Here is a 72,089-nt window from a genome sequence, read left to right as displayed (position 1 = left end):
TTCATTTCATTTCATTTCATTTCATTTCATTTCATTTCATTTCATTTCATTTCATTCTATTTCGCTTCATTTCATGTAAGAGTGTCGTCTAGTAAGAACTGATCGTGAGCTATACTAGTACTGAGTGTCATTTTCCTCATTGTCTATTGCAGGTCCGACTATTAAAATGCCACAGTGGGAACATTGTACTGTATTGTGCATACAAGAATTACACACTTTAAGTAGACGACATTTGTAGCATAAGATAATTGTTTTCACATGACATAAGAGGATCAAAATTAGTATTATTGTACCAAGGACTAACATGCATGGACAACGAATAGACTTGATAAGTTTTTTTTTTTTTTTTTTTTTTTTTTTTTTTTTTTTTTTTTTACATTTTGAGGATCATTGTCATAGGATTGTATTGTTTGGGGATATAATGTTTTTGCGAGAAAGACAAGATGGTGTGATGTGAGTAATACAGGGATCGAGGACAGCAGTGTACCATAGGCCAACAGTAATTGTAATAAATCATGAAATTTTGGCTTTTTACATTGTCTTTAATATTTTTCATTGTCAACAACATGATAGGGGCCTACTGCACGAGGTCAATGTGCTTTCTTTCCATTTTTCTCTTAAAAAAAAACAATAAAAATGTAGAGATTAACACTTTTGTGCCTGTCTGTCTGTCTGTCTGTCTTTTCCTCTTATCTTTTCAGGGAGACAATCCTTCTTCTTTGAATCAACCTCAAACACAGCCCACGTGATGAAAGCAGGCTACCCACGGAAAGAACTGACGAATTTTCTCGAATATCCCGAGGGAGACAAGTTGATAAATATTCGATTTTTCGATGGCGCCCTCTATTGGCTCATTGGTGAAAACGTCGGTGTCATGACGGATTTCACCGACCCGGACAAGCCGCAGCCGAGCTTTTCTCTATTCAGCCTACCCGGTCCGCAGAATGCAAACGCGCTTTGCTTTGCCACAGCAGTTAGCGTTTGACGATCGATTCTCTCCATACACGATCCTTTGCAATAGTCTGTTTAGGCATTTGTGAGTGATCTTTTGTCAAGCCTCGTGGTTTATGATATTGTAGGATTATATTCCGCATCGCACTGTTATTTCTTTTCTGAGAAAATAATATATCAATGTATCAAAACATGACGATTGCAATGGTCATTTTATAAAAAATAATATAAGACATCCATCAGTACTCGAGGTAGACGTTTCCAAGAAGAAAATATTTCTACAAGGTTTATTTCTTTTCGTACTCTTCCCATATCTATAGTCAGAAGATTTGAATACGTCGTGCCCGTTAAGAACGGAATGTATTATTTCAGCTGCTTAGGGTAAGTGCTACTTAACGTACGCTTATGTCATTTACATGTGTAGATAAGCTTGCTGATTGACTGCCCCCCCCCCCCCTTTCTCTCTTACTCTCTCGTTCAGATCTTGCTTAGCCGTTTGTCTCTGTTATAAGATGTATATTATTGTATTAGAAATGAATTATTATGCCAGCACGCTTTTTTGAAAGGATACTCTGTATTGAGCACTAATTTACTCGACTGCCGTCTCTCTTTTACAGGGCAAATGAATGCTGAGCCGTGGTGTGCTGAGCCGTGGTGGTTCGTAACACAGGCATACATGTTTTGACCTCCACTAGCTCTCCTGTGGTTTCAGTTCTGTAACACAACGTGTTTGTCTGTTCCTTTCTTTTCATTTTTTCCCCAGTTCTTTAACTGAATATCATGTTTAAGTTTTGGAACATTATCATTCGTACCATTATTGTTATGAATGTTGTTATTAATATTACAAAGTATCAATGTTATTATCGACATTACTATTGTTACTATTGTTATCACTGATATTATCATTCTCAATACCAATAGTCTTACCTATCATAATTATTCCATCATCATCATTTCGTTTGGAATCCTGCCAAGTGTTTGCTTTCTAAATGCAGGACCCCTTTTTTTTTTTCTTTTTCTTTTTTTGCTGGTTATTGTTATTTTAAGGACATTAGGTACTTGTATAAACCTATAAAGGTAGAATAACACTGCATTTTCACTGACCATGGCAACTTTTGCCATTTCTCACAAAGGTAGTATATAGTTTAAATCTTGCACTATGATAAAAATAAACGCAAGTACAACGATACACTGTAACTGTATGATGTAATGATTTCTGTTTTACGTGAAGTGCATAGCACAAGAACTGTTATTTAAGCTTACACAGACTTTAGACCTGCTTTTGTGATGTTTTCTAATAAAGATCCAATAACAGACAACCCATTATCAAAATAATTAGAAGTAATAAAAAAGTAACCAGAATACAGTGCTGTGAAGAGAATATACGTAGAAATAAAGCGATAATACGCCAGTAATAAGAGTGTGAACAGCGCACTAAATTTAAAAATCATTAACAAAAAGTAGAGGTCAAAATTAATTACAACAGCTCACTAGTAGGAAATCGAAGGAATACAAATAGTTTCAAGAAAAAGATTCATCATTCACCTGTGCGTGTCAGTGTACATGTGTTATTTCAAAACCAATCAAATAAACATTACATTTCTCTCATATTTCATTACTGATTTCTCATCATCAAGTTGAAAACCTAAAGCCCCATCTCAAGCAAAAACTATTATCATCCCTTAAATCGTGAATTCTTGATATTTATGCTCAGCATACCGTGCGTTTGGAATCATGTGCTATTGATGAATACAGTAAAGTAAATTGTGTCTATATCATAATGCTTGTAAAAGATAACAGTCTTCAGTCTCCGAATGCAGTATATCCCCCAACTAATAAGCCATCGCATGTTGTTGTTTTTTTAATTCTTCCCTTCTATTCTTTTTATTTGTAAGTAAGCATTCTTACTGAAGCTCCAAGCTTGGGCAAGTTTACATAACAAAATATAATACCAAATTGATGATATCAAAATAATTATTACGTGCATCCACCCATCAAGCAATATCCCGCTCCATGACCATGAATTCATATTCTGATTATAATTCAATTCAATTAATTTCATCCTTAATTCATCAAGGATAGATATTCATCAAGGAATAGGATGGTTTATACACGGGGAAGAGACCCTGCTCTCGGTACTGTCACGGCCATCCCTGCCGACCAATTAATGAAAAAATGATAATGATAATTAGACAATACTCTCATATTATCCATGTTGTTGGGCTCGCGTTGTTGCTCATCGAACGTGCATAATGATCGAATCCAACAATCACAACACAATTTCATTCACCAAGGTGAATGCAAAAGTTGACAGCACTGGGTTAGTTGTTTGATTTTTTTTTCTTTTGTTTTGTACAGCATGCAATATTGCAACAACATGTCTTGAAGTGTATATTACGTTAGACGCGACAGATAATGTCCAATGCATGGTCCCATCTGGCCTCACTGGTGCATTCATTGTCGAAACGTTATGACGAACTTGAGTAAAATTGAAACAATCAAAAAGCACACTCATACATTCACACACACATATACACACACACCACTAACAAGAAAAGGAATCCTTGATGATATTTCTAAATCCTTACAACTTCACATTAAAAAGTAACTGAAATGCTTACCCGTAGTATAATCAGTAGGTAACCATGACATCTAGAAAGAAACATACTATTAGCTTTGATCACTTGATATGTTTGAGCATTGGAGAGTTGACATTCCCCCCTCCCCCCTTTCCTCAGTCACGGTAAAGAAGGACATATGACTTTACAGTACGTTGCTTTCTCAAACTAGCGGGAGGAGAAATAAAGCAAAGTTATATCCTTGCTGTTTGTTTGTATGTTTCATTCCCCATCCTTATCCTTTCTTGCCACATTAATTTCTTATACAGCAATGAGATATGAACCTAAAATTGCTTCGTTTAATTGTCTCTGTCTAAAACTTGGCAGCAGAACGGTGCCCATTATGATTTCTTCAGTCGGAGGTTCTCCTAAAACACAGAGCAAGCCCACTGAAACACCGACACCATCACCACCAATCAAATATGTTACACTATAACTTAAAAACGCTATCGCTATCCGCATCGCAAATTACTGATTGTACACCATCATCATAAAAACAAACGCAAGCACCACTTCTAGTATGACACGAGCAACCTTTCACAAAGCTTTTGCATTATTATTTACCGCAATGAATCGGGGATTCTCGGAAAATTCTCTTTTAGAATTGAAGGAAATTTAATCCCTTATTTCATACCCCTCTCCTTGGCCCCTCTCTTTATCGTGCCACCATTACTATTTTAGGGTCGTCTGCTGAAGGTTTTTTGTTTGGGTATTACAATTTTCCCTGGTTAAGAATAAATAGATAGGTAAAAAACATAACTTTCAGGTGCCAATGACCCCTTGTTCACAAGCCACGTGCATGTTACAAAACTGCATCATCTCTTTACTTTTACTCTTTACTTACTTTACGGGATTAAGTTTGTAATGTATCAAAAAGGGTCGTTATTTGCCTTTAACTATAGAGGCTCAAAAATTCTCTAACAAGACTTAAAACAAAATTTGTTTTAAGTTTTTTCTTCCTACCTTACAACACATTTTAAATATTTGTTTGTAAGTATCATATTCATACTTAAAGAAAGTGATTATAACAATAAGATGTCAATAAATTTGCAATATGGGCCAGCCTTATATGGGGCAAGTTAAGCCATGGTTCAACTTGCCCCACAGTGTCCTGCTCAACTTACTCCAGTCTTTCATGGGAACATTATAAGAGGTCTAGAGAAATACACAAATTCTTTGCATCCATTGTTTAAACGGCTATGATGAGAATAAAGACTCATACCCGGACTTCACAATCGTCATCTAATATCCATGTTATAGCTGCATCTGCTATGATGCATATGGAAAAATATTGCACTTTCGTATTTCACGCCTTTTTTTGCTTTTATCGTCGAAAATTGGATTTTAACCTCTGTAACAAAAGTTACTGTGTCAAAAAAAAAGTGATATGGTGGGTTAAGGGGTTATGCCATTGATCATCAATATCAATGGCACCACTGGAGTGTCTGACCCATCTTTATTTAAGCTAGGGGTGGTGGCTCAACTTCACCTCTATGCTCAATTTACCCCATCTTTCCCTACTAGTAAAAATTGCAGTTTTCAGCATGTTGTGTGCGTATCACAATACGTGTATAAGCATGGCAGTGGTCGCAGGTCCACACTCTCTCTCTCTCTCTCTCTTTCGCTCTCCCTCCCATTCTTCGCCCGTTCTCATTTAGCAGTACAATTGTTAATTATTTAACCCGTTAACTACTGGAACCTGGTGGCCCGTGTATTTTCAGTATGGAACGGGCTAATACCCCCCCCCTCCCCATTTGCCCTTCTTTTGGGGCTTTTGAATCTTAATTCCACTATTCACATTTTTGATGTCATCTCACAATGAGTTCTGTTTTGTTTTGTATTTCTTTGATGTGTTATACTTTTTCCGGAAAAAAAAATGCGGTGTGTGACAATGTGTTTGTAGGTGGTTGTATGCAGGCAGGTGAGACGCCCCTCCCTGGTGTGTGTGTGTGTGTGTGTGTGTATGTGTGTGTTTGTGCTTGTGCTTAAACTCAACATATCTGCCAAATTTCATAGGAATCGATTAAAAACTGGAGAAGTAGTTCAGCCTGCAAATATTTCACCTGACTTTGAGGCGGTAATGCGCTGTTGCCATGGCAACGAACTATCTGCTGTTGTTGCAAACTTGTTCTGCACATTAGCTTTACATTGAGCAGTGTACCCCAGTGGGAATACTGGGGGATGATTGTTCCAATCCTTGTGGGATTCATTTAAGAGTACATTTGAATATCTATTGTTGAGTGAAAATTATTTGCTTTAGAATGGTCTCATATTCAAGTAATGTGCAGATTAATGTTTCCAGGTTCCCCGTCACTGTACAGGCACGCTAACCTGGAAACATTAAACTGCACATTACTTGAATATGAGACCATTCTGAAGCAAATAATTTTCACACAACGATAGATATATAATGTACTCTTCAATGAATCCCACAAGGATAGGAACAATCATAGCCCCAGCATTCCCACTGATTCCCACTGATCAGTTACTAGCCATCCCCTTTAAGCACGTTTTAGAAACAAACAGAAATTGATTTAGCATGTTTTGGAAAAAAAAGTTAATTCAAAGTCTTGAATAAGTTGTTTTCATGTTTCTAAATTGACACACACACACACACACACACACACACACACACTTTCTCTCTCCCTCTCTCTGTCACTCCTCTCCTACTCATCCAGTTAATTACTAGCACGTAAATTACTTCTTTACCTCGTCTCTTCTCTGTCTCAATACCAATCCATTTCCGATCGTATTGTTTGTGCCCAGTGAACCTTGAAAGCTGATTAGAGTATTACACATGCCTTTAATAGTTTGCACAACGACAGAGAAATATTGTGAGGGAAAGTATTTGTGTTCATTTTGTTTTGTTTTGTTTTTTTGCGAGTGTCCGTGCGATTCTCTCAGCAATGGTCGTGTTCAAGCGAATTAGCGGGATACAATGTCGATAATATATTTGGATGGCGATCAGAATCTCAAGATTTTTGCCTATGTGGACACAAAATTCCCACCAATCATATTGAGCAGCATCGAAATGCAAATCCCAAGAACGCTTATTTCTGAATTATTCGCAAAATTTGCCCTGCGGTGACCGTGTGAACGGTGAGAGGCTAGAGATCTTATACAATGTATCTCATTATTCAAAGTGCAAATCACGCAATGTGTAGTGTGCGCACCAAACCACTGCAAGAACCACTCGCAAGAACAAAACTAGGACAAAGAGAAGCGAACGTATTGTAAATGGGACACACTATGTGCGCCAAATTGCGGGCTATCTGTCCGTGTAAACGCTTCAAAAAAGAAAGAAAACATCTCCAGATAAGCATCGCGATTGTTATCCCGTAACTTTTGTACGTTAGAATGCGGCTTGATATTATCATCATTATTATCATCGCGTGATATTTTTTTTTTCTGTGTGTGTGTGTGGGGGGGGGGGTGGAGGGATAAGCTCACTATAGGTCATTAGTATTGGTTTGATTAATTAAGGTCTTTGCCAGTCGTTCAGTCGTGACAGTGACGTTCCTGACAGCACGACAGGCGTTATTTTTGTTTGGGTGTGCTTGAAGTTATGACCGCCAGAGAAAACACTTAATGTTGTCTCATTCCAAGTGGGCCACGCGCGCTAGCTAGACCTGTCGCATATCTTTATGGATTGATGAAAGGTGCAAATCGTAGTTCACCAAGCACACAATCAAAGCATCGTTTTTATTCCTTTTGGCATGCAGCGGCATAAGACCAAGATGCAGATGCAGATGTCTCGGTAAGTAACCATGGTAACAGTTACCTGTGTGTCAGGGATAGATGCAGGGCCTACTGTACATGTTGCTGTTAGGGAGGTGACAGAGTTCTCGCTTTTACAGGACATTATTACGCCGGTCACTGGATACGTTATTTCCAACCAGCACTCACTCTAAAAACACAAATGTTGAATTAGCATTTAAAAGGGCCGAGGAGTGACAACATTTTCAAAGTGTTGTTTTTCCTGCTAGATTCAACATTTAAAATGCTATCTTAAAAGTTGGATGCAACACTTCAAAAATGCTGTCACTCCTCGGCCCTTTTAAATGTTGATTCAACATTTGCGTTTTTAGAGTGCTGACAGTGCTCACTCTCCACCATCCCTTGGGAGCGTTTCAGTCAGTCGCTGCTTTCGAGGAGTGCTATTGCTAAATTTAAAAACAGAAAACAAAAACAACCCCCCCCCCAAAAAAAAAAAAACAAAAAACAAAAACAAAAACAAAAACAAAACAAAAACAAAAACAAAAAACGTTCATCTTATCCGGTACCCATTTATGGATAAAGTGCCTTACTGAGGGGAAAATGTGTAGGGCTTCATGGGGCTCGAACCCACGAACCCAAACCACGCCCATGTGATTCGGGCACGACGCCTATCATTCAGTTCGGGGTTAGCTCATGTACAGATGGGTACAAATGACTTTCTTCTTTCTCAGTTGATTATGCACTCCACTAGTCTTCAAGCAACAGAATGCATTAGCTTGCCCAACGTAACAATTCATGGAATTCATCAGTCATGTTCAAATAAAGGATGTACTCGCGTAGACCAGATGATCAGAATGATCCATTTGACACTTCAGAAAACATCCATTTTAATATTTTGCATTGAATGTAATGGGCGTTTTCACATCAGCCCGATAAAAATCCAAGCTCGAGATATTTTTCGCAATTGCGAATTAGAGCGCTATTTCATATCTTACTCACATCAGCCCGAAGAGAATTAGCCCGCATTTTTTTCGAGCTAATTCGACAGCTGAGTATGTGCAAACAGCATCAGTAATGTGTGTGCCCTCTCAAAAATTCCTCATGATTTGTGTGCAGTTTGCCTCGATCGATCGGGTCACACACGCTAGGCATGATGGGATGCATCGCGCTAATTTCTCGAGTCGTTTTCACATTATCAAATAGCGCGCTACTATCCCGCTATTTCAGAAATTTCCCGAGTTGGACTGGAGAAATTTTCTCGATCAGAGCGATACAATTAGCGCGCTAATTATCAAATAGCGCGCTGTTTCGTGATTGGGTTAATTTTCTAAGTCAGAAAATAGCACGCTATTTCAAAACATCGGGCTGATGTGAAAACGTCTAATGACAATCTTCTATATTGATATTGCCAAAAAAAAAAAATGCTTTTGCTGCCAGGTGGATGTGATGGCAAGCACCACTTTAATACAAGGATTACTTGAATAATCATTGCATCACAGATGCTTATCTCAGTGAATTTAAAAACCATCATGCTCTGCTGGTTCAAATGACCTTTTTCTGCTCATGCTCAAAGTGGAACCCCGAACTGGCTTATAGTATAGTATGTATGTATGTATGTGTATTTCCTCACGCATTTAAGCACCGTTGTATACAACTTATTTAGCGTTAGTATTTTGAATCATTGGTTTGTTTGTTTTTTATTCAACAGTGGAATACAAAGATATTGATGAGACGTCATGCTCACTGTTTATGAAGATATTTATTAAAAGTCCATCCACAATGTAAACAGTTGGAACGTAGTTTGTCCTTGCGACATTAATTACTGAAATAAGCCCAACCAATTCAATATCTAAACTTAAAGTCATATGAACTTACTGAAGGGGACTTCCGGATGGTTTTCCGACTTTTACATTTGAAAAACTATTAATTAGTTGAACTGAGTATGGAGTTTCAGAATATTTAGTGATTGGGATGAGGAATAAGAATGTTTTCAAAATGTTTAAAAAAATTACAATGAACAAGGATAATGACATGGCAGCCTCGCCATAAGAATGCATGCGTTAGGGCTAAAGGAAGCAGAACAAAAGAATAAGGCATGCATAGATTTTTCACAGGTGAACTTGTTAAGCAGGCGGTATTGCAGTGGAATCACACTGCTTCATTTCTGACATAATAATGTGAGGCTCTCATGTCATCAACGCTGTTCAGTGTTTTATTTGAGATTTTCAGTTTATTGGTTTCTCTGCTCAAGGACAACAATAAATTCCGCGAATCTATAAGTGTATATCCATGGAGCTGTCGATTTATGTAGGCCTACTACGTGGTGTGCAATTATGAAAATCGTCTGGAATACCCCTTTAATGCGTAAAGTATTATCTATGTCATTCCATTCTCCATTTGATGAATGACATCTCTCGACCTGTTTGGATTTTGTTATCTCGTCTGCAACCCATTCATGCTTGACTCAGAAGTACACTGATGGGAGCATCCATATCACCGACAACGCGGCACGCGATTCTCGTTCTTCTGATTATTAGTGAGTTATAATCACGTGACTTGGATTATTTCCCTCTGTGTGTGTTGTCCAAGAAAAAGTTGTAAAGTCCACGTATTCCAATTGGTCAGTCTTGAAGAATCTATATATTGAAATCCTCGAGTATGTATGAACAGCAGTAAATCTTAGAGAATTTTAATCTTTCAACAGAGTCCAAACATCTTTCTAAATTATTCTCCAGAAAAGAAATTAAGTCACCAGATTTTAAAAAAAAAAAAGGAAGTGAACATTTTTTTTAATGTCATGAAGTCAGCAGAAGATTGGAATATATATGAAAGATGCTTATTTGAATGGGGTTTGTAGAAAGCTAAAATTGTTCCATTTTATTGAAATAATGTACTAAAAGAAATCAGAACGGAGGTAGTTAGCAAATATACTTCGATGAAATGAATCGAATTCTGTCATTCTCAGCATTTTACCCAGAATATTTTTGACTTACTTTCCTGTATCACATTTTTCTGGTACAAAGAAAGACCACTTGAAGATCTCAATTAGTCAGAATGAAAGTTTGATAATGTCGCTTTGATATAGAAAAGTGCAGTGCTCTTTTTTAATCAAAAATTGGCTTCCTTCTCTGACCGGGATGATGTCACATACTGTATATCAAAAAGAAACATTTCAGAATCATAACTGCCAAAGTAAACTAACTGATATGCATGTGTGTGTGTGTGTGTGTGTGTGTGTGTGTTTCTTGGTTTTTTTTTTTTTTTTTTTCTAGACTTTTATACTTTGGCATATAAATGGAGTTCAATCAATCCTATATTCATTGCTTGAAGTAACATGTCATATATTGAACGGTCTCCATGACATTCGCTCCTGCGACAATCGCTCCCATGAAATATCTGGAAGATATCTCAAACATCAATTTTTACCCGCAAACCTTACCTTAAAGGTACTGTTACCTGTTTACATTTGGAAGCAGTGATTTGAAATAAAAAAATCAAGATATCACATTTGATCCATGTGTGTAGGTCTGTTGTATCACAAAACATCCTACCATACAAAATTTTGGCAATAAAGCCTAATATAAGGAGATATTACTATTTTTCTCAATAAACCATAACTGCAGACGGTTTAGTCTTGAAACATTTTTATCATACCTATTGTTCACATTATGTGGCTAATACTTAACATTGATTATACAGATTCAAATTTTTACAGTGGTTGTTTCTATCCCTAACTCTCATTTTAGAACTATTTTAAAGCACTAATGCTGTTTTTTTTTTAATCTGCAAATGGTAAATTATGTCTTTAACCCTAATCCTAATCCTCCTTACATCTAAAAACCCCAAACCATATCCCAACCCCGACCCTAACCCTACAAGTCCTTGGATGAAATAAGACCGGAGCAATTGTCGCGGAAGCAAAATAATGTCGTGTCACCGTAACATTGACCATATACGGGGAACTATATGTCTAGGATAAAATTGAAGAAGGTCTAAGGGGATGGTACAGTTTCGGTTGAGATGGGGCTTTAGGTTTCCAACTCTTTTAGATGATATCATTTTGAGATAATTAGAAACCTCTTATGAAATACGAAAGAGCGTATAATTCTAATTCCCATTTATTTCATGAAATTTGTTTTTGAAATTTCTGGGATATCCAAAACAAAGCAATCCTGATAAGAGGCGGGACCCGCCTTTAATAGGATCGCTATGTTTACTGTGTTTTTGGATATCGAAGTCACTTCAAAATCGATGTTCATGAAATGTACTTTGAATTAATTGTAAAATTGTATATTCTTTAACATTTCATAATGCGGTTTCTATAAATATCTCGCAAAAAGTTAAGAGCTGAATCCTCACCTCAACCAATACTATACCATCCCTTTAACTGCACCTTCCTTCCATTTCTCATCTATACCAGTCATGGGCAGTCACCTCTTACCCGTCGAAAGCTCAAGGAGGGCGGACAATCCTTGTCGCTCCTTCCGGGTGCAATCATTAAGTGAAGAGACCATCGCACTTTTTCCTGTGTACTTCGCACTCCCATTTAAACTCCCCGGCAAGATCGGTCTATCGATGATGACGTGCCGTCCTGAGGAGCACGCCGGTGAGGAAATTACTGGAAAAGACTTCTGGAAACTTCTGGAAACGTCTGAAAACTTCTGGAAAGACTCAGATTTAGTGGGAACATCCTTTCCAATGACAGCAGTACAGTAAAAAAAAAAAAATTAGAAAAAATAATAATAATAATGACCACCTCAGAGAACATTAGACAGAAAAAAAAGTGTGCATTATGTTTCATGTACTGATTTATTTATGTTTTCATCAGAAGGAGTTCACGTTTCTTCAGGAAAAAAGAGAGGGTTTATGCTCTGAAGAAAAATATCACAGATTAAGTTTTCTGAGGTTATTTTCCCCTTTAAATTATATTATAAAAGAAGTGGCGATATCTTAAACTATAGTGCAGGTAATGTCTTATCTTAACGTCTGTTATTATATTAGCTGACGATAAATTAAGAATGTTGGCACAACGTTGTGGTACTGCGGAGGAAGAGGGGTAGGGGTCGTTTCTGTTCGATCTAACAATAACATAATGTTGACGCATGCATACACTTTACATCGTCATACACACACACACACACTAAATAGTGCTATATGGCTACAGCTGAATGTAGTTTGGATGTAATGTGTCTTAAAATGCATTTTCAAGTATTTTCTCCTTGGCTTTTTCATTAAAAGTAGAGTAAAGGCAGACGAACGAAAGAATAAGAAAGATACTTTCTTAAAAGCCTCAAATGCATAAGTATGTTGTTCATGAATCGGGAGTATAGCTGAATGTAACCCGATGTTCATGATGTTGACCAGGTACTAGTTTGCTACCAGAGGTACATTGCAGACAGCAGAACTTAACGACATGCAGCATCGAGCCAACATCTCTACCATCCTCAGGCGAACTGAACGCACCAGATTGTCCAACATTTACACCCCTGTTTCCTTCGTTTACAGCTCCAAATGGTAATGGAAAGATCACAGATCCTTAGACATAAATTTTGACAAGATTGAAGAATTCATTTGTTTTTGTTTCTTTCTCTGACAATGAAAAAGATAAACTTTTGGAAACGTGGCATTTCATGATTGACAATTAAAAAACAAGTCGTAGATAACAATGTATGTTCTGTATAATATCATGTGTTCAGCTTGGGATATTAGGATAAGAATAACAATGTACATACACTTGTTGTGCCTACATGTATATCAACAGTATACCAGTTTACAGTTTCTTTTTAACTGTTGGAATTACCTCCAATGATTAAAACTCCGAAGGCAACGACATGAATGTTTTATTCAAAGTTAATTGGTTATTCCGTCACAGCTTGCATATTGAAAGTAAAGTGAATTACAGAGATTTGATGTTCATAATTGATCCAACATAGATACTAACATCTAACATTAACCGTGTAAGATACCGGTCTCTTTTTTGCCTTTTGTACTTTTTTTTTTCTTCTTTCTTTTGTGTAACTTGGAAGGTACCATAGCCTTTGTTGTTGACTTTCTCGGAAAGAAAATATGGAAAATCGACTCCGCAGCCTCCGTGTTCATCACATTACAAAACAGTCCGTTCGACATCACGTATCATGGTACCGACAGAAAGATTTACTGGACCACCATCACGGGAATATTTGGAATATGGCGAGCTGACATCAATGACGGGGTAGAAGAGTTTCTTTACAATACAACAAAAAGTACGTGCACCTCAAAGAAAATTATTTTCTACCTCCTCGACTCTTTTCCAACTTAAGCAAGCCTGGCTGCACTTCTCTTTTACCTGTCGTGAAAATTCACTCAACATCTTTCATCTCTCTCTTTTGGTCGTTTTAACATTAATTATCTAATCATTAATTAATCATTGATTATAACATAATTTAATAACAGCTATTTAGGTATGCATTCCATGTATGTTTTTCTTATATTTTCTTGCATGAACATACAAGATATTCCATTTCTATTGCTATTATATCCCGGTCAATATTGTCATTTTCTCCCTCTTTATCTACTAACTATTCCGCAGGGCCCCATGGAATGGTTATTGATGAACAAACAAATTATCTGTATTTCGCCAACTACTACGAAGACGAAATTGCATCTCTGCGACTCGACGACATGAGTTCGTCAACGTTTGTCACCGGAACGGCCCACCCCCGATCGCCTGATATCGATCCAATCGGAGGGTGAGCATCACCAATTATAGAGACATCTTGGTAAAACAAAGAAGTCAAGACTGAAGATTTTCTTTTTTTCCAATTTAGTCGACATTTAGTAATTACCAATGTGCAGAAATATCATTGTATAAAGATATCAGGCTGATACGTATACTAAAAATAATGGGGTTATTCCACGAGCCCGACGCCCACGAGACATGCAGCCCATGAGCTCGACACTCGGCAATCAAGTCCCACACGAGTCCGACACTAGGCAAGAAAGGCCCACGAGATCAACATTATGTACATTGATTAAGCCCCGAAATGTATGAGTGTAGCACTCATCGGCCTTATTTAGTGTCGAGATCATGGGCTGTATGACTCGTGGGCTCTATGGCTCGTGGGTGTCGAACTCGTGACGTGCACCCGCATATAACACAGACTAATAAATGTCAACGTTTAAGATTCGAAGTGTGCCTATAGCTTGCATCTTTTTATGATTAAAATTTGACCAACGATTATAATAATAGTTTTCATCACTCCCATTTTGCCATTCCTAACTGTAACACTTTTCAAACGCGCAATGTTCATTATGTGGACACTCGTTTTCTACCTTGAATGTAGTCTACTATAGATGACACATGCCTAAAGTATCATTCCATAATGTAATAACAACGGTGAATGTAAAATATACTCTAGTAATACCCTCTTACCCTAAAATGTATATTTCTACCTTAAATGTAATAACGTGTAACCCTTAGGAATACAATAGGGCGGTGAGTTAGCTCAGTCGGTATAGCGTATCTGTCTCACGATCCTAAGGACCCCGGTTCGATACCCGGGTCCCACTGAGCAACTTGTATGTAACCATGCAGTCCCCTGTAGTAAGAGGCCAAACACTCTGTCCCTCGGATATGACATAAAATGGAGGTTCCATGTGTGAGAAAGTCACAACTCATGCAAGTAAAAGATCCCACATGACGTTACTTCATTTATATATCGCAAAGAGCAGGGTGTTTAACCCTATAAATCCCAATGGGGGCGCATTGTGCCTCCCCCCCCCCCCACCAGATTTTTATTCGTCCTTAATCCAATTTCAACCAAATTTGGTGACTTTTCCTAAAATCTTATTCCGAACATTTTGATATATAATGTAGTTGTATTTGATATCGCTGGTTGTCATGGCAACCATAACCTGACAACCATGTCAGTCAGATTCTGCATAGTTTTCTGTTCCAATTCAAAATTAACAATATTATAGTGTATAAAATGCGTGTTTCTTTGCTGAGATTTCCTGAAGAAGCAAAAATCAATGTGAAGAAGTTGTGGCCCTGAAGTGTTTTTCCTATTTTTTTCCTTTGTTTTCATGTGACAACAGCATAGAACAATAGATATAAGAGAGATACAACGATTGCCGTTCATTTTGTGTCATTTTGATTCCTTCACCCAAGTTATACCTCTAGCTTTATTTTGTTTATCACATTTTCAATCTGCAAACTAAGAATTTCAATATTATGGAAATATGAAATGTGATAAGTATGCATGTACCTATCCCAAACAATACTTTACAGGTCTCATAATGTATTTCTTTATGTTGTTATGAATAGCGCCCCCATGTAGTGACCTTGAGAAATTTCAACCATAACAAACTGATGAGGCTTGTCTTGCGCATCATTTGTGGCAAATAATGATTGATCTATAATAAAACATAGATACTGGGGATAAAGAAATGATACAGAAAACTCACGTTTTTAGCATATTATTTCCTATGTATTTCTTTATATTTTTGTAAATAGTGCCCTCTATGGGTGACCTTGAGAAAATTCAAATATGCGGTCATGTAGAGTATGAGTTGCTCTACCCATGTGTCAAATATGAAGATTAAACATCCAACAATAACAAAGTTATATAGGGGGCACAATGTGTCCCCCCCCCCCCATGCTCCTGAGAAGGGTCAAAATAGCTTGGGCTTTATAGGGATAACCCGGTGAAGTGGATGGTGCCGCCTTACATCGAACTGTACTGTGGGCTATCCAGCCATCTTTTCTTTAGATGGAAAAAATGAAACAAACAAATATCAACTCTAAATAAAAAAAGATAAAAAAAAAAAACCTTAAACGAAAAGCACGTCATTTAAATATAGGTTTTCCCGGCCAATTTCGCACTTTTTTCAGTCCAATTCCTAATTGGTGCATTCAGTTTAGCACAATTTAGCCTAGACGGCATGTTCGGTATTTCAATTTTATAATCTTTTCATTCAAATTCATTTTGGAGCATTCAAATTACCTATTACATCATTCGAATCAGCACTTTTTCAGTTCAAATTCGTAAGACAAGCACCATTTCGCAAATCGTTCATTCCATTTAGCACGATATAGTCACGTGATCACGTATACGCTGCGTTCGTTCATTCGAATTCATTCTTGAGCATCCAATTTCGCATTTACTGCAGTCAATTTAGCAGACACGTTTATGCTTTTATTCTGATATCACCTTTGCAACAGTACTTTCAAAATATGTGTATGTGTTTATAATGTTTGATAGTATTATTCCATTCACAGATACATTGGTCTTAAGTTTGTTTTGTCAATAATTGGGAGAAGGAGGTTTCAGTTTACATCGTGATTATTTCTTTCATCTGCATGTTTCATTATTTTCATTTGGTGGGTGCTAGATTACGTTAATTATCATCAGGAATAAATAAAAGTTCTTGGATCAGCTCTAGCCATCAATTTGTCAAGGATATTACCCTCAAATGCTTCTATGATTCTTTCCCCGTCTTCTTGAGAGATACGCCTGTACTAACTCGTGCTGCCATGACTGGACATAAGAAAGTGAAGTGAATCTATGGTATAACTGGTGCAAGCATGGCATGTATAGTTCTGATAACATGTATGAAAGAACAACAAACAGAACAACAAACTTGAGTTATTTAGGGTCAAAGATACCTTTACTATATACTTAACAGTGTGTGGATGAACAAAAATTAACATTTAAACACGTATAAATCACGGCTCTCACCTTTTCAAAATAAAAATAACATTACGCCAATTTGAATGAACATATTTGGAATTTGACTGCCCGTACGCGAAATTGAATGACTGAAATACCATTTTCCGCCAGTGCTGGCGAATTTGAATGACTGAAGAGCACGTGCCAATTTGAATGCCCGTTTTACGAATTCGAAAGGCACATGTGCGAATTTCATTGACCGAAATGCTAAATTGAACGAACAAGTTTCAATTTTGAATGACAGAATGTGCAGTGACGAGGATTTTCGCTAAATTGAATGAACCTTTTATCAAATGGACTGACAAAAGTGCGAAATTGGCCGGGAAAACCTATAGTAATACGACTTTAATACTCAGTCATTCTGCTCTGGGCCCCGTTGCAAGAAAGTTGCAATCAATTGCAAATAATTGCTTATTTTGAAACAACCATTCTGATTGGCTCAGGGTCTGCCCTATTAAGGAGACATGCATGCAACAGTGATTTTGATTGGCCAGTGACAATCAGTTGCAAGTTGCGTTTAAACGCAAAGTTTCTAGCAACGGGGCCCTGGTCTAATTATTCATATTGCACTGTAGTTTGATTTTCCATATGCATGATGTAACTAATTAATTACTTTTAGTATTTTATTATCTTTTTTAGATGGAAAAAATGAAACAAACAAATATCAACTCTAAATAAACAAAAAAAAAACTTAAACGAAAAGCATGTCATTTAAATAGTAATACGACTTTAATACTCAGTCATTCTGCTCTGGTCTAATTATTCATATTGCACTGTAGTTTGATTTTCCATATGCATGATGTAACTAATTAATTACTTTTAGTATTTTATTAAAATATGTGTGCTCATGGCAATTCGAATCGACCAAGTTTGATAGCTTTTTTTCTTATGATACATTTTGAATCACCTTTGTTCATCAGCAGTCCTGTACCTTTGCCACCATTAAGTATACACGTTGCAAAAAAAAAAAAAAAAATGTGATTTATTTATTTTTTTTTTTGGAATAATTTGTTACCGCTGTTTGTCGTATATAGGAATCTGTACTGGCTTTGTGACAACGGCTATAAATACCGTTCCCTGAGTGGAACAACAACAACAATAACAACGGTTAGCGGCAGTCCGGCAGGGGAATTGAGGGGCCTCAGTATTGATGTTCCGGGTAAGCTCCAACAATTTCTTACTCATTTCATATACAGAAATTACAACAAATCTCATATTTCAGCTAAAGAAAGATAACACTTGCCTTAAAAACACTCAAAATAAAAAAGAAATAAAACATGTTACCGTTGATATATCTTCGTATGAGAACCTACTTCTACTTGTATTAAATATTAAAAAAAAAAAACATTTTTTTTTTTTTTACAAAATATTAATAACATATGATATACAGTTCGTAACATTCATGAATAGCTGTGAGGGTATAACATCATCAACTTGGTCATATGAATATTCATTAGGACCCATCAAGAAATATTTTCCGGGGGGGGGGGGAAATGTGACATTTCAAAATGTCGTATCTTCCTTATTTCTTAGCCAATTTTTGTCATATTTGAACCGTTCTTTAGGGAATATTTTTATCTTTCTTTTGAAATTTACTTACTTTTGGGGTGAATTTCCTCTTTTACAGCCTACGCATACTGACTACTCCCATTAAAATCAGTACCCCACTTTCTCCCCCGTATCGTCTAATAATCCCCCAGATTCTGACAAAATTGATGACGTCATGTTGGCACGCATTATAATTCATTTCTGATACCTGTATTAAACTTTCGTGGTCTTTATTGTGTCTCACTGAATTGTATTCACACTCACAGACTCTTGAGAGATATTTAATCTGCTCTATCATAGACCAAGATCCTAAACGCAACTTAAGTATACTAAACCATGCATGATAATTGTATTTCATGATTAATTTCAGTTTTCTCTTCTGCCTTAAGGCCTTCAAACATTTTGACGCGAATTGTCTGTCCGTGTCTTCTACAGGATTGTTACCATGGCTACAACCGGAATAATTCCTATTTATCATTTATCATAAGCAGACGATGGTAGCTACCTCCCATATTTACAGAATTAAAAATGTACGCATGAATTCTTGAAATACATGTTATTGGAGTGATCACAGAGAAACAACCTTTGCCTAACGTTATGACTAATAAGATTGGGGCGACGCATATAAAATTAAGCTGGAATTTATATCAATTCAGTCATAGGATTAGAGATCGTCCTTACTATTGCTATCATTTCATTATTATTATCATTATTATCATTGTTGTTATTAAACTATTATCATTACTATTATTATCATCATCATCATCATTAGTAGTAGTAGAAGTAGTATAACACTATTATCATTGTTATTGTTGGTGTTGTGATTATTATGACTTTTATCATTCATTTATGTAATTGATTTTTGCTTGTTTTTGTGTGTGTGTGTTGTTAAAGAGATACCGAGAGAGATGGGAGAAATCAAAGTCACACTGGCCTCAATATATTCGAGAATATTATCAACACCATACTAATTGGTTTTTGTTGTCGGGAACATCACACATGTTATGAACTTTCTGTTTTCATGATTTGAAATTCCCTTTCAAAGATAGAATGGATATAAACCTATTATGTTGTGTGTCCCTTCATCTCATATATTTTCAGGGAGACAGACGTTTCTCTTTGAATCAACCTCTGACACAGTCCACGTACTGAAATCAGGCTACCCATTCAAAGAACTGACGAAGTTTCTGCATTATCCCGAGGGGGACAAGCTGAAAAATCTTCAGGTTTTCGAGGGCGCCGTCTACTGGCTCATTGGTGAGAACGTCGGAGTCATGACGGATTTCAGCAACCCGGACGACCCGCAGCCGAGCTTTTCTCTGTTTAGCCTGCCCAGTGGGATTGATGCCAACGCGCTCTGCTTTGCCCGGCCGTGACAATCGCTTTGTGTTCGTGCACTAACTTTTGGTAGTCTGTGTAGAATGAGATGGACTTTTGTCTGACCTCGTGGCTTTTACGTTCATACAGGTTTATATTCCACATTGCTTAGACTTATCAATATTCAGAACTATAGGTTGTTATTAGGTGGAGCACGACATGCCAAGGTGAACATGCGACCGAGTGACGACATCCACGTCGAGACCTTTAATCTGGATCTTTGTTTGTTTGTTTGTTTGTTTGTTTGTTCATTTTCTATCTGAGAAGATGGCTGGATAGCCCATATTCATCTTCTACCTCTCCTCATGTCTTATTTAATGGTAAATTATTTACAGATTGTATTATAATACGTGTAATTCGTTAATTCTACGGTTATCTATCAGCTGTGTGTTGATTGACCACCCATGCAGTCCTAATTTCACGTATGTATCCGAATCGTCCAATATATATTTTTCAAAGCATTTACGAAAGCTATATCTTTCCTCATAAAAGTTTTTTTTTTTTGGTATAATTGTATAGTTCCATAACAATAATTGATCTATCATCTGAGGCATGACATGTGAAAGACTGTGTCCTATCGATGGCTATAAAACTATGTTGAATGTCATAAATTATAAAACGTATTAACAGGCCTATCTGAAATACACGACTTTAACAACTCGAAAGCTGTAATGTGGAGCGAAATGACATAATAATATGAAGTGGTGTGTGGTAATTGTTGTTTTTGATTTGGGCGCGAAATTCTGCCCAGTATACTTGTAATATTTTCGTGCAGGATTTCACTCTGATATTTTTTTTTCTTTCTTTCTTGTTCCTTCTTGACAAAAGGAAGTTTATTCTTATTTGTATATCACTTGTGTTATTTCTCACTCCTAACGTTATTGTTTTCTTTTTATGCGTTTGCTATATAAAATCATAAAGGAACGTTTCTGAATGATCATGACACATTATTTGAGCTGAATATGAATAATGCATTAATAATCATACGCAATTTAGGGGCATTGTAAATACAAAACTTAAAAAAAAAATCATTGAATTGTCAAGGTTTATGTTAAATGAAATTATCTTGCTATTTTTCACAATTGACTTTTTTTTTAACAACACAAAAGCAGCTTTGCCAATATATATCATTTCATGACACTACGTTGACACTCTTTCAATGTATCTGATATCAAATTTCTGGGTATCACCTTCGATAATAGATTGTCTTGAAGACCACATAGTACCCAACATCTGTAGAATAATTTCACCTAATATTGGCATCATTATCAGACTGAAGTTGTATATTCCCTCCTCTTCGTTGATGACCTTCCATTCTTTCTTGATGACTTTCCATTCTTTCTCGATTTTACCTTGCTTAGATTATAGAATAATTTTAGCATGGAGACACATCCATCAAAATCTGTTAGATAAACTATTGTTATTACAAAAAAGTGATATAATTATTTATGGACTTGCCCTGCGTCCTTATTCATATGTATTATTTTTTGACGGAAATCTAAGCTTCACTTGATTCTATTCAATAATATGTAGTACAATCTAAACAGTAATGAAACAATTCCACGTGTTTTGAATTTGTCGTTTCCAAGAAACTAATCGTTTCATTAGTATCATAGTAGATGGTCCAATGATTTTCATTCACGCCTTTCAGGGATTTTGTTAGCTCAGCACATGAAGAATGAAAGTACACAGACTGGGTGAATAATATCATGACGGGAGTGCAGTCTTTATTATATAATAATTATGCTTGTATTTATTGTGTTAATACCGCTAATTTTCATTGTAGAGTCACGTACATTATTGTATTTTAGATCATTGTGATTTTCGTAGCCCAAAGGTATATTAGGCCCTATGTTGTGTGGAAAAGGAAAAAAAAAAATGTTGAAATTGGAAAATCGTAAGTCTAAAACAACAACAGCAATATGAATGTGTGTTATGTGCCTGTGTGTCTTCCTATTTTACAGTCAAATAATAAAGTTGCTCTAATACAGTAAGGTGTTTCTGCAATGTGACGTAGTGGTTTTGTACATGCTTTGCTTTTCATGACAGTAACTTTCAAAGTACTGATCAAAAGTAGTATGTACCCTACTTTCAAATATAGAATCACCTGAGAATAATCTGGATAATCACATGATTTACTTATTTTTCCTGGATTTAAACAATATCAAAATAAATGTGTTTTTTCGTCCTTGATGTGGATTTCGTTTGCTGTTCGGTTACAGCTTTGGGAGCATTAATGATGCTTCAAATACAAAACTACCAACATGAGAAGTTCTTATCTTCATTAAAGTTGGTTGAGAGTGCTCGTCATAATTTTGCTTGATATCCGACCTCTCGATCTCAATCTCTCTTCTTTCCACCTCTTCACATTCTCTCCCTCAACCCCCTCCCACCCCCCCCCCTCTCTCTCTCTCTCTTTCTCTTAACCCGTTGAGGACGAGGTCCGATTATACTTGGGCACGTGTCTATGAGAAATGTGTGTTGTAGAAAGAAAAAAAATCAGTCCGTGCTAAACGGATTAATGCGGAGATATACAGTTTTAATTATTATTGCGATTCTTTATACCATTCCGGTGTGTCCAGAGCTCTGTTTGTTGTTACACGTTGTTATAGATATATAGGCCTGTGACATATGTGTGTCTCATTATGATGTCATTTATCATCACCTTTCTTTTCGGGGGCCTTTAATACAAGCTGCGCTTTTAAATTTAGGCTCCTCCCCGTTGGTTACGACTACTACCATTATTTTGTAGCGATGTTAATTTAGTATTATTTATAGTTTCGAGTATTTATTTTGCACCTGTAGGCCTTCATACAAATTGACGTAATTAATATTATTGTATAGTACACTATAATTAGTGTCGTGATCATTTCACAATGTTATGTTTGTTTCATACGCTTGTAAACAAAATTTGAAATAAATTCAATATTAAATCATATCTAAAGCATACTGTAATGTAGAACAAAAAAATATATAGATTATATACATACATACATATATATATATATATATATATATATATATATACACTGTATATACTTTCTGCGAGAGGCAAACCTGAGTTATATTTCCCAATGAGGCCATCATCCCAGTCGAGCTATGCTTATGCTGACGGTCTCCTGCTTCCTTATTTAATCAAAATAAATGTAATGTACTGCCTTATTTGTATTATATGTAACTATCAATGTTTTACAAAGATTTATCTTTTATTTGAATGGATTTGAGAAGCAAAATGAATACGAGCGAACGAATCATCATTGGTTTATATCGGCAAATGTCGCGAAGACGGTCACAGAGAAAGAAAGAAAAAAAAAAGAAAAAAAGAAAAAGGAAGGAAGGAAAGAAAGAAGAAAGGAAGGAAAGAAGAAAGAAATTGTGACAGAAAGGGTGAAAACAACTTAAAGCACCTACTATCAATAATACAAGTTCTTCGTTCGGGACCTCTAATTGGCATTGAACACGCAGTGTTGGGCAAAAACCAGCAACTTTAGGGCTCACTCCTGTAAATAAAATGGAATGTAACAGATCCCAAAATAAATGAAGAAAAGAATAATTAAAAATCAATAATGCAGTTTGGCAAAAACAAAAACAAAAAGACAAAAACAAAACTGAATAGCTGCAGACATTGAGTATTCTGTGAGTTCCCCTACAAACTGTATTTTGGTTGGAAGATGAAAGCTTTTCTCATGAAATTTGAAGGGACTATCCCAAGTATTTCATTGGGGTACAGAAAATAATGTGATTTTTTGAGTGAAAAAAAAAACAAAAACAAAAACAAAAAAAAAACTTATATTTGTGGACCCTTGGACAGAGTTTGAGCTGAAGAACCCGCCTTGGAAATTGGATGGATTAAAGGGTACTAGGATCTCATTTATCCAGGGTAGTGAAGATGAAACACCTCATTCTCCCAGCTATTTTACATATTTTTTTGAATAATACGTCTCTATGGGGATTACCGGCGAGCGAGTGACCCCTTCACGCGAGAATTCACAAGAGTCAGACGCCCTCTACAGTGCAATCGTGTTGTCGATGAATCATTCAGACGAGGCACCATTCGAGCGGATGTAAGTGTAGAATTAAGCCTTTTGTCGACTTTTATTATATTTTACACAATAAAAAAACCCGAATACGTGTTTGCTGTTTCAGTGAAATGCATCATTATAAAGATATGATGTCAGTTTCAGACGTATTGGAATGCATTAGAGACGTACTCGTGATATCACAGTCCCACTTATTGCAATGCGTGTCAAGATTTAGCATGTTTAGATTAAAATTACTAAGACGTTGCCTTGTTTTAGTTACTAGAATTCTATGACTGGATCTGGATCTGGATCTGTTACTCTGAAAAGCTCAGGTTGAGCATCACTCAGAACGTGACTGTGACTGGAGCGTCGTTTAGTCCAAATGTGGATGCTTTTGTAGAGCTGTTTTGAAAACATTTGTGCTAGGTGGTTAATTGATGTAAGTTCTTCAGGCAATTTGTTCCACTCTCTTGCCATTTGGGGGAAATATGAGAATAAATGGGGTAGGGAATTCGATCGTGGAATCACCAGTTGTTTAGGTTTACAGCTCCTAGTTCTTATCTGTTTGCTTATGACAGAGTTCTGTAAACTCAAGAAAGCATTGATATGATGTCTAGGTCAACAAGGTCGTGAATGATTTTGTGGAACATGACGAGGCTACAGAGTTGTGTAAGTTCTGTGCTGGAGAAGGGGTAGTTTGAGGTTCCTCAACATAGTAGAAACAGAACTGTGATTACTGAAGTCTCCTGTGATTATGCAAGCTGCTCGACGTTGAACGGCCTCGATCTTATCGATGTTTTTCTTTGTGTGGGGGGACCATACAGAACTGTAGCCCGACCAGACGCTGTTACGCTATGCGAAAACAGCGTCTGACGAGCGCGGCATGCAGCCTCAAAGTGAGGAACCTCAACACAACTACAAAACTTAGGAAAATGTATACTTTTCTCCTTTAAACAGAATACTTTACTCACGTTAAATGCATGTTTCTGAGTATTACAGAAGAATAGTTCGCCACACTGGGTCCATGGAGACCACTGTGACTTGCGATAAGTCCGTGGAACAAATAAATGACACTTTCTGGTGCAATTCCTGACCGTCCGTCGGTACGTCGCGACGTACCATGTAAAGCGACTGGGCTGTGTATAGTTAGGCCTGGCGTGAAAGATTGTGTACCGTGTGGACATGCTGGATATGATGATCAATTTCGGTAAGTTTCATTGCGTACATTTGAATACTGATAGCATCAGATGTAGAATTAATATTGAAAAGTATACTCGTTGAGTTTGAGGTGACAAAAATGATGTTAAGTATCAAAATTCAAAGCTATCGTAATACGATTACGTCGCTCTCCTAGTGGTTGGTGGTCGCGCGCGTACAGCCCTGTCGCGACGTACCATGTACAGCGACTGGGCTGTGTATAGTTAACAGAACTGCAGAGTGCAGTATTCCACATGAGGTCGAACTAAGCTCTTGTAGGCTTGGGTTTTTACATGGGTTGGGGCATTATTGAGATTTCTTTGGATGAACCCATTAACACTGTTGGTCTTTGCCGAGATATTATCTATGTGACTGTTCCACTTCATATCTGACGAGAGGGTGACGAGAGGGTGACTCCTAGGTATTTATGCTGATTAAGACTATGTAGACTACTACTATGCAAGTGCCTTAGTGGCACTGTTCAACCGAAAGATCGGTCTGTATCTGGTCGTTGGGGATATGTTCCACGGAGACTGGGTCTGGCTTCACGTAATCCCCCCCATGTCTACGGAGGAGAGCAACAATAACATCAAAAAATAAGACTCCTCCGGACAGCTACAGACGGATCTCTGACTAAATGAGTATGCCTATGCCATATGGCACTGTGTGCAAGTGTGTATGCTACATAAAATCGGCGATAAAATGCAGTTTCATACTCTGTCGGCACTCAAGCCTGCAATGCATAATTGCTGCCCAAAATTTAAGTGAAACGTTAGAATTTCTATTAATTCGAACAATAGTAACATGCATTTGTAATCTCACTTTTGAAATTGACATAACATGACATCTATTCTACTATTCTAGTATTCTTGTAGTAGATCTATCATCTAACGGTTAGGACCCTAGATCTATTCTACATCATGAATTCATAGACCGACTGTCTAGGATGATTCCTTTCTTTTTCTTTTTCTTTTTTTCTTTTTTGTGGATCACATTCCATCATTTGGCTCCATGCAACATGCTGAAAGAGCGGTCTACATGTAGAATACCACAGAACGAGTGCCAATGTCTTTTTCTCTCTTTTTTTTTTCAGCTGCTGCATATAAATCTCTATACAGTCACAGGTCCCTGAACTATGGCTGAAGGCGGGTCTGACAGTGCTTGTGACGACACAGATGGTAAGATTACTAAGATTCGCCTAAGAAGAAGAATGAAAGAAAAAAAAAAAAGAAAGTGAGAAGCAGGAGGTCTTATACATGTACATCTAGGCCTTGGTAGTCTCTTCAGGGGTTTTAAAGGATGTTTAGTTCATTGTCATTAGTGAATTAACTCATTGTGTGACATGTTTGCACGCCCGACTCAGTCGACAGCATGCCACAAGTTGGCACACATATTCTGCTCAAATGCACAAACCCACCCAAACCAATCTATAAATCACCAAATGCAACAATACAATGAAAGTGTTTCTTGTGATTCCATTTCTTTCACACGTAACTTGTATTTTGTTCGATGATTGACTACGAAGCAGTATTCCCTACTGGATTCACAAGTAAATTCCAAGTTTCTGTTACTGTTTTGTGTGCAAAAGTCATTGTTGTGTTCAATATTGTAGCTATAGGCCAGGTTTTTTGTTTATTGTTGTACATAATTGCATATTTAATCATTCAAGCGTATTCTGACAGTGTGAAAATGCACCTAAGTTCAAAAAGTGCAGAAATCTAACTTACGAAGAATAAACTGTTTCTGTGGCAGACAATATGTGACCACCTACCTCAAAAAACCCCAAAATTCACCGATTATGATTCTCTGTAATGGACCATTATATGCATTTTGTCTTACCTGGAAAAGTAATTTTTCACTCTTCTCACTGTCAAAATTTTTTGTGACTGAAATGGAAATTAAGATACTGGTACTAGGAGTTTTTCTGGTCATTTTTTTTTTTTTCTTTTCTTTTCTGGACAGACACTGTTTTCACTGGGAAATAGATTTGCATAATTTCAGTGGTACTTCTGCATTGCAAATCTGAGTGAACTGTGCCTTCTAACTTGTTCTTATTTGAATAGCTTTTTGAATGAGATACGATGGTGCAATTCAAATAAGGTATATTTTAAAGCTTAATGTTTTCACAGTTGAAACTATGCAGAAATTTAGAATTCATTTTGGCCACTCTTTTGTTGGTTTTGTGCAGGTTGGTCACATAATTTCAGTACCTCTATTTAGTGCAAATTTTCTGAATTACACTTAACAAAACTATTAAAGGGACTATACTGCTGGTTGAGGTGGGGATTCATGTTTTGCACATTCCTAAGTGAGATAATGAGAAACCTTTTATGAAATATGGAAGAGCATGTAATTTTAAGAGGGGTTCAATGTTTATTTGATGAAAATTGGTTTTCAAATGGTTGAGATATCCAAAAAAGTGATGATAATAAAAGGCGACAGGCCACAACTTTATTGGGATCTCTTTGTTTCACTTTCTTTTTGGATATCTCAGCCATTTCAAAACCGATTTTGATAATCAAATAAAGTTTTGATACCCCATGGAATTGTATGCTCTTTGACCTCTCATAGAGTGGTTTCTGAATATCTTGCAAAATGTTAAAAGCTAAATCCTCACCTCAACCAGAACTGTACACGCCCTTTTAGCACTCATTACCTGCTATTAAAGCTCTGCTCTTGTTGATACAGTAAGGGTTTAAGAAGGTTGCACCATTTGATTTGCCTCCAACTAGCAGCCAGTCTGGTCATCGTACAGCGTCAGGTGAGCGAGGAGGATGTAGGCGCCCAGGCGACCGTGCTCCTCCAGCACTTCATCGTGGAGCGCTTTCAGCAGGATGGCTTCGAGGAAGCACCGCGGCTGGAGGACCTTCGCGGCGAGGTGGCCGTGCACCAGCGCCAGGACGTCGTGTGGAACGAGGTTGGCTCCATGCTGCGGGAGATCGGAGACACGCTGGACAGGGATCGGGAGCTGCAACGGTAAGAATCCCAGTCTAGGTAGCATACCATGAATATCACAGATTTATATGGGCAGGTGTGATTCCACGTTTCCTAGAAAGAGTAAAGTACAGTATTGCTTGTGCTCTCACGGTCAAAGTTGAGATTGTGTTTCTTTCAACGTCTACTACAATGTATACCATGGGTACATGAAGTCCGTACCACAGGCAGCAATCACCTTCAAAAATGATCACAGAGCCAACGTCAGTAGAAAAAGACAATGAAGGAAATGAAATGAATAAAGTTTCTATAGAAAGGTAACTGTAAAGTTTATTACTATTCTACTTTCATTGAATGGAAGCTTTCATCAAGACAGCATGAACATGAACGTATTTATTACATTGGTGTTTTTTGTTTGAAATTTCAACTCTGAACCCTGTAGAAAGCAAAAACAATCACAAAAGCTATCTCAAACAAAGTTTCAATATTAGTTTCAGCCTTTTTTGCATGTTATTGCTTCATTTGTAATCTTCAATGATACATAATTAGCTTATTATGCAATATTTGCATGTCTGTATATTATCATATTTCTTTTTTTCAAATATGAAGCTTCACACTTTTAATATTTTTCTATCAGAACTGAAAATCATTTGAAATACGGTAAGTGAAAATTGTCCTTTGAGGAAAACTTCTGATTTGCAGCTTAATAGGTATCTTTTTTGATCTAAGAATCGTCTGCATCTCCAATCTGTACTTTTCAGGATGATTGACTCTGTTCCAAACGACTCACCGATAGAAGCCATCATGGCGGTGGCCCACGTCATCTTCAGCGACGGCGAGATATCCTGGGGCAGGATCGTTGGCCTCTTCTACTTTGCTTACAGGATGTGTGCCAGGGTAAGTGCATGCATAATGTCCTAGACCCATTTTACAGTGCAGAAATGGGCCGAGCCCGGGCCAAGCCCAAGCTGAGCCTGGCCTCAATTGCGGTACTCGACCCTGCAATCCTCTCCATTTACAGTGGTGGGTTCGGTCCTGGCTTTTATTCAAACCTTCAATATTTTGTGGTAGTGGTGCTCTGCTTGTATACAACCGATTGTTACTGGGAGTGCTCCGGTCGCAATTTGGTACCGCATTTGGCCCAGTTTGCATTTACAGGGTCGAGACCAGGCTGAGACTACCTCCAGAGCTTGGCCAAATGCACAGCCGTTTTTGGTACCACAGTTGGCATTTTGCTCGTTTACAGTGAAAGGAAGGCCGGACTCGACCCGAGCCAAACCCAGCCTTCTCACTCACTGTAAACGAGGTCCTAGAATCTTGAGCTATACCCATGTCATGATTTGATTGCCTAAACTCTCAGGACATTAACTTATGGAGAACCCTCAATGACCTTACAGTTTTATTTTAATCTTCTTGATATCTTTAGTTTATGATATGTGAGTTTGTCCTTGTACAGTATATCAAAGCTTAAGGTTATTTTGGAAGTAGGGAATAGGTATCCAAGCAATATATGAAAAGAGTAGTCACCTTTCTAGACATTTGAACATATCAAAATTTGAACATGAAATAGCATTGCACAATTGGTTTTATTTGAATTCATGATACAGTGAATCATACCATTGTCTTGACTTGGCATACGCTATAAAGTTACAGAATACGTGGCACTCCTGTAAAAATGAGTTCTGTGTGTCCAATGGAAGACATATATTTCAAAATATTGACTGTAATTTTTCAAGTCCGTTGAACACGGTTCCTTTCACAGCAATTCACTCTGAGTCAATGTGTGGTACACCTCCATGCAGGCAATAGATTCCATGTTGAGGAATAACTTCCCGGAATGGATCAACAGGCTTATCAAGGAGGTCGTCAAATTTCTGGTCGTCAAATTTGCGCACTGGATCATCAACAGGGGAGGCTGGGTGAGTGCTCTATGATATGGTTTAAAAATGCAAGATCACTCACTATGATGCAGTCTGCTTTTACTTTCAGGTCCTCAACATTTCTGTTGACTTTGTCATCTTTTCCTTCTACGTGCTTTTTTTTTTTCATCCCATTCAGCATCTTGCTGTTCTTCCTCAACTGATGACTTCTGTGATTCGCTTTGGTCTTCTTCTCGATCTTCTCTTTGGTCTTCTTCTCGATCTTCTCTTTGGTCTTCTTCTCGATCTTCTCTTTGGTCTTCTTCTCGATCTTCTCTTTGTTCTTTTTCTCCATCTCCTCTTCATCTTTTTTCCTTGTCGACATTCTCCTTGGTTTTTTTTTTCTTTTCTTGCTCGTGTATTACTGCTTGTATCATTTTTCTTCTCATTTATGACGACTTTTGTTTACCTCTTTTTGTTCTTTTTATTCTTCTCTACTTCTCTTTCTTTGCTACTTTCCTTTTTATCTTCCTCTTTCCACTCCAACTACTTCAGTTGATACATGATTAGTGGTGTGGTTACTATTCTTAGAAAATATGTAAAAAGTCTGAATTAAGACTAGTTCATAATGGGATGGAAACACGGGAGAGGAAGGCTAGAGAGAGGCAACTTGGATCCATATTAAGTTCATCGAACTCTTACATCTTGCCTCAAGATTCATATGACTAATGTGTTCTTTATGAATGAATAGACAACAATGAGATAAATTATTCATTTGTTTTCCATTGGTTTCCTTGTCCTACCAGTTGGCCATCCGGGAGTACTTTGGCTCGCCAACATGGATCTGGGGTTCGTTGCTGGCCCTTTCCGGGAGCCTCGTGATGCTGTCCCTCTACCAGCTCAGGAAATGATCGGACAATGTGCTAGTCTTGTCCCAGGGAGAAAGTATTTTTTTTTTCTCCTCAAGTGACTCTGATGACTCATGCATACAGAGGTTCCATCCAGGACATGCATTCACACAAAGGAAAGGGTGACTGGTATGTGCTCTCTTGTAGAGATGTTGTTCTGTTCGCTGGAAGCGGAAGAATGGCACGACGGAGCGAAATCATGGCCGGGTGACGCTTTAAATGCAGTGTTCTGAAATGGAGGCTACCAGACATCACCTGTCATGTGAAATTTGGATGTGGGCCAGTGGTCTAAGAGTGCATTTTATTCGTTGCTGTACTTCGTGGGAATGCTGGGACTGTGCATTTACACCATACCAACAAGTTTGAATTCCGAATTTCCCCCACCTCCTCCTCAAAAAAAAAGTACTCTTCATTCCCCTTCACACTTGGGTTTCTGTTTCTTTGCTCAATGTTTCTGATAAATGACTGCCATAAGTCTTCATTGGCTAGTGCATTATGATGTGAGTCCATCACTGGTCACAAATTTCCTACCATGTGCACATGCACATGGTAACCTTTGGACTTTATATTAAAATCTTGAACATAATATGTAGATGTAAAGGTCATAAGAGAGGTGTTTTCATACGAGGAATTCAGCAGAAAAAGTAAGAAGTGAGGAGGAGGATGAAGAAGATGAGAAAAACAGGATAGAAACTTTGTTGTTGTTGTTTTAAAGAAAGAAACTTTGTCCCTTGACTCAGGTTGCTCTGTTTGACAAGCTATTACACCTACAGGTATGCCTCCACCAAAGAACTCAAGAAAACAGCATTCACTATAATGTAGTGGAAGAGGCAGTGCCATTTGTATCCATCGTTTTGTAAAGAATGTTTGGTGTAATCAATTTTTTTTTTCTTCTGTTTTCATTAAGGAATTCATTAAAAAAATTGTCTTCATTCACAAGCAATTCACACTCAGTTTGGGCATGATTGGTGCAAATTTTATGAGAGGTTAGGTGATGTTCTTACAAATTTGAAATTCTTTGAAGAAAAAAAAAATTATAGTATATCAAATTCCATCTCAGTTTTACCATAGTTTTGAAAGCTAAGCATCATCTGGATGAAATACAATTACCCCTCTAATGCTAGAGTCACGCACGGCCAGATTTCGTACCGAGTCCATAAGGAATTAAAACTGTATCATCCCGATTCGATCCGTAGAGACCCGCATTGACCTGCGTCGTAACCCATGTCAATTCCTGATGGATTCCGGGGGGGCTACGATACAGCATTGACAATTTTTTGGTCATGTTCAAAATTTTCTCACGGATTTCAATTCCGTATTAATATCCGAATTGACCCGGTTCGAACTGCATTGACTCACATCGACCTGCTGCAACCTGCAGCATAAAACCGTATGGACCCTTGCCGTACTGTATACTGCATTGCCTTCATGCAACGGATGATGACAAGGTTTACATACGGGTCAATACAGGTCTCTATGGCGGCTCAAACTGGAACGATACGGTTTTAATTCCTTATGGATGTGGCTCGAAATCCGGCTGCGTGTGACTGGAGCATAACTTGCCCTCTGTTCCGGGACTAATCCGGCTCATTTTCACCCGGATCAAATCCGTTTTGTGCCTGGGTCGTGTGTGACTCTAGCATAACTCTTGTGGTGTCCATTCAATTGTCAAGCTTTTTCATCAGTATCTTCTAAATTCCATCCAAATTTGACCCAGTTGTAAAGTTAGCAAAACCAATCAAGTGTACGCCGTAGCAGTGTGCTTCAGTCCAACAGGAAGGCCAGGGTGACACAGTGTGGATGAGGGGATTAGTTAATCTCTATTCATTGACAAATTATTTTCTCGTCATCTGAGCTGATCGGGGAGTGAAGATCTCCATCCTACCTTGTACGTCGTGGCAATCGACGAACAAAGCACAGCGTTGGTAAACTGAAATTCCACTGGGCATTCAACTTTGAATTTGTTTCAACTTTGGCATTTGAATTTGCATTTGACTCATTACTTTGGCACAGCTGCTTAATCTCCCCAATTCTAAAGGAAGCTTCATGAAAACTTTTTGTATCTCTTTTTTCTTTACAAGAGAGTATAAAAATTGTCTCAATTTGCAAATTAGCTGTGCCTGAGTTGTATTTGAAATGGGCAGAAAATGTTAAAGTTGTGGTATACTCAAAACGTTAAAATGCTCAAGGCGTCATATTCATACAGCCAATGCGTGACAATTGGGGTCTCGTAATTATGAAGACATACCTGACCAGACAACAGGGCTTGTGATATGTGTACATCATACTTTTTCATGAAATAAATGTATTTAGTTGCATGGACGCTTGCGTAGATAATTTTCCTGTTATGTTGTTGATCTTTATGTAATGGTTGTCCACTTTCAAGATGGGATGTGCTCATCTGTACTATGATTATGAAATGAGTTATTACCATCGAGCCACAATTTACAGTCATTTTGAGTATATTATTATGCTGCTACAGTCAAAATGCTGCAGATGTCATTAAGATGTTTTGTTTACTTCAGTCACAAGTTGATATTACTGACTGCACTCTGGCCGAAGTTCTTCTAGGTAGCCCAGTCGCCTGATCAACCAGTGTCTCATTAGCTTTATTATGTGGCCCACTGGGTCTGTTGCCATAGTGATGGACCACATCTCCAATATGTTGTCAAATTACAGTGCACTCCCAGGATTATAACGAGCACGGTTATAAGGAAATTCCGGTTACAACGAAGTAAAATTTCAGACTTAAACATTTTCAGCTCTGTGTATTTTTAGTGTTTATTTGTTCGGTTATAACAAAACTTTGATTTAACAAAACAAAACTGCCGGTCTCGAGGACTTCGTTATAACGGGAGTCCACTGTGCCAGAAAAATGAAAAGTCATTAACTGCACTTTGATATTCATGTTATCCGTTGATATCAAATTTTCAAGCAAAATCAATTTTCTCTTCTTGTTTCATATCATGAGCTTAAAATTATATATATAAAAAAAAACAACAAAATATTTATTGTATGATGGTTGTAGATTAGTCTGTTCACTATTAATTGGTTGTTGTTTTCTGAGAAGAGAACTGGTATTGTTTCAAAGTTTTGAAAGGAAATGCCATGAAGAATCAATCTTGTTTATATTTTTTGTTGAATGACAGTCATATAGCTGAAACCAGTGCCATATTTTCATGACAACTACTGAAGAGCAGGGCAATTCTAATGAAAGTTAACACTCAAAAAAAAAAAGGGGGGGGGGTCTTGTTGCTGGTAGCTGTGGTTCAGAAGTATTTGCCTATCAATGCGCTAGGATTCAGAGCAAAAACCACTGAAATAGGGTGTGCTGTGTTAGGATGAGAGTAAAGTTTTGCCGTGGTTGAGATGTAGCAGGTTTTTATGCAACATGTCACCTTACGTCATTTGTTTTATCTATGTTTACACTTTCCATTTACTGCCATTCCATTTACCCTGTGCATTGTTCTTAGGAGTAGTTTATTAGGAGTATGTAGTTTAGGAAGAAATTCAGTTGCATGTTGAAGTGAAGCATACCAGCCCTCTCCATACCCCCCCCCCCCCTTACAAAATTTAGATGTGTGATAAGTGATACAATTTTTTAATGTAACTTCAGAAGTTAAAGGATCTGCGAATATTTTAGAGAACTGCAAAGATAAGATTGCAAAGTGACCTATTTGTTACATAAAGAGGTAATTCGCTGCATCTTTCATTTGCGGTGGGATTTCTGACCAAGACTACTAAAAGACCAATTACAGACAGCAATGAAATACAGCCCTTACATGTAACTGTAAAAAAAAAAACAAACAAACAAACAAACAAACAAACAAACAAACAAACAAACAAACAAACAAACAAACAAACAAACAAACAAACAAACAAACAAACAAACAAACAAACAAAACAAAACAAAACAGAACAAAACAAAAAACTGTGTGTTGCTTTTTTGAGTTCTTTGCTGTTGTTATTTCTTTTAATGGTTGGCATAATTATTTAAGGACCTGCCAGATTTTTCCCCATATCAATCAAAAGCAATCATGCAGAACTGGAAAAACACTGATTTTCTTGAAATGTTCTTGTGACGATGACACCTCCACTTAAAATTTTCATTCACCACTTCAGAAAAACAGGCACGCAACATGTCCTATGATGGTGAAGTACATTATTATTATAATGAAAAAAATTCATGAAATCTTTCTGGATTGTGCAATTACCCATCAATATTTGATTCTCTGGACAAAGTGACAATTGTATTAATTTCAATCATCATTATGCATAACAAGTAGGCTGTACTGTCATCTAAACTTACGTAATATAAATTTTATTTGTATATATTATGTAAACATGTCAAGACTGTACAGGTGAAATCACATGCATCTATTTGTTTGGTCAGTAAAATGGATCTTTTTTGTTGTCATGTCATCATAGGACTTTATGAGTGGATCACCAGTTTGTTCATCATGAGAGAGAGAGAGGGGGAAAAAAGCTGCCAGCAAATTTGTAGTACACCATGTAATTCAGAAATCCTCTTATACATTTACAATATGTGAGTGTTAGAGCATGTGATGGTATATTTATGTAGGGTTGAGTTGAGTGTAATCGTTTTTGATGATTTCTTGATATTTCATGAGTACTATTTTGTTCTTGTGTTGTCTGTACTGGAACTGTGGTTGCCACTTTATATGTTGCAACTCAAGCCAATCATTGTATTTTATCAACATTGGATTTTATAGTTTACCAGAAGTGGTATTGTCATTATTGATTAAAAGATAAGACTAATTGAATTTCTTCTATACAACACTTTGTCATGCGTCCAATTTCAAGAGTACATTATACAATAATTATGTGTTTATACAGTTGCATGACGTTTCATCAGAAACAGTGTATACCAGTGTCCTTAATGAACCTACTCACTTCCTTTTCCTCTTCCATTTAGGCATCAAATGCAATCATATTGTTGGTTGTTTGTACTGCTTTTTATTTCCCCCACTGAACTTGATTTAACAATTCACATTAATCCATTCATTTCCTTTGCTTCAGAACCAGGTGCTACGTAAGTTTGTTTGTTTGTTTTTCTTTTCTTTTCTTTTCATTTCTTTTATTTTTCACCACTTGACCGTTCGTTAAACATATTTTCAAATTGTTGCGGAACACTTTTCCGAGAATTAATTTTACTTGTCCACAAAGAAAGTAGAAAAAAAAAATGTATGAAAATGATATAGAAAATCACTTGTAAGTCAAGGGCTTAATAGAGCAAAATCATTGCACACATTGACAAACTTGGTTCGATTTGGCTTGAGTATTGGTGTTGCATTCACGAATTCTTCACGAATGTGTTGGAAAGTTGATGAAATGAAATCGAAGTGCTGTGCATCATTAAAGGGGATGGCTAGTAACTGATCAGTGGGAATCAGTGGGAATGCTGAGGGATGATTGTTCCAATCCTTGTGGGATTCATTTAAGAGTACATTATATATCTATTCTTGTGTGAAAATTATTTGCTTCAGAATGGTCTCATATTCAAGTAATGTGCAGTTTAATGCTTCCAGGTAAGCGTCCCTGGTCAGTGACGGGGCATTAATCTGCACATTACTTGAATACGAGACCGTTCTGAAGCAAATGATTTTCACACAACAGTAGATATATAATGTACTCTTAAATGAATCCCACAAGGATTGGAACAATCATCCCTCAGCATTCCCACTGATTCCCACTGATCGGTTACTAGCCATCCCCTTTAAGCCGTCATTATATTTGGGCTTCTGTACGGATGACTTAGTGGGGTGGTGGGGTGAAAAAAAAAAATGAATAGGCGACTTCAAAACGTTTGTTGGCCTAGTTTCGGCAAGCATTTTTTTTTCCGTTGTTCCAAAGCACTTGCCTGACTCTTATTTTCACTTGCTCGGGACAATCGGGCAAGTGCGAATGTAGTATCTTGTTGAAAACATAGATTCCCTTTCTCATGTTAAACTTGGTGCTATGTCGGACAAGACTCGGTGAAGCTGTCAGATTGTCAAAATTCAGTAAGGTGGTAATGATTTTCATGTGAGTTTGAGTACATATGTGTAAATAAATAAGTTGGGTAAACACACACACACACACACACACACACACACACACACATACACAGGTAATAACAAGGGTCAACTGCGTAATAATATGGACCTCCAATCGAAGCGTTGCTGATAATTTCCATGCATCGAAGTCACACATTCACGAGCACAGAATATAGAGCCCTATACAATTTTTTTTTCGTCACTTACATTGTTCTAAATAGCCTTGTGAAAATGATGTAATCAATGAGATATTATAGCAATGTAAGCTTCCATAGTTCTGCTGATTGTCACGTGATGAGGAGGTGTTGGGGTCCTGTGAACGCCCATTGTGGCTTCAAAGAGGAAATTAATGAGAAGAAAAGCTTCAGGGTTCGAATCCTGCTGTGGCACGTGTGGTCTTTGAAGAAGACGATTTACCCCCAAAACGCCCCTCCCTATATCCACGTTACAAGAATGACTATCCGTATTAGCCTATGACTAGAGCCCCTCACCGACAGTGATCTGGCTTTATTTAGGATGATAATCCGCACAGAGGGTCTTATTCGAGACTTTAACAGCCAGGCAAGGGGTACAAGTGCTAGATTTGCGCCTAGAGGACACCCGTGTGTTCCATGATTGTGACAAAGTGTAGTCTCAAATAATTCGCGTGGTGTGGTACATTATGTAAACTTATTAAAGCCAAGAAACCTAGCAAAACATACAATTTTTTTAATTACTTTTATCGTTACGATGATGGTAATAATAATCATAACAATAATCATTGTTATCATTATTTGAAATATTTTGTTATTTATAATTCATTAGTATCCGATTCTTTATTATCAAGTCAATATTGACAGCTGTGGAAGAAGTACAAAAATTTATTGTTTGTGGTTTTGCAGTATATAATAGTGGAGTGTGAGCATTATCAACAAGTTGGCAATTCATCAACATAATGACAACTATAAACAACGACGGATGTATTGTTTCACGTATTATACAATTTACTCAAAATGAAATGGCTTCTTTCGTCTTGTATCGTTATGCAACATTGTTCTGATACTTTTTCAGTGAGCTGTCAGTGCAAGTGAAGTTAATAATGATGATAGTCACATATTCGTTGGTACCTATAATGCGTGCAATAGGGCGTCAAAAGCATACGTTTCTTTTCTTCTTCTTAAGTGCCGTCTTCAGTCCGAAGGTTGGCGACTATGGACCTCCACTCTGTTCTGTTCATGGCCGCCTTACTACATGCAGCCACACTCTTTCCTGTCCACGTTTCTTTTACGGGTTGTAATAGAAATACATTAGAATCAAAATTTGAATACACCTTAGTACCATTGGTTAATTTTGCTTGTTGTCAGTAGATATAATACATAACAAACAAGAACCCAATGTAGCGTTTTGCCGGTGAAAACGGACGAAGTTGTTCTACGAGAAATGTCGTTTCTTTAAAAGTCCTTTATTACTACCATTATTCACTTCATCTTTACGGAAACTACTGCGCGTGCCTAAACATCATCATCTACACCCTGCTATTGTCATTATTGCCAAGGCGAGTAAAATATCGAATTTATTTGAATATGTCTTCACCTTTTCTCTGCCGAATCGTCAATATTGAATCCTAGTCTTCAATCGGAACGAGAACAGATTTCGAAGACTGGAATTGAGAATGACGATTTTGACTGCTGCGGCCGTCTACTCTCAAACCTTCCCACTTCTGAAGACGTCGAAACAATGACACTTTTCACTTGGGTATTCTACAGTATAGTTATACAGTTTGTTTGCCTCTTTTGTCTCGGTATAACCCACACTGCAAAAAGTCCGGTGTTAAATATGAAACACCGAGCTGGTGTTAAATTTCCGATGCTCATTCATGGTGTTAGATTAACACCTCCGGGTGTCATTTCAAAATTCAAAATTGTTTTTTGAATAGTTTCTTAGTTACTGCACTTCTTGTTAATTTTGAACTTCAACAAGATGATAAAGAATTTTCCGATAAAGTACTTGATTTTTGAAAAAAAAAATCTGTAAATACATTTACACCACAGTAACACCAGTTGCTGTGGTCCCCTATTGAAGCTGGACGGGTGTTATACCATTGAAATTAACACCACCAATATCAAATCAACACCATGCGGTGTCATTATTGAATTAACTCTAGCGCAGTGTCAAAAATATTACCAGCCACAGTGTCAAATTAACACCACGAAGTCCCAGGCGAACACTTTTTAACACCGTCACAATACATTTTCTACACCTGTGGGTGTGGTCCTCTATTGAAGTTTGATCGGTGTTAGATTTAACACCCATGGTGTTAAATCTAACACCGATGTTTTTACAGTGCACTTACTCCATTCCCAACCCGTTGAGGACGGACTGATTTTGCTACAACATGCATTCCCATGGACACGAGAATACTCGGGACTCGTCTTCAACGGGTTTTGATAACTTTCGACACATTTTTTTTTTTCTCGCCAACCAAAAAAAGTCATGCCTCTGTACAACTTATGGCGTTAAGTGCTGCTAATTTTGCGCTCTGCCTGTATACAGAAGAGAATGAAAAATAACAGAAACAATTTTCAGATATGAACTCTTATCAGCTATCAGTGTGGTATTTACAACAGAGACATTGATAAGCATGTGTAGTGTCACACGATTCATTTATTTCACTACTTTACAAAAGAGAACGGTTATTCTAAAAACAATAAAAAACCTTAAAGTGTGAAAAATTCAAGGGTTATCATGTATAAGTACAAACTGATACACATTCCTAAACAATACATACAAAACAACAAAAATAACAATGTTGATACTTCCAACTTAAACAGATCACGGGAAAGACAAAATGCCCTGTACATTCAAAGAATGACGAAATCAAATGAATTATCCTTACTTAATTACCGGAAAGAGATGAAAACAAAACACAAATAGGTTCACTAGGTTCATATTCAATAATCAGCTCATCTTATCCTTTAGGAGTGTTTTTTTTTTTTCTGAGTAATGACACACTTGCACAGAAAAGTATGGGAAAAGAGATCATCCCCACCCCGAACATGCCAAACCTTAAAAGAAACCACTTCATTGCAAATATTTTTTATCATTAAGATTCAATATGTTAATGATACTGATGCACTACGAGTTTGTTTAGATTCTGTCTTTTTTCATAGAGCTTCTTAGACCCTTATTCCTCCTTAAAATTGTAATGATCGTTGCTTTCGATAATTGGATATCATAGTGATGGTATAATAATGTACTTTGCTGCCTATACGGTTGACAATCTACGTCTAACACAAGAGAGTTTGTTTTGCTCTGTTTTATTTTGTAACGAATGGCCGGTTTCGCTTTCTCGTAAGTGTTGATATTGGTGCAGTGTCGGGTGTAGAAGGGACGCGACCTCGACAGGGACGTCGATCGCCTCTTTGCTGCTGAGGAGCGATGTCAACGATCACGACTCGCCGAACAAAAAATGACCCACATTTTGTTCGGCTCCCAGTCTCACTGGTGAGGTATCTCAGCCCCTATTCGGCAGCTGTCTCCTGGAGGTCAGAAGTTAGGAGGAGGAAAAGTAGGAGGAAGAGAAAGAGGAAGAAGAAGAAGAAAATGATGCGGAGAGGGGGTCAGGATAGGAGGAGAAAGTGGCGGAAAATGGGTAATTGTGAAGGAGCAAAATAAAAAAAAAAATCAAGAAATGTGTAACAAAAATATAAAGAAGGAGGGGAAAGAGGAGGATAAGGAGGACGAGAAGGGATGAACAAAACAAATTCAGAAGAGCGAGGAGGGGGGAGGAGTCAGCTGTACTGGTGACGAGGTTAACAAAATTCATCTGGCTTTCAACTAATTATCAATGCCACGGTTGTGTCGATTCTTTGCAGCACGATACGGTGAAGGTCGGGATTTAGAAATAAGTGTTACGATGACAATCAACGATATACAACATTTTCCATTGTTTTTCTTGAAGCCCTGCCATCAAAGCTGAGAGCCAGGTTATTTTGTGAAAAGGAGAGCTTTCTGAAAAAAATTATCTGTTTTTAATAGTCCAAATAAAAGAATACCAAATTATCTCTGATACGGGAATTATCATTAGCTATCATTGAGATAGCACTCCAGTTTCACTACTGATTTTTTTTTTTTTTGGCAGCCCTGTAGATGTACTTTATATTATAGGAACTACTAGTAAATGATATTATATAATTATTATTATCATTATTACTATTATTATTATTATTATTATTATTATTATCATTGTTATTATTATATTACATAATATATTATAATATATTTTATATTCTATGGATCTTATATCATATCAAATCATATGGTATCATGCTATATTACATTTGAAGGGGTCGGTGCAATATAGTGCTAACCCACACTTCTGTCAAAATTGAGTTACATGCATTTTCATAATCCTTATCCTTCACTCTAAAATCCGTGAAAATATCATATTTTAATTCAACCAATAAGATGGTAAAGAATGCATGCATTCATGTTTTATCAATGTACAATGTATGGACTTTCCAAACATGCAACAGCGATTATCTCAAAATGAACATTGTGTGGGTTAGCACTATATTGCACCGACCCCTTCATATATCAGATACATTATATTACATCATATTATATCACATCATATCATATCATATCATGATTTTATGATTATATTTGTTGTATAGTATTCTCTGATGTGTGTTAGTGTAAGGGTGTTAAAGGGACTGTACAGTACTGGTTGAGGTGAGGATTCGGCTTGTAACGTTTCGCGAGATATGTAGAAACCACTCTATGAAATGTTAAGGAGCATACGATTCTTAAGAGAATCAAAAGTTAATTGATGAAAATTGGTTTTTGAAATGACTGAAATATCTAAAAACAAGGAAAAACAAAGATATCCAAATAAAAGTGGCCTGTCAATTTTATTATGATCTCTTTTTGGATATCTCAGCCATTTCAAGGCCAATTTTCATCAAACAAACTTTGAATCCTCATGGAATTACATGCTCTTTCATATTTTATAAGAGGTTTCTCATTATCTCACAACAAAAACGTTATAAACCTAAATCCTCACCTCAACCAGTACTGTACACTCCCTTTGATATGCGACTAGGTAATTGTACTCACCCCGAAGGGGATATTGAGTTTCTGGATCTTCCCTTCTGCACTGAGTGTAGCTTTCAGCCTGAAAGTAAAGGATACAATTTTATATAGTATGTGACTATCAAGCAGGTATCAATATCATACCGTCGTGTATGTACTTTGAAGTGAGCAATATTCAAATTCATGTGACCGAAGAATCACAACAATGAAAGAATTATAGGAAGAAGGGCAAAATGAAGAAAAGGCAACGCCAGGCAGTCAATTCTGATAAAGTATTGTGACTTACTTGTCCTTCTGGATAGCTTCGATCCTAGAAGTCAGTTCATTGATCTGTGTGAAAATGACACAGATAATTATAGTCATCGTGATGTGCTGAGTAAATCAGACTACATACCCGTACGTGTGATTAGGCGACAAGATCAAAATATTATCAACTTATAGATTTAATCATTCTTGAGAAAGTGACACTTTTTTACTCTAGGTATAGATTTGACATCATGAAACTATGATGTTGTTGATAGCAAGTTTCGAATAAATTCATAATCATATTGACTTGAATCGAATAAAGACACAATATCTCATAGCCAATGTGTTTTGAGCGCCGATTAGCCCAGAAAGCCTGGTAGTGCTGTTCGCACTGTGCAAAGATCCTGGGACAAAAAGGGCTAAGGTTGACAAAAATAATTATAAAGTGTAGTACTGAATATGTGATTACTATTATCAAAGTTCTTCTTTACCGAAAATGGTACGTTATAGATGCACATTTATTTTATCAGCGCGTGTTACAGTTTTCCAGCTGTCTTATACAAGAAACAGAAAATCGTATTACTCTGGGATCTGGGACCTTTCCAAGACAAATGATGATGATGATAATAATAATAATAATAATAATAATAATAATAATAATAATAATAATATGAAATAAAGTAGAATAGAAAGATAAATAAATAAATGAATAATTAAATAAATAAGTAAATAAATACTGACTGGTATATTTCTACTACACAGACAGGCTTTTTGCAGACATTCCCAACTGATGCAAAGTACGTATTTTATTTTTTTCAATATGCCAAAGCATACTTTTTCATCATCAGCATCGAGTATCGATTTTACCTTTTAGTTATTCGTACAGGGCATTTCTGAGTGTGATAACCTTACATTACTTGCTCTCTGACTCTAGGAGTTGCGAGTTGCCATATGGTATACTCACGTCATACTTTTGGCGCTTCTGTTTCTCCTGGAGGTCGAAGAGGGCCCCGAAGGCCTTCATGATCTTTGCGTGGAGTTCCCGCGCGATCTCTCGCATGACCTCGTCCGACGTCATCGCCTCGGGGTCGAGTGTCGGCACGCGCTTGGCGAGCGTTTCTTCCTTCTCCTTGGCGAGTTCGGCAGGTGTCATCTTGGCAAAGCGCACGCGCTCATCCTTGAACAAACGTAAGAAAAGGAAAACGAAAAGGAAAATGAAACCGTTATCACGATTGATTTTGAAAGAAAGATATTATTCAGAGGGGTGGAGACTCAGGTTTGAGTTTCTTCAGTTTGTCTCCCTCTACAAATGAAAATTTGTTAAGATCGCAACTGCTGATCTGTGAATTAACAAACATGTCGAAAAAAAAAAAGAAGGAACCAGTGGGACTCGAACCTGTCAACTCGAACCTGTCATCTACTGCAGTTGCGATCTTAAAAAAAATTCATTTGTAGAGGGAGACAAACTGAAGAAAGTCAAACCTGAAGATTGATTTTGTTGCTGTTCTTTAAAGATTATCTACTTCTTTTTCAATCTTCATGGAGTTTATAGCAATGATTTGTTGTTTATTTCTAAGACCTGCTTGTTTTAGGTCACTATTAATCTTCTTTCGCCATGTTTGATGGTTTGTGTGTGTGTGTGTGTTTTCAGTTTATCATTGTCACATGTTCTACGTTTCACTAGATATCCATGTAGCAGGTCATAGACCCACTTAGAATTAATTCGCTGAAATATTTCAGTTTGAACTGAATCTGATTGCACATTCAAACGTTTTCTTTTTACCTCCTCTCCTAGGAGTCTTTAGTTTTACTTTAGTCTGACAAATCTAGGGCCCGAGCATTTCCGATGATTTGTGATGTAATTAAGCCTCCAAGAATTTAAATACTACACAATTTTTTTCTGGGTTGATTTTCTTACATTTTAATTTTTGTATGGTTTATCAGTAGGGCTCATGTTTCATTATTTTGAACACTATTTTCGTCACACTGACTTGCCATAGTTTATTTAGTTTTAAAAGCCTCTTGGTTTCTAAATGTATAGCTCCCTCCTCAATTAGCAACACATTTCAGAAGATCCAAGTTGTTATTTTTTGGCATTCCGTTTTTGACAGATTAAATGAATTCAATCAGTTCCATAATGTTATAAACTTTACTCAACATAAGAAATGTAATTAAATTCGAATATTCACATGTAATGAGGCAAAAATGATGTTTCTTTAGGAAACCTTATTTGATTTGGAAACCTTATTTGATTAGGAAACCTAATTTGATGGACCAATTCAGAGCAGAAAATGCAACAGAAGATTCTTAAATACGCCATCAGTTAAGAAAGGGCCCTGTAGCTGTATTCATCAATGTATCGATATAACTATCGAATTGTTGGGCCGCTTATTACATCAAGAAAGGACAAAAGAAAGAGAAAGGGGGAACCAAGGAAGGCAGAAATATGATAATCTTTTACCTGGATAACCGGCTGGAATTTGTTCGGGTTCTGCATGGCCCGACGTCTCTCTTCCCGCTCGCGTTTCTTCTGCTCAGCAGCTTCGCGCAGGCGCCGGTTCTCCTCTTCTTGACGTTGGCGGCGCTCCTCCTCGTTTTTCTTGATCTTCTCCAACCACATCGCCTGTTCGGCTTTGCGGCTCGCCTTCGACGTGGAACAAGAAATTTAGCGCACGACGGGGAGAAAAAAAAAAAAAAAAAGGAAAAACAAACCACGAACATTAACATTCAGGAGGAATATTTCTAATGAACAGAAATTCATAGCATGTCTATCCTTAACAATAATGTTCGTGTCTTGATAGTAACAATGATAAAACGGGTGAATCAGGAAAAAAAAAAGCTTTCACGCTTTTATAGCACATTACCTCTGAGATCACGACTCATTTCAGACCATAATTATTTTGGTCTGATCTCATGAATGATGTAGACTAAAAGGTTTTATTCATATCAATACTTAACGTACTACACAATAACAATACTTATGAATACATTAATAAACCCACGACTATATCAATTTTCTATCATTCAATTTTCTTTTTCAAATAAACTCAGACCTAACTAAGTATAAGTTATGAATCATACATATGAACTGTTGCAAAATATGAAATATTCACAGTCACGGGTATCAGTGTGCCGTATGTAATTTTATGCATGTATGAATGTATTTAAGTGTGTATTCTATCTATTTATATCAATCCATATATCTATCCACCGGTCAGTCTATCTATCTATCTATCTTTCTACCTGTCTCGAACACCCACTTTCCTTCACATCAGCCAAATAAATCTCCATTGTCTGCCTTACATTGACAAGAGTTTTCTAAAAACTCATCATGTTCGACCATGCAGACCACGCAAAGGTAAGTAACATGGCTGTCGTACCCGTCTCTCGTGTAGGGTGCTAATCTCCACATCGTATTGCTCGATGACCTTCTTAATCTCGTTTCGAGCGGCCTCCACCTCCGCCAGGAATTCCAGCCTCTGTTTGCCCGAAAAAAAGGAAAGAAACAGAAATATAATTATGTGTGTATTATAATATATAAAGAGTTTTATCGCAAAACTAGCTAACAAATACATTCTTGTTAAGTTGGGATATTCGTGATTAAAGATGCTAATCCAAAGAAAAAGATAAGAAAATATGGGATATTTTTAATCATATCTTCTACAATATTCCTTGTTATATTACAAGTGAGATATTACTGGAAAGGTTTTATTTTGTTCTATCTGATGATGAACTTACTATGAAATGTTTAAAAATGGCGCTTATCTCATTTTACAATAAAACTCTTCATATACATTTCGTTCTTACTTGAGTCTTTACTTAAAAAAAAAACGAATTTGAAAAGAAATAACTACATGATGATGATTAGTTGTCTTATTTTCGTTGCCCTTTTTAATCTGATTAGGAAAGTTGATTCTGATGAGAATGATGGTAAAACTATGTTACTGCTGACAATCGTCATAATGATAACATACAAAACACCCCACAGTGAAACTCAATAGTGATAACAATATGATTACGAGAAGATAGGACAGAAAAACATGACAGACGCAAACAAATTGTTTCAATGATAATAATAATTTTTGTTATTATCTCCCATATCATTCATGGCTTTCATAATCATTATCATCATATACCATGAAAAGTCATACTTTGAACTCTAGCTTTAAATTTGAGGTTGTCATTAAACACTCCTGGCTTCGGCGATCTGGTAATACTAACCGTTGTATTCATAAAACCTGATCAAATTAAAGCTTCTATTTGATGTTATCATCTTTCAGAAACAAGAAAGCATTGTGACGAAAAAGATCAATATCAGGTTGCTAATATAAAACTGTTCGTCACATTGAAGAAACAGACATTTATTTTAGAATGGTGAACATCGCAGTCTCAGCAAACCGTAATTACGTCATGCATATTCAGTGGTAACATCGTTAAATTTGCGTTTTACACCAGCTGAGCATGCACAACTTCAGCAGTGCCCTTTGAATACAGACTTTACGGCCAAAGCTACAGATGTCGCAAAGCACGTACATTGTATGTAGAAAGCGTTTCAACTACAGTTAAGTGTATATTAAAGACGACGAACACCGACACTGTTACGACGTTTTTAGGTTATCAGGTAGGAGAGCAGGCATAACAATAATAAAAATACAGTTCCATATCGTTCCTGCATGCATTTCCATTAGTAGCGTTGCATTGATAGCCAAGTTCTATGTGACGCAATGTGCAGGGTATGACATATAACAATAACAACACAGTAGGGTGTACTTATCATAACCAAAAGACGCCCATAAAATTTTCCTTTCACATGAAGGAATGTAGAAAAAAAAAACTTGGTCAGTGTCGCAACTAAATAATGTGTCGAAAATGATGTTGTCACACAATGGACAAAGTATTAAAGATAGTTATGCAAGAGGTTTCGTAAGACTCGGAATTGAATTAACGAACATTTATACATTCTATTAAAAACTTTGAGTTAAAAGTCAGTGATATAAGTTGCAAGTCCTCAAAATACTCATATTGGCAGGGATGATGACGTCATCGCATCACACGTCTCTCTGTAAACTATAAACAAGTCTTGATTACAAAAATGATCGATATTTACATGAAGGTCATCCTTTGCATTAAATTTGCATTACCTAGGTCCTATTATACAGTACCCTCACTACGAAGTCTTTGAACATGGTGCACGGATTGTTTTTCTTCTTCTTTTTTTTTTTTTTTTACATATGGGGCGCCAAGTGTCGCATGGTCTCTCTAGTTACGTAATGATCATTGATTCGTCGACGAAATTTGTTCATTTCGTAACTTTATACAGTCATTTTATCGACGAACTTAATGGCCATTTCGTAACGACATGAACATTTCGTCGACAATCTACAGTCCTTTTGTAACAAAATGAACATTTCGTCGAGGACATGGCTGATTTCGTGACGAAAAAGGCCATGCGACACTTGGCGCCCCATGCATGCCATGCAGTTACAGTATCAGCTTGTCGGCAGAGTATTGAAGCTATTGAAGTTTTAACGCAGAATGTGTGCATGTTCGTCGTGGAGGTGGGTTGCTGTAAGAAAAAAAAAAAGACGCTATCTCCGTTCTAAATATTACCTTAGTCTAGTTGTGAATGTATACAGTTGAAATGACAGTATTGCTCTGAGTCGAATGAGCATATTTATATTCGCCAGCTACCGTCCGGTTCTTCATTTTTTAGTCTTGCTAAACTGGTTACCCTTGTTTCAAAGACCATATCTTCCTTCAAACTATCACCATTAGTCATTATTGAAAATGGAATAGATGACGAGTGATTATGATAATTGCTGCTTAAAACACACGCACTTCCACAACACAAATAAGCCTACAACAAACACATTGCACAGACGAAGCCAGAGCTACAGCATGTCAAGTCGTTAAAGAGTGTTATTCTTGTCTTTCTTTTTTTTTTCAGGACATGTTATTTGGGTTATGCTACACTATAAGTACCATCTACGTATCTATCTATTCATCCATCTATATCACTCCACCATATTTCAAACCTTCTCCTCCGCCAGCTGTTTCTCGTCCTCTGTCATTCTGTTACCATGGAAACAAGAAGCATAGTCTTGTGAGAATGTGCTTTTTTTCACGAGCACACCATAGTCACATTCGGAACGAAGAATGCACATAATGATATTGAGCTTTAATCACCTCCCTATACGTTTGAGTTGACTTCAACAAAGTAGATTGGTTTCTCTAAACTCAGACCAAAAATTGAGGACATTTATAAAATATAGTCACGATTACATAGTGAATCTAACTTGAGATGATAATTTCATCCAGTTACTTACTCTCCCATGTGTAGTTTTTGACGAAGGTGACATAATGTTTTTCGTTTATAAAAGAATAAGCGAATTCCTCCATTTACGAAGTTCTACAAAGACAAAAGAAAACACTGTTGGAACGATCTAACAAGACGAATCTAACTAGTCTTACTGTTAAATCATGTCGATGGACGAATTGGATACTTGACGTGAGGTCATGACCACATGACGTCATCACACCATCAAATTTTGAATGCGTGATTGTGACAAAAATCGCAACAGAAAGAAAAACAGTTTGTGAAATTCTAAAGTTTTATGACTTTCTAACATTTTAAATTGATTTTGTAATGAAAGTCTTACTTTATTCTTTGTTTGATTGTGCAATAATCATGTGATAATCATCAAAACTTCATATTTCACTGAGTGTGTTTTTTGTTTTCGTCTTTATACCACACTTTGTGAAGGCAATATAAAACAAAGGAAAGAACGAAAGAAGCTTAGAAGCTGATTCCAAATACTATATATCTATATACATTCATATACATATGAAGAGTTTGTTCGTAAAAACCGATAAGTCCATTTATGAAGATTTTGAAGTACGGTCTCTGTCATAAAGTACCAAATAATACCTTTTAAATGATATATTGGTCACTACATATAAAGGTACATTTTTGAAGTTATGGCCAAAGGAAGCAAACATTTTCTTATTATTCTCTTTATTTTTCTTGACCTTTCATCGCAAATATCTCCATTTGGCAAATATGGACTTATCGGTTTTTGCAAAGAAACTCTTCATATATATATATATATATATATATATATATATATATATATATAATTTATGTATACATATTTGCAAGAATGTTGATGGTTTTAACGATTATCTTTTTATGTCGATTTAAAAAGAGAGAAAAAAGGAGAAATACGCGGAACGTTATATCTCACAACTATATAGCGTCTGAGAATCCCATTACACTTTTAAGGTCTATTTCACCAGGGCAAGTTTTCATAAAAGTGGCAAAAATTAAAATTTGGAATGCCCAAAGATCGCGGGAAAAGAGTATGTCGAGACGAAAATAAAGTGCACTTATTTTGATCATCAAGAAGCTTGCTAAAAACATGGCTGTACGTATGAAGTTTATAACGATAGATCGTACTTATGTGTGGACCAGTCGATCTTTGTCGATGTAATAATTTATTCAAGATAATATTTTTGAATATTCCAGAACCTTCGTGTCAAAGTTACGGTAAGTCAGTCGGAATACCATTGACATTCCTCGTGCGAATCATGCAACTACACAATTGTTTTGTTTTGTTTGTTTGTTTGTTTGTTTGTTTTTATGTTTACTCTGTTGAATGAGAAAGCTTGAGAAAACCACCGTGGTCACATTCTGTTTGAATTTATGTATTCCCAACCCTCATTACACAAAAAAAAAGACAAAGAAAATAATGTGATGGCCTGTTAAACGTTGAAAAATCGCATTGCATGATGAAGTATTGGGTAAATTTGCAGACAGTCGCATTTCTGGTTAATAAGACCCAGGTCACAGGAGGCATACGCAGTCAAAACAAAATCGCTCTGTTTAAACTCAAAGGAGAATTGAAACCCAAAATACTAGGGGTTTTCATGATTGCAGCAATATCAATAGCTCACATGGTTGAAGATTGAGGAAAAACGAACAATCCTTTCAAAAGTTATGAACTTTCAAAGTTTCGGTACTGCCAATACTGGATGAGAAGACTAAAATAGTTCGCGACGTCAATGCACGACTTCAGCTAAAGTAGATAGAGTTTTTCAGATTCTTTTTTTTTTTCTTTCTTTCTTTTAACGAAAGTAGACATTCCCTCAACTTTCTACAGATATAATGTTAAAGTGTATCTTTGCCGTAAAAATCATTTTTAATACGTGAAAGAGACACGTTTCAGTAATCCACTGCACCATCTTTCAGAGTAAATGGGTCATTCATTAGTGAAATAATGCATCTGAAAGTTTCCAAACACATCGTGTCTGGGAGATTCAGGAACAGCTGTTGTTCTGTAACCCACTGCAAACAATATGTTTGCTGTAGTCTTGCCTCCCCAACCCATTGTGTTTAGAAACTTTTAGATGCATTTTTTCACTAATTAATGACCCCTTTTCTCTGAAAGTTAGTGCAATGGACTACTGAAATGTGTCTCTTTCATATATCAAAAATAATTTTTTGGGCAAAGCTATACTATAAGGGTAGTATCATTCTCCATGATTTCTGAAAGAGGTAAGCCAAGGGCTCTTTCGTTATCCCATAGACAATAGAAAATATACTGAAATCTCTTCAATCATCTTTATATTGTTGTCATGTAATGACGATGTAGTCTTCTCGTCTAGCCATTTTCTACTAATATTGCTGCATTCATTCAATCATTTTATTTGAGCTTTATTCTACTTTAAACAAAAAAAAACAACTTCGGTAATGCATCAAATGCACAAACAAAGAGCTCAAAAATACTTTTCTGTCAGCAAGTAAAATCAACAAGCAATGACAGCTCCTACATTATAATCATTTCCATTGCATAGGGCACGCAATGCACACCTATCGATCAAGATACATTCGGGAAAGATGCAAATGGTGGGAAATCATTTTTTGCAAAATCTAGAAAGTATTTTCTCATTGAAAAGATATTAAGCAACTTACGCTTCGCCTTCGTGGTCCGACATAATTGGAATGGTGCTGGTGAATCAGTGCCAGTAAATCTGAGAATGATTATGAAAGATAGATAGAGGAAAGAGAGGGAGAGGTAATAGTAAATGTTACACAGTTGGAATGCTTACGTAAAAAGCCTCGTATTATACTTGTGAAAGTAGAAAGTAGAAAGTCATATTTTTAATCCGGCATTTCTGTTATTTGAAAATGCATCTCATGTCACCTGTAACCCAGGAGAAGGTTTTCCATACAATATATCATAACAATATTCATAACATAAAACGTTTTTAATGGAAATGAACACACATTTTCTCGTTTCGTGTATTCCCTATAAAACAAAGTTGAGTAAGATTTGTCAATGCAACTTAGCCAATTTAATAATCTTGACTCGATAACATTATCAGGTCATGAAAAAAAAAATGTAACATTTTTAAATAGCATGACTTTCCACAACTTTCAGTTTGTTTTGTCTATCAAAGTTTTAAGAAACTTCAGGCTTCCTGTTTTTCTTTTTCTTTTTTTTTCCCTCGATTTTCTGTCTAATTTTCAAAGTCAGTCTCGACGTGAAATTGATCTCGTTTTTGGACCCCATGCGTGCAATACCAGTACAAAGATGCCCGGATCAACAACAAAGCTATGTCTAATGCACGAAGCAAAATAGCGGGAAACTGGAGCTTCAAGTTCAGCGTGTCTGGAAAACCAGACTAGGTTTATAATCTCTTCGCCTGCGATGCGAAAGTGTTGCACTGACTCCGAAATCTATGCCGCTGACAGCTGTGGCTATGGGCCACACAATACGCATAGTACTCCAGTATGTCCTAATTTGGAGGTTACATGGCAGTCTTTATCGGCATGTTTAATGATGCATTCCTGACGGAAATGTAAAAGTACGTCATAATAGGTCTAAACGCTCTTCTTCCTATAAAGATGTCCATGATGTAGAGATTATGGTACATTATATAGGCCTACATGTATGCAATGATAATTAAGACATAAACTGGAGAATAGAAAACTTTGAAGTGCTATATGCGAATATTCGAGTAATATACGAATATTCGAGGTGGTACTATTTATAGAAATAACGATGATGACGATTACAATGATTACGAACTCAATAAATAAGATTCATTAAATGACTTGGATTAACCTTTATTCTAAATGCAACTGTTTGTTTGTTTGTTTTTTAATAATTGTCGGGACTGTCATGTTATTGCTTTTTTGCAGTAGGCCTACTTGGTTACATTTGCTGGTCCTTCACAATATCAGGAATAATATGGCTGTTATTTTTCCATTACAGCTTTGAACGCAAAAGGCTATAACAATTTATTCTGCCAAAGCCAGCCCTACTGCCCCAACTAAAACTGATTTTGCTAACACAACTACAGTGATATGGCTATCTTAACAACAAAGTCTTTTTTTGTTTGTTTCTGGTGACGCAACTCACACTGCTTTTTATTCAATAAAAGTATGTGTGATGCACTTAATGATACCGACTTATTACAGTGTTTGATCTGCAGTTTCTACTGTGTATTCATGCGCATCATTCTGTGTTCATTCGCTGTGCGATATGAAAGGGACTACCAGGGTTACTTTTCTGAAAATGTAGACTCTTAAGAGTCTTAGAGTCTTAATGTCATGCTACCCACCCCCGCCCCCTCCATATACGTATTTCCTATTCTATTCCTGAAGTTTTAAAACACTCATGAATAATTTTATCTCTATGGATCGATTAAAGAGATCGGAAGAGCATATAAATTGCAATATATATGTATGAAAAGTTGGATTGCATAACGAGTTAATGCTATTCCTGCTCATTTGAGATCTTTGCCATCAAAGCTGTTAAAATCAAAGCTGTTAAACTCAAAGATAATTATACAAAAATTAAGAAATAGTACTTTGCGGGTCAAAACTGTACGAATATAACTTGTTATATGATAAGTGACGTATCGCTGGAATGGTTTTCTTTGATCTATCATGTTTTATAATGACGATTAAACCGTTTTGTTATCAAATCTTCAATAATACTAGTAAGCATTATATTGATGAAAATATATCCGTTATTACTAAAGTCTATACAAAGTTAAAAATCGTCTTTGCTGTTAACCCGTATAGTTGTTTTTGTTTTTGTACTTTTAAGATTGTCATTGGTTTGCTTGTTTGTTTTTTTTTTACTTATTCTATTTATTCTATGACATAAACATTCAAACAATGCGTCGTCTCAATCGGTTAGACAGATCCTTCCACAGTATCGGTTGAAAGCAGGACTTTCCATTCCTATATCTAGTTTGATATAAATATAATGAAACCAATATAAGGCTGCCATGAAAGTAATGTGAAAATGTGTTCTTCTATTTGTCTTCTATTTCACATGGCATGTCATTTTTTTCTTAAATAATTAACACATCTGAAAAAGTTATATTAATCTATATATATTACATGATAATATATATATATATATGTTAATGATAAAATGTTCACTTATTCAATTTTGCAAAAGATATTTTTCAGCATAGATTTTGGAAAACTGCTCATATTACATTCACCTTAGAAATGCTCTTCTTAAGTTTTCTTCATAATCTCGTTTGACCCAATTTGTTTCAACTTTCAGTAAACGATAAGAGGAGCATTTTTTTTTTCAGAAAATCAAATTTTCGTATCTCGAAATATATAACGCCTCTGCTACTTTGTTTAATAAGGTAATGCGTTGGCAGATCATCAAACATGTAATCGCAGAAACATTACACTTTGAAAATGGTAATGGTTTTGACATGTTATTTTGAATCTATAATGTAGTTACAGGACTGGTGAAAAGGGAACGTGGAGTTTAATAGGGTTCGAATAAGACGAATTATAACCATGGTTATATGATACTATACTGAAGCAGTAGATGTCTGTTTTTACGGTTATTCTTGGAAAGTAAGATCGCATGCTCGCTCTGTGTTATTATTACACCAGAGTCCCCAGGATTTCTCCAGCTGCAACCAGTTCACAGCAGTGACACGAAACAACCTTGAGTCACCTCTTTATCAATTCTCCCCATTATAAAACTTTGAAATTTTAGAAGGTACCTATAAACGAAGTTATATTCATATACTGAAGTAATATCTCCCAATGATACAATTGGCCTAGCAGGGAGTCCGAGGGGTGGAGATGTTTTGAACAGAATGATTGGACCTATAGCCTAGCCCATGCGATGCAGGGTATGCAAAACTGTTTTCTACCGTATCCTCTCCACGTACGTGTGATTCTTTGTTATGGTAATGTTGACGTAAAGTTACTCAGATGTCCCTTGAGCAATACAAATTAGCAATAATGTAACTATGATAACACGTATCTATTTCGGTCTTAGGCACAATGCAAGGAAGCTGCTACTCTCTTCAAAGATGTACACAGAAGCATAGTGATTACATCAGTGGATTTATGGTGGAAAGTCGCCATCATTGCCATCAACGTAACTCTAAACTGTGCGACAATCACCATCTTCAAAGATGCTATTTCAAATGAGACCAACATTGTGACCGATCGGTCAATATAAAGCAATACAAAAGTTTTCAATCAATATAACTTACCTTAAAAAGATTCTTCTTCTCCAACCAAATGGTAATCCAGGACTAGAGAAGAGGCTCACTGGCTCCTGGTTGACTGGAGTGATGCTGTCCGAGAGATGCACCAAAGAGTTGAGACGGGATTGAAAGAGAGAAAGAGAGGGAGAGCTAATGTATGCACGGATGCCACGCATTCCTGAAATTCCAGTCAAGCTCAATATCGCAACGCTCTGCGGTTCCACTCTCCCTTTCTCCCGCGGTCTCCAAGTATCCCCCTCTCTCCTTGTCTCTCCGCATCTCTCTCCCTCTCACTCTGTTTGTCTGTTTGTCTGTTTGTCTGTTTTTCTCTCCCTCTCTCTTTCCCTCCCCTCCCCTCTTTTTGTCATGTGTTGCGAAATAATATTCATTCTAGAATCCCCTTTTCTCACATATTTTTATCAATTTATTCATCTTTTTCATGACAACATAAATAATATTACTATAAGGTTCATAATTATTTTATTCTCTTCTCAGCTTACTTTGTTTTGCTTTTGAAATCTTATTCTCTGTTACTAGAGAAAGTGAAATGTCCATGTTCTTTTCGAAAAATGAAATGAAATTTGAATTGAAATCGAAATTGAAGCTTCAGGCGATATTCATTATCCTTATCTTTCTTGTGTCCTCTCCATCCTTTTTTTTTTCTTTGTTTATTCTTCTTTATCTCCCTCTCTTCCCCTCCCCTTTCTCTCCCTCTGTCTCTCTCTCTGTCTCTCTCTCTCTCTCAATATTTAGATGCGAACTTGTGAGAGAACACTAAATAGAGGGCGCTTGACTGGTATATAAGAACGAAATAATCACCACTGGGGCCTGTTTCGTAAAGATTGACCGTTAGATGTATCTTACGATTGATGCAATTCAAATAGGTGTCATCGCTCGATCTGCTATTAAACTTATGCTTTAAATCTAGCGTAAATATCTTTATGAAACAGGCTTACGATCAGTAATGATTTTAATGTTGATTCGCCAAGTTACGCTCAATAAATCGAGCGATCAATGATCAAAGGTAACTCTGTATGAAAAAGGCCTCTAGACTCACAATAATGTTGATACACGGTATCTTTAAGGGGGATGATGTTACTTCTTATGAAATGTTTGGCAAGATATTCTATTAGGCCTATGGGCTTATTAGCAAATTATAAACAAAAAAGTGTGTGTGTGTGTGTGTGTGCGTGTGTGTGTGTGTGTGTGTGTGTGTGTGTATGTGTGTGTGTGTGTGTGTATGTGTGTGATTGTTTGTATGCGAATAAATAGTATGATTATATTCCATCATTATGACAGTAATATATCGGTGGAAAATGAGGTTTGCTCATACATGTAAGCTTAGATTTGCTTACATACTGTAGAGAATAATGTTTGAAAAATTGGGATTGTCTCTCATTTGTAGGCACATAAAACGTCTTTATGGTGTATAATATTTATGACTGAAGTGTTGTAGGACGTCTCGGGTAATAATCCAATATGTTAGAATTTAGATTTATTTCCTTTTCACTTCCTTCATAAATGGAAAACTGGTTTCTCTTCGGCAAATATTAATCATATCCGACCTGTAATGAATGAATGTTTGATAATGGATTTACCACGGACAATAACCACACAAATCGAAGCATTGATGGAAGAGAACTTGAGGACAAAATTCAGCCTTTGTAAGATTATATTAAATGTTCACAATAATTGTTGTCCATTTAGCTCTGGACATTTTTCATGGTGGAAGTACGTCCTAAATTCTTTTCAAACTGTTCAGAATTTTGTGAATATGGATGTTTTCCAGCTTATGATTTCATGTTGTTGCTAAAGTTGTCTTCTTTTTTAAATATGTCTTATGCAAATATACCAGACCTGAGAGGTTCTATTTAAAACTATGTGCATGAGGTGTCTTCAATAGCACTATTTTCTGAGTGGCGCAGTCCCGAATATAGTGCTGCTGAAGTCACCGAAGGCACATAGTTTAACCGGTGCCTCTAACCATGGACCTACAACGACGTAGGTCCATGGTTAGAACATGGACACTATAGTAGGTCCATGCTCTAACAATGGCCTAGTATAAATTCAAGACTGACAGAATATTAACTGGATTTCATTACTGTAAAGTTGACCGATCCCTCAATTAAACAAGCTCATTCCTTCTGCGCACAAACTTACACACGCCAAGTGTATGCATGGTCTGCGGTGCGCGATACCCATGCAGTTGTATACGTACGAAAAACCTAATCTGTCTTAATATCGTGAAGCGAAGACCCCGCGATACCCAACTATTTGTATGTGAAATCTCTCACGAAGTGAAGACGCCGCGATCATGCCCATTCATATTGTACGTCAAATCTCTCGCGAAGCAAAAACGCCGCAATATCAGCAGCGTGATAGTTTGTTTGTTCAACTATTTTCCTAGGGAAATAGACTCTGATGGGACAAGGATTTTCATGGTTGAAATATCTTTCGTCGCTTTCACTGGCCTTGACGAGTCAGACGACACGACCTGATTTAAAGTAAATCTGTTATCTTGCTATAACCTCAGCAGTTTAAACAACGATGACATAAAGTATTACTTTTTTGACAATATGTCTAATCTGGCTTTTTTTTTTAATCGGGTGGTAGAGGGTGGATTTTGTTTCCTTGTGATTGACGGATTCTTACATACTACATCAACATTCATGTCTGTGAATCATTACTTTATGCATTGATTGGCCCAAAAGAAAAAAATGACCAATCTGAAATGACGCATGAGAAAAAAATGTAAGAAAGAAGATACACAGGAAACCAGAAACACACACGCGAAAATACAGCTTCAGTACTACCAATGTCACATAACCCTCTCTAGCTTATGTCATCCGATATCACTAAAGCTTTTCATATCATTTTTCCCTGCTGTAATTGGAGGAAATATAATCCATGTCAACATATATTATTATCTTTTTTGTGATGTTTTCGCGATACCGGATGATTAAGAGATCTATGAGGAACCAGGAAGAGAAATAATGATCCCCGCCAAAACAAACACACTTTGTTTGCATTTAAAAGAAGGGAGATCGAATCACCATGTTACTTTCGATGTCTCATGCTCAGCTGCAGCCCGATCGATGTATCTGCGCAAACTCAACAGGGACGATATCATGGACATTAGTTATGAGAAGGATTTGAATTCTATACCATTCACATGGTCTTGCATGCAAGTAAAGGAATTATAATAATAATAACGGAATACTGTACAGGCTGCTGTCAACACGCACTCAAGCAGCATATGTGTGTATATGGTGTCACAGGACTTGCATTAGAGTGGTTTCAATCTTACCTTACCAGCCGTTCACAATATGTTAAGATCAATGACAGTAACTCTGATCCGGCTGCACTTACTCGCGGTGTTCCGCAAGGGTCTGTAGGTGGACCACTTCTATTCTCTCTATATCTTTCAAGGATTAGACTCATTTTTGAAAGACACAACATTCAGTATCACTGTTATGCAGATGATATACAAACATTTGTATCTTTTTCACCAACCAGGACTGATCGAACTCTCTGAAGCTGTAAAACGATTAGAATTATGTATTGGTGATGTTAAGGCATGGATGGAAAGAAATGGTCTCAAATTTAATGACAGTAAGTCAGAATTTATTCTGATAGGATCCAAACAGATGTTGTCGAAAGTGAATTCTGATACATGTTATGTTAGAATTGGCAATAGTAATATCAAGCCTTCAAACAAAGTTCGTAATCTTGGTGTTGTTTATGATGCAAATCTGACATTCAAAGACCACATTTCATATGTATCCCAATCTGTAAGATTTCATTTGCGTATAACCCGGGCTCAATTCGGAGATATTTAACTAGATCAGCAGCAGAAAAACTGATGCATGCTCTTATTTTGTCTAGTTTAGATTTCTGCAATTCTCTGTTTTGCAGCCTTCCACAAAAAGAACTCAGTAAACTGCAACGTCTTCAGAATTGTGCCGCTAGATTACTTACTTTCACGAAGAAAACTGTGCATACTCCCCCATTACTTCGGTCCCTACACTGGCTTCCTGTAGAAAAACGTATTAACTTCAAGATTCTTCTTCTTGCTTACCGTACATTGCACAAATTTGCCCCTGTCTACTTTCAAAATACCCTTCATCTTCACCAACTACCACGTAATCTCCGTTCATCAAACTCGCTAAAATTACAGGTACCTCAAATCAAGCATAATTGGGGGATCGGGCTTTTTCATATATGGGCCCAAAACTATGGAATGGCCTACCAAAATCTCTAAGAGAAGCATCTTCCATTGATGGTTTCAAAAAGAATCTCAAGACCTACCTTTTCAATTTAAATTGACAATTGTATACCTGTATGTAGTGTACGTATATATTGTTTGTTGGTTTATTATATTCTGTGATACTGTTGTAACGTGACACAATATGTACTCTGTTCTATAGCGCCTTGAGTATCTTTTTTAGGTACAAATGAGTGCTTTATAAGTCTCACTATCATATTATTAATATAGGTTATTATATCATAATTATATTATATTACAATATCATATTACATTATATAATATTTTATCATATCATATCACATTATATAATCATATAATTATGATTATATATTCATATCTATGTATGTGTGTGTCTGTGTGAGTGCGTGTTAGTGTGTGTAATCAAGATAGCTTTTACTGAGATTTGTGCAGAGCTTTATATCACTTTGGTGTACATGGTTTGATTTGCAAAGACAAATATATTACAATTAAAAAAAAATGTGATTCAGTAGCACACGTGAGAAGAACAGCTGTTTACAATTCTTGTTCGAATCAATATCATTTATTAAAGGGATAGTATAATTTTGGTTAAAACCCAATTTCGGGTTTCTAACATTTTTTTTTTTGGTGAGATAATGAGAAACCTCTCATGAAATAAGAAAGAGCCTGTAATTCTATGAGGAATTCAACGTTTATTTAATCAAAATTGGTTTCTAAATGACTGACATAAAAAAGTGATTCTAATAAAGTGTGGGACACACACTTTATTACGATCGCTTGTTTTGCTTTTTTTTTTTGGGGGGGGGGATATTTGTCATTCCAAACCCGATTTTCATCAAATAAACTTTGAATTCCTCTTAAAATGGTATGTTCTGTACTACATCATAAGTGTTTTCTTGGTATCTCGCAAAAAGTTAAAAGCCCGATTCTCATCTCCACCAATACCGTACCATCCCTTTAACATATCTTTTATTAATCAATATTGGCGTTTATTGATAATTATGCATATCCGTGGTTAACAAAGTGTTTCTTTTTAATTTACAGATATTTGCACTTTTCTCCATCACTATATGACCCATGTATATTTGAACAGAAGTGTACAGGTATTACTTTACCAAGTGCAAACTTAATTGTGGCCTGTTAATGGTGTATTTGAAATGACAGTAATGGACATCTAAATGCCATTAGATTGAGGAAGAGAGTTTCTACAGATCACTTGACGAAACAAATAGTGAAATTCCACTCCAGCTCTCAACTTTCCGTGCACCTTTTTCACACTACTACGCATGCGCTACAATCATGCAGTGGGACGTGCAGTTGCTTGGGCATGTATGATCTATAAAATTGTCTGGCCACTGCAAATCATTTATTGTCCTGCACGCGGACACATTTTCATCTTCTCCTGATTTCACTGTAATTTGTCAATGGTTTGCGTATTTTGTTGTTTTAGTGCATTATTTCAAACTCGAATATATATATATATATATATATATATATATATATGCCCTAATCTTAATGATTACTGCGCTACGATTTAACCTAGGCACATGGTTGCATGGCAGGACTTTATAAGGCCGTAAATCAATTTCTCCTGTGCATATTACGATATCATTAACATGATGTGTGTTTGTAACCTTTTCGATCTTTTGCAGGACTATAGACGTGTTTCCGGATCGTCGCTCCAATATCACGACCATGATGAACTTACCAGTACGTCTTGTTGCACTCCTCATGGTGTCCTTGCATGTCTCTGGTGAGTATTCCTTTAAATTTATCTCTCCTGTATTTCTATATCCCAACACTAAAGCTTGAGAACAGAAAACAGAATGAAAATGGGGGAAAAGAGGGAAAAGAAAGCTTCATCAATAGAACGAATTTGTTCTGTAAGTCAGAAAAAAAAGGTTCCCCACTAATGGCAATATTCGTCTATAAAGCGCTTATTTTGAAATTTCATTTTACTACGTATAAACCATGTTATCCGTATAATATGTTACTTTGCTGCTTTTTGATGCTGAGAGATATCTTTAAAGTTCGTAGAATAACAGCAAAAAAAAAACACAAACGAACAAAAAGATCATTTTAAAAATGTCACTGCTGTCGAGAAGAGGTTGTGTATTATGGAGTTGTCTTTTTTGATTAAGTTTGTTTCTTGTATAGTTTATTTTGTTCTTTACGTTGTCTTTGCTTGTTTTGGTTGTGTATATACTTCATGGATTGCGTTACTTCTCTTCCATCTTCCTATACCTGCAGATGCCGTGACTCTGACTGTACCGGGTGAACTGACATCTGGTCAGGAAATCACTGCAAGATGTACCGCTGACGCTGTGTATAACACTCAGACAGCGAACTGGTACTTGGATGGAGTCCAGATTACAAACGGGGTTGATACAACGAGTACACAAGACAGACAAGAACAGCGATGGGGTTGTTACGGGACAGCATATACTTCTTAATAGTGTGACCACAATGTTAAGATGCAAATCCCAGAACATTACAAATATGTCAGAGTTAATGGGCTTGACTCTGTAAAACAAATTTGTGGTTTGCAAATTAGTGTGGACCCTACCATTTATGAAGGAAAGTTCTAATAACACCGCTTAAAATGCACGAAATTCTGCCACCAGTTACTAGTGCAAAGCATTACTCTGATGTGGCATCAGTTGTGTGGACAAAATATGTATGTTTTAGGAGTTTTTTTCCTGTTATGTTGATCACATAAACATTTCAGTACCTCATCAAAATCTATCTTATGACTACACTATGATTTTTTTTTTCACTGACTCAATCTCAATTCAAACGTTGTGTATCCATACAAAGAAATTAATTGTATAATTTACTATATTTCTTATACTGTACTTCATTGTTTCATATCAAGTCAAAAGTTGTGAAACTCACAAAAAAGTTCGCAAATATTGTAACTTCTAAGGGTAATTTGCATAAAATCAAGAATATCTACGTACATATATCCAATACATCTTAAAAAGGAAGAAGTGTGTGAAGCCGTTAGTATCGAAAATGTCCCTGAGACGGAAATGACCTTTGGCCCAGATAGTGAATACGTTAAGAAACGTTCGATTTTCCAAAGTTTAAAAAAGAGATATGCCCATACAATTATCAAGAAAGATACAAGAATATGTATATTCTTCAAATTGTAGTTTCCAACTTAATCCTATTTTAAAAGTCTATACCTTTCAATTATTTCACGGAGAACTTACCGTGAACGAATAAAACCACTCGGAGGAAGACATTACCAGATATGTCAGCGTACACTCTAAGGATATAGAATGTTTGTGATTTTAACATCGTGACTTTGCGAATTCGAGCGTGATACCGGGTTCTTCATTTTTATCATATATTCTTGGATTATGCAAGGTTTGATCGATTAAAAGCATTGTTAAGCACGAGCAATTAATTTCTGATTAGCATTTGATAGGACATTTCTTCCCGTATTTTCATACAGTGACCTCTTGCAAACTATGTAACTGTGTGCAAATCACTCCTAAATTGTGAATATCAAGCACTTCTTCCACTGCAGTGGCATAGATATGTAATGCCAAACATGAAACTCTGACATAAATTCGTACTGTTCTTGCAGTAGAGTGTCCAAACTTTCGGCATGGGGACGGAAGTCATCTTTCTGCTGTATAAAATTGATACTGAAATGGCGAGAGTAACTTGGAAGAAATCACACAAAACCACATCCTAGCCGGTTTTCTTCACATGTAGAACAAACAAGACAGATGTATCTACCAAAAAAAACCATAAATGCATCCGTAAAAACAATGAGTTACATGATAGGTGGGAGGGAGTGACGGAGAAACACATTCTCAACTAGTAGCAACAGGTGGAAGACACTGAGAACACTTCATCGACCGCCTTATCTGTTATATAGCGTTTACTCGACAAAATGATGGCTTGCTCTGACTGGTTAAAATTCTGTTCATCTGTCAATTATGGCTTCCTAGAAAAAATACGATTTCATTCCAAGGAGTCATATGCTTCATTTTTTGGAAGATTACGGCCCCTTAACACTGGGTATGCATATACATTCTTCTGCCCTGCTGTTAGAATATTGAAATTACAATCCAGTCGAACTAATGATGGATCGACTCTTGCTGTTGAATATCTGATTTATTCGTCCATTTTTGCTCGATCAAACACATCGTATTATGAAAAATATTGATGTGAAATACCCTATTTAATGTCTATTTCCTCACCTTTCTTGAGACAGTGCGACGGAAGTGAACTTTGGTCGTGTTGAAAAAAAAAAAATAAACATCCATCGTCAAACCAGTGTTATAGTTACATGGAATGGTTTTACGGCTGTATTTCCTGAATTGGAGGCACGAACTTCCTTCTCAGAACTTGACAGTGGTATTTTATGGTTGAAAAGAAGTTTGTTTTTTTCAGTATGACAAGAATCATGGCAAGACTGGTCTCGTGCAGTTGACGTCAATGCGAAGGAAGATGTTCAGACTTGTGTAGCGGTCTATCTACGGTACGATAGATTATCCGCAAAAATAATTCATTCCATATGAAATATCTCATACCGCAACTTACGGTAGTCCATGGAGGAGAAAATCATCGATCACTACTTAAGAAACACTTAAATGTCCAACTTCTAATGAACATGATCGAAAGTGTCAGAAAATCCAGGGCTGATTTTCTTCCAAGAATTTTGCATCGACACGTGATAACAAATGTCACTCAATCGGAGTCTGATATCTATTGGCTTTTTTTTTTTCGTTTTTCATGGCTTTCTTTGAAAGTTGAATTATTATTACTAGTAGCTTCATGATATGTATAGATTTGAAGTTTTTCCGGGCTTTCCAATGCCAAGTTTCCTGCAAATAAAGACTTACACACCGACAAACTTGTATTTTTGTCAGTGCTTTTATAAGGTCTTGTAACAGTCTGTTTTGTAGGCAATTAATGCATTTGGTAGCTTCAATCAATCAGCTGACTTACCGACCAAGAAGTACAAAAATACGAAAGGGAAAAATAACTCATTCAGCTATCCCTCTTCACACAATGCCTCAAAACAATAAGAACAGATTGAGGTAAAACGCTCAACATAGATATAGCGTCACTGACATACAGTGTATGTTAAGTAAACTGGAAGACCAACTGCGATCCTTAATGGAGTGCTTATATTATTGTGATTCGCGTTGCTACGTATATTATCGATACTACGACATCGAAAGTGACTTGACCTTGACTCCTTCCTCTACCAATCACGGGAAGATTCTCCAGTGCGTGATTTCCGGTACTGCAGAGTCATCTGTCTTAAACGTTAGACGTAAGTACAAATACAAAATATTCAAATCTGCCTCCCAGCCTTTCATCGTCAACACACACATACAACTGTACACACACAGACACAAGGACACACACACACACACACACACACACACGCAATGAAAAAAAAAACAATTATGTCGTAGAATTGTAATTTTATGGATTTTTGGAATTATGGAACTATTGAGTTATGGACTTTCAGGACGTTCGAGAAAAAAAAAATACTGTGCAATGACCTTGGACTGTAAGTTAGTCTCATTATTAAAATCATCGTGATTGAACTATCACAAGGAAGACGTATCATTGACACTAACGTCTGCAGGTAGTATAAATATCTTGGGGTAAAAGTGAGCTTCCACAAATTCTAAAACGACAGTATCAAGGTGGGAAGTGAATAGGAATTGTTACTTTTATTCACGTTAACTGTCATTAGATTTAAATTGGAAATTTTCCCCAAAAGAATAACTTTCTTAAACTTATTATATCATCCTATTTTCCATGTCCAAAATAGTACAAAATTACAAAGAATCGATAATCATTCGGACTAGCCGGTCAAAGGCATATTGTAATAATACAATTAAGTAACTACAAATTCGTATATGAAATTGATATCAAACGGCCATATCATATATATGAACACGTGCACAACTAATCATCATCATCATTTTGAAATCCAATCGAATTGATACTGTACGCCTACTATTACTAAAAATTGAAAACTCCGAATTTGCCACGCACTTATGACGATTAAATTTTCTTTGTCGATACAAAGGCCCGAATTCACGAAGGTGGTACAATCTTGTCCATGGTTTAAACCATGGACAAAGACCATTGGGCGCTAAGTGTCGCACGGAATATTTCGTTACGAAATCAGTCATTTCGTTGACGAAATATGACGATTTCGTTAACGAAATATTCATTTTGTTTGATACAAAATGATAATTTCGTCGACTAAATGACTGATTTCAATTATATAAGATATTTCATTTTTCTAAAATTCTGTATGGAATATTTTTCTCTTTCTTTTGAAGTCTATTCATTCTTTTGTGGATTTCCTTGTTTAAGTGTTTGAGGGATGTAAGTGTTTTTCACCAATTTCTTATGTGAAAGTAAAATACAAAACATAATGTATGTGAAATTTTTGTGAAAGTGTGGTCTACATTTTGATATTGAGGTCTTTGTGTATGTTAAGCACATGCATGTATACGTTGGCAAAAATACATTAACTATATTTGAAGATCTCCATGCAAACACACACAAACGCCATTTTCAATTTAGTAAAATAGGGTCATCGTCAAAAAGAGAAAAATATTTTCAATGATAGAGCACTCGTTTCATAACATCACTTATTTTGAAGGTAACAAACATATCACATAATTATCTTAACAATTTAATCTGTTTTTCAGCAGCTTGGATTTCAAATATTGTTAAAATTAATATATGTGTTTCGCATTTAAATTTTTTTTCTGACCTTCAATATGCAGCCGATATATTAACGATGCATGTATACATGTCGTATGTTATAATAAATTATATATTATATAATAATAAAACTATTTATAGAGATATATTTGTACAGCAAATGTTTATGCAGTGAACAATAGATTAAAAGTGCGAACAATGAAAGTTATAAACGTGAAAATATTTTTTTTTGCCAAGATTACATTGAAACGTTCATTGCTGAAATTTACGTATATGGGAAAGGGAGGCAAAGAGGAAATCATGGTACTTGTTCAAAGCGAAATGCATACCCCCCCCCCCCATAAATGTTTATTCATCCTGTCCTCAATTTAAAATCATACATCAAGTACCCTTTTGGTAGTTGCATTTTATGTGACCGAAGCCATCCAAAGAAATCATGCTTGTGTGCTTTTTGCAGAACATGTACCTTGTTTTCCAAACTTGTAAATTGATAATTATAATAGAAATATAGTTTCTGTTAAAATCACGAAACACATGCTAAGTTATCTCGAAAAGCTCAGTTACATGTTTTGTGCATTTCTCTTAATTTGATATTTTCACCCTTTCCAACAACAATTTTCCCATGCTATTTTTTACCGCTGCCATTTTTACCCAAGACACTTTTATTCCTGACATTTAAACCCGTAAAAATATTACCCTCGTAATTTTCCTCGTAAGCTTTTGCAACTAATATTATCATTACCTGAGATCCATCATTTAGAGCACATATGACTTAAGAACAAATAAAAATATACCAAGAAAGAATATCGCCTTCGAGTCTTTCGAAACATGTTAAAATATAACAGATCATCTTATATACAGGGAAATTTTGTCAGGCATGTAACGAGTTTACATTGTGATCCAAAACAGGTGGTCAGGCTTAAAAGGCTATAAGACATGTTTATAGTTTTAAAACACTTTCCGTCGCAATGCTAATTACTACAATGAGAACCGGCCCGTTCTCCGTGTCGGTAAGCAATCTGGCATTTCACTACCCTTGAGTTAACCCTTCGCTTTTAGGTGGAACATCGAACAGCTTAACCCTAAAAGGGCCGGAGGGGGGGGGCGGAATCCGCCCCCCCCCCCCCCGACGTTTCGCGCTATAATTCTGTAACGCGAGAAGGCCTCGTCGCGAGGCTTCTTGACTTTCTTCGTTCAAGTCTCGCGCAACTTAAGAGACCAAATTTGGAACGTCCGCGCATACTTTTGCGAAGCCACGCCCATTTTTGTAATGGAATGTCGCCCCAAAACGGGCACAATTTTGTGATTTTGTGTACATTTCCTATGGAAAACAGTGCTCTGTCATGAGAGTCATAAAAACCTGATTATTTTTACAATTAATCACTTTCATTGATTAATTTTGTGCTAATTATGGTAGAAAAGTGGTCAGTGACAATTTCCAATGAAAAAACAAAGAAAAAACAAAAGTTGAAAAACACAGAAATACATAAGAAATTTTGAAAACAATAAAATACATAAGAATTGAAATGAGTTTTGGAAGTTTTTATGATGTACAATTGTTGAATATGCTAAAACAGATTTACAGATCAAAAATTAGACTCTCAATGCTTTTAATTAGGCTAAAATATCATCTTGAGCTTAATTTGCATAATTAATTAATTAAAATTAGGAATTGATTGTTTCAAAAAATCTTATGACACAATCTTGTAGATTATGACGCGGGTCTCACGTATGAAAAATTTCATCGCGATCGCACCACCGATGGCCGAGATCTCAGGGTGGGGGGGGGGGGGGGATGTGGAATCCATCCCCCCCCCCCCCCCCCTCGGTCTGAGCATAGCCAAAAAAGCCCGGCCCCTTTAGGGTTAAAGAATAATAGTCCAGGCTAGGCTCAATAGAAAGTGCACCTAACCTTGTTTCTCGATATATACAATGTTTTTTGATGGTTTCTTGTCAATTCGAGGGTGCTGATTCCAAATCCGATTGATGCCACTCGCGTAACCTTGAGCATTTTCGGCAAAATGCAAAAATCCAAAATGGCCGCCAGATATGCTAATTTGGCCATGATAATCCCATTTATGTCAATTTTATGACCGATTATTACATCAAACGTTTTTAAATTTTTGTTCTTTGAGTAATTCTATTTGCCCATGCTAGAAAATTTTCATTTAATGTAGGTACATTTAGTATTTTAAGCTCATTTTCAATTCAAAATGGCCGCCATTCCTATACTCATGTACTTAATGAATTGCAAAAAAAAAAAATATGCATAGAAATAGAAAACGAATTTGCTGTTTTTCCAGTCACATACCTACGCTGTTATCAAGTTTTGCATGTGCAATGCAAATCTGATGAGTGCCACTTGCAACACAAGCAAACAAACGAACAAACAAACAGAAAATATATTCTTTGTAATCTTATGTGTTCTTCTTAATACAAAAATTCAAAATGAATGCCACTCATATACCCCTGTACAATATGAACGATAATGTACACGGAAATAAACGAATTTTCTCCTTTTTTTTTTCTGTCATGCAGCAACACTGTTTATCAATTCGGGTGCTGATTAGAAATCAGAAGAAATCAGAAGGTTGTTTAAGGTTGTTTTATTTGTGATGCAATCATCCAAATTTGCTTCCTCAATCTGGATTTTTCACAAGGAATTTGGGTAAAAGCCCAAGAATACTTGAATTGATGCCAACATCACGATCGTTTATCAGGAATTATTAGACATGAACATTTGATACTTACTTGCCTTGAGATGTTCAACTTCATAAAATTTACTCTGATTTACTGAAGCTAAATCTCAGATGATAACACAAATGAAATTTCCAAATAACTGTCTAAAATATCGAACTCCCTAAAATAACTCTAATCTAAAAGCGATATTACACAAACTGTTCAATGCCCTCTTCCGAGAAGGAACATGAGGCAGGGGAAAGTTGAAAAAAGGACCACCACATTTCCTTCCCTCAAATCTCTGATATTAAAAAAAAAAAAAGTTTTTCATGTTCACCAAGAGTATGATATGCTTGAAAATACAAATGACAAATGACCTTCTGCCTGATCTGTATAAAGTACATCAGATTTACCACTGGTTCTGTGATGGCGTGATTTTTCACCTATTTGCTCAAGGTTGTTTAATTGTAACAGCATGAACTTGTGTACTTGCCACTGTAAAATTGGTTACAACTCATTATTCCGAAGGTTCGTTATTCCGAAGGCTCTTTAATCCGAAGATTCCTTAGTCCGAAGGTTCATTTTTCCGAATTTCATTTTCGGATTAATGAATCTTCGGAATGACGAACCTTCGGAATAACGCCACAAATGTTCGGATTAACGAACCCTTTTTCATTTTCGAATTAACGAACCTCTAGGTATAGGGAATTTGTGTGTTTCCGATTGACGACCTTTCGGATTAACGAACCCTTTTTCATTTTCGGATTAACGAACCTCTAGGTATAGGGAATTTGTGTGTTTCGGATTGACGACCCTTCGGAATAACGAACCCTCGAAATAGCGAACCTTCGGAATAACGAACAGCACCCGTAAAATTGACACATTTTTGTGTCTGGAGATGAGTACACTGCTCTTACCTTTCCTTCAGTGATGAATTGTGGAATTATGGAATATTTACCAATGTTAGTACAATGCAGGTGATTCATGATGAATATAATAGGATGAGTCCATTTTAGTCAAGGGGCTTGTTTTACACCTGTGCTGCTACCCAGCCCTGCCCGACCGCGCGATCCCTGCAATCCTGCAATTGCCTTACAAGGTATTTAGGGGTCACTGGGTGATCTTGCCATAGAAAGAAGGTAAAAACGTGGGGACTTAATTGCTTGAGCACTCCTTTACAGAAGATCCAAAGCCCAAACTTACCAGCAACCATCCACAGAGCTATCTGACAATAGACATGCTGACATTGTTGCCTAAAATGTAGCCATGATAGGTGAAAGGCTTCACTGTTCTCGCGATAGATGGATTTTACCACAGTTTTCTCGGAGTGAATGTCTTTGCGTATGATGTCCAGGGAGACTCTAAGATTTCTAAAGTGCTGCCTCATTCTGAAAGCAGTGCTATAACAACTTCACACTGCTTGTCTTTAATTTTCAGCACTTGCAGCTTCAGGATTTCGCAGACCAACTGACTTAGGACTCTGAATGATGGCCTCCTCCAGGGTGGCTATAAACTAACTCCACTCATTTTAACATGGTGACATGATAATCACTTCATGAAGGAAGTTTGCTCGTGCAGATGATCTTACCCTTACGTCTCATAGAATGTCCTTGGATGACATTAGCCGAGTACTAACCCATCTCAAGACAATAGAAGAGTAATTCTTCTTCTGAAGACTTTGCCTCAACCTTTACATGATTACCATTAGGCCCATGCCTTCCATCTTAGCAACCATCTTGCCAATGCTATATGTTCAAGGTAGCCTTCTGTGGCAGGCATAGGCTAAGGAAGTCTACCCTCCTTCACTGGTGCTCAATCACTCTCCCTCCTTACGCTGGAAGGAAAGGATGGCAAGTGTCCCCAGTGCCGTACGCATACCCTGATCTTGGCTTCCAGTCATGATAACCTGATAACCTGACCTGGGCGCATTTCATGAAGCGTTTTGTCTGACAAATTTGTTCTCAGCCAATCAGATGCAATGGTTTTTAGGCTTATAAGAGTTTTTCCAAAAAAAAAAATGTATATCTGACAAATTGCTTCATGAAATGCCCCCCCCCCCCGAACCTGCCATCAATGTGTCTGAAATCACTCAAGCCAATCTAGATCTCCCCCCCCCCCCTCCCCATCACTGAAAGCTTTGACCCCAAAACTGGATGGTGCAGAAGCTGGTCTGTTTGAGCTCATGGACCATCCAAGTTACCTACAATACTGTCTCTGGCCTGGCAACTAAGCCAGACGGCTTCAACGGACTTTCATCCTGGTCCTATGGCAAATAATCACCCTCTGACCCTTGAGGAAGTCATGGAAGTGCTGAACATCATCAGATGTGGTTGCAATAAAGGCAATTGCGGGTCGGACTGATATGCATCTTTGGCCCTATAATCCTGCAAATTTGGGGCTGATGTCGCCTGCTGCCAAATATCAAATTAAAGAGATCTTTGAAGACAATAAAAAAAGAACAGTTTGGGTTTTAAGACGAGAATGAATGACCTCATGATGTCAAAGTATATATAATAAACACATGGGAAGTGTGACAGAACTGAAAGAGGTACTTCACATTGGTCCTTGGTTTTGAATAGTTTGAAAGGTATTGCGTTTGGACAGTTTTGTTTATACCTTCACCACTGTTTGTTGTTGTTTTAATTCAAGAAGAAAATAAAGTTTGCTGGATAACATCAAAGCGGTACTCTTAAATCATATCATAGAAAGTGATGGAAGTTATGATCCATTTCAAACTCACCACAGGACTCCCCCCCCCCCAATTCCTTTCACCTTTTCTGTCCCTATTAATAATGGTTTCAGTGAAATACATGTTAGAAGCCTTGCTTTCTAGCTTCCCCTCCATTTTCAACATTATTTAATAAATACCATGTATCTAGGTTCTTAACATTGTGTGAGTATTGCATTTTTATATGCACCTGCATGCAGAACAGGATGGTATATTGATTTTTGCGTGATGTGTAGTGCATTTATATTCTTTGATGAAACAAAATAAAAGATAAGAAATTGTGTTAAACATCGTAGCTAAGGGTTACCGTTCATAATTCCTAGTAATAATCCAAATTTATGTGGTAAATAAGGACTTTTGCATCACTAAAGAATAACTTTTTGTTAAGAACATCCTTCAGATATATGATCAGCACTAGATCTTAATAAACAATGTAGCTGGATGCCAGAAAAAAAAAAAACACCCAGCAAATTGGCTTTCTATTTCCACATATATTTTTGCCATTCATATTGTACAGAATAAGAGTGATTGACGACCATTTTGAAGAATAAAAATACATGTAGGGCCTATATTGTAAGTGGCACCCAATATATTTGCGTTGCACACGCAACACTTTATAACAGCTTAGGTACGGGACAGGAAATACAGTAAATTTGTTCTATATTTCTATGCATTTGTTTACCATTCATATTGTACATGAGCATAGGAATGGCGGCAATTTTGAATTGAAAATGAGCTTTAAATACCAAATATATCTATATGAAACGACAATTCTCTTGCAAATACAGATGGAGTAACTCTAGGAAAGGAAATGTACAAGTTTGGCGGAATAATTGGTAATAGAATGCACCTTATTCTGATTATCACGGCCAAATTAGCATATTTGGCGGCCATTTTGGATTTCTGCATTTTGCCGAAAATGCTCAAGGTTACGCGAGTGGCATCAATCGGATTTTG

General features: G+C 36.7%; 2 protein-coding genes across 2 annotated transcripts; one reads left to right on the top strand and one right to left on the bottom strand.

Annotated features, from left to right (window-relative positions):
* Window positions 1-23,943: 23,943 nt before the first annotated feature.
* On the top strand, window positions 23,944-31,215 carry LOC140236185 (apoptosis regulator BAX-like). Its single transcript, XM_072316152.1, has 6 exons — window positions 23,944-23,985; window positions 26,234-26,318; window positions 27,876-28,116; window positions 28,836-28,971; window positions 29,877-29,993; window positions 30,740-31,215. The coding sequence occupies exons 2-6, from the start codon at window positions 26,276-26,278 to the stop codon at window positions 30,842-30,844; spliced, it is 642 nt and encodes a 213-aa protein (XP_072172253.1). The 5' UTR covers window positions 23,944-23,985; window positions 26,234-26,275; the 3' UTR covers window positions 30,845-31,215.
* An 8,307-nt stretch (window positions 31,216-39,522) lies between these two features.
* Window positions 39,523-54,876, bottom strand: LOC140236184 (uncharacterized). Its single transcript, XM_072316151.1, has 9 exons — window positions 54,766-54,876; window positions 51,188-51,246; window positions 48,252-48,288; window positions 45,597-45,695; window positions 44,678-44,860; window positions 43,181-43,393; window positions 42,257-42,300; window positions 41,995-42,052; window positions 39,523-40,415 (listed from the first exon to the last, which is right to left on the bottom strand). Exons 2-9 carry the CDS (start codon window positions 51,208-51,210, stop codon window positions 40,398-40,400), a joined length of 675 nt encoding a protein of 224 aa, XP_072172252.1. The 5' UTR covers window positions 51,211-51,246; window positions 54,766-54,876; the 3' UTR covers window positions 39,523-40,397.
* Between the last annotated feature and the right edge of the window lie 17,213 nt (window positions 54,877-72,089).

Source organism: Diadema setosum, chromosome 12 (assembly GCF_964275005.1).
Source record: "Diadema setosum chromosome 12, eeDiaSeto1, whole genome shotgun sequence".
Lineage (NCBI taxonomy): Eukaryota > Metazoa > Echinodermata > Echinoidea > Diadematoida > Diadematidae > Diadema > Diadema setosum.
This window is presented reverse-complemented; position numbering and strand designations above follow the sequence as displayed.

Coding starts and splice junctions, on each gene's coding strand:
- LOC140236184 (XM_072316151.1), bottom strand. CDS start 51,210: ATGTCGGACCACGAAGGCGAAGC. Junction 48,289..51,187: donor TCGGACCACGAAGGCGAAGC/GTAAGTTGCTTA, acceptor CCATGGTAACAG/AATGACAGAGGACGAGAAAC. Junction 42,301..43,180: donor AGAAGCGCCAAAAGTATGAC/GTGAGTATACCA, acceptor ATTTTCACACAG/ATCAATGAACTGACTTCTAG.
- LOC140236185 (XM_072316152.1), top strand. CDS start 26,276: ATGGCTGAAGGCGGGTCTGACAGTGCTTGTGACGACACAGATG. Junction 28,117..28,835: donor AGGGATCGGGAGCTGCAACG/GTAAGAATCCCA, acceptor TGTACTTTTCAG/GATGATTGACTCTGTTCCAA. Junction 29,994..30,739: donor TCATCAACAGGGGAGGCTGG/GTGAGTGCTCTA, acceptor TTGTCCTACCAG/TTGGCCATCCGGGAGTACTT.